At 37.1% G+C, this 72089-nt stretch overlaps 1 protein-coding gene and 2 long non-coding RNA genes across 6 annotated transcripts; all 3 read right to left on the bottom strand.

Moving 5' to 3' along the window:
- Positions 1-49737: 49737 nt before the first annotated feature.
- Positions 49738-58349, bottom strand: LOC145159209 (uncharacterized). Of its 3 annotated transcripts, XR_013737551.1 has the most exons (9): positions 58069-58349; positions 54859-55093; positions 54692-54770; positions 53443-53514; positions 51994-52044; positions 50674-50909; positions 50368-50457; positions 50229-50276; positions 49738-50164 (listed from the first exon to the last, which is right to left on the bottom strand). It is a non-coding gene; the product is annotated as an uncharacterized LOC145159209 (long non-coding RNA). The 3 variants fall into 3 exon arrangements; XR_013737549.1 differs by having other exon boundaries at positions 50674-52044; XR_013737550.1 differs by having other exon boundaries at positions 49738-49993; positions 50674-52044.
- LOC145159210 (uncharacterized) lies at positions 56600-58062 on the bottom strand. Of its 2 annotated transcripts, none has more exons than XR_013737553.1 (2): positions 57682-58062; positions 56600-57007 (listed from the first exon to the last, which is right to left on the bottom strand). It is a non-coding gene; the product is annotated as an uncharacterized LOC145159210 (long non-coding RNA). The 2 variants fall into 2 exon arrangements; XR_013737552.1 differs by having other exon boundaries at positions 56600-57002.
- Positions 58350-69929: 11580 nt separating the features above from the next.
- Positions 69930-71415, bottom strand: LOC145156415 (akuammiline synthase 1-like). Its single transcript, XM_079075803.1, has one exon. The coding sequence runs from the start codon at positions 71372-71374 to the stop codon at positions 70049-70051; it is 1326 nt and encodes a 441-aa protein (XP_078931929.1). The 5' UTR covers positions 71375-71415; the 3' UTR covers positions 69930-70048.
- Positions 71416-72089: the final 674 nt, after the last annotated feature.

Genomic DNA, 72089 nt, shown 5'->3' with positions numbered 1-72089 from the left:
ATGCCATGGGAACCCTCAATGGTTCCAGATCTGAAGCTAACACTACACAATATGGGCCAAACCCACAGGTGGCTTAGAAATGTCCCAAAAATGGCAAGATCCAAGTCGTAAAGGAGATCTATCAAATGATAAGTCAAGGTTCAAGCTTTTTACCTTGAATGAACTAGAAATGGAGCAAAATCTCTGGATCCACTTGCTTCTTCAAGAACTCCCAAGATTCCACTTCTTCCTTCAACTTCAAACACACACACAAAAGGCACCAAAAGGCTCAAGAACACACAATAAGGGCTAGGGTTTCGAGTTAGGGTTTTCTGGAAGTGAGAGGGGCGATGGAGGCTGGTTTGGGATGAGTTAAGTTTTTTAAATAGGGTGAAAACCCTAAATATTAGGGTTTTGTCCAAACAGCTCCTACTCGTCGAGTCGGTCTTCCGACTCGTCGAGTAGGTCACTTAAACCCCGATCAAAAGTCGAGTCTACTCGACGAGTTGGGCCTCCAACTCGCCGAGTCCCAGAGTAAATTGCAACATTTTCTTGAATTTAAATACATACCAGGAATCGGGTGCTACAAATCTCCCCCACTTATTTTAAACTTCGTCCTCGAAGTTTGCTGCTGAATCTGGAAAAAGCTCGGGGTAGTGCTCCCTCATCTCTTCCTCCGGCTCCCAAGTTCATTCTGTCCCCTTGCGGTGCTACCATTGCACCTTCACCAGCTCCACCCTCTTGTTCCTCAGATCCTTCGACTTTCTGTCGAGGATCGTCACTGGCCGCTCGATGTAATTCAGGCTGTCATCCACCTGAATATTCTCCAAGGGCACCACTGTCGAGTCGTCCACAGGCACTTCCATAACTGGGAGACGTGAAACGTACTGTGAATATGACTGAGTTTGGCTGGCAGGTCCAGCCTATACACCACCTTGCCCACCCGGGCTACAACCCTGAAAGGTCCAATATACTTGGGGCCCAGCTTGACCCGGTTCCTGAATCGAATGACGCATTTCCAAGGCGACACCTTCAGGAGGACCATATCCCCGACCTGGAACTCCAGGTCCGAACGGCTCTTGTCGGCATAACTTTTCTGCCGCCTCTGAGCGGTCTGAAGCCTACCCCTAACCTGCTGAATCCTCTTTTTCATCTTGAGCACCACTTCGGTGCTCCCCATAACCCTCTGTCCAACTTCACCCCAACATATTGGGGTCCTGCACTTCCTCCCGTACAGCATCTGAAAGGGAGGACGATCGATACTCGTGTGATAGCTGTTGTTGTAGGAGAACTTATCTAATGGAAGGTAGGTATCCCAGCTACCACCAAAGTCTAGAACGCATTCCCACAACATATCCTCTAAAGTCCGGACGGTCCCCTCGCTCTGACCGTCCGTCTGCGGGTGGAAGCCGGTGCCGAAGTGCAGACGAGTGCCCAACTCGTCGTGAAACTTCTTCCATAACTTGGAAGTAAATCGCACGTCTCGATTCGAAATCACCGAAACCGGCACTTCGTGTCGTGCTACTACCTCTCCGATGTAGATAACGGCCAACTTCTCGCCCGAGATGCTCTCCTGGATCGGTATGAAGTGGGCACTCTTGGTCAACCGATCCACGATGACCCAAATCGAATCAACTCCCCTTCCAGTCCTGGGAAGCTTGGTGATGAAATCCATAGTAATATCTTCCCATTTCCACATGGGAATGACTAGCGGCTGTATCTTTTCGTGTGGCCTCTTTTGCTCGGCCTTGACCTTCCTGCAGGTCAAGCATCACTCCACGTACCAGGCGACGTCCCGCTTCATGCAGGGCCACCAGAAATCGGGTCGAAGATCTCTGTACATCTTCGTCGCCCCAGGATGAATCGAGAATCAGGATTTGTGCACCTCCTCCATCAGAACCTGGCGCACACCCCCATGATAGGGAACCGATACCCTACGATGTAGAGTCAATAACCCTCGGCTGTCGTAGTCGAAGGAGGAAACCTGACCCACAATGCGCTTGCTCTTCCGATGTTCCTCCTTCATAGCCTCCTGTTGGGCTTCTCGGATCTGCTCCAACAGTGGAGTCACTACAGTCATCCGCAAGCAGATATCTCTAATCGGAGCTACCTTGCGGCTAAGCGCATCAGCCACGACATTGGCTTTCCCCGGGTGGTAAATGATCTCACAATCGTAATCCTTCACCACATCTAACCACCGACGCTGCCTCATGTTCAGATTCGGCTGATCCATGAGGTACCTCAAACTGTTGTGGTCCGTGTAGATGATACAACGGACCCCATAGAGGTAGTGTCGCCAAATCTTGAGGGCGAAGACGACCGCCCCAACTCCAAATCATGCGTCGGGTAGTTCACCTCGTGAGGCTTCAGCTGCCTCGAGCCGTAGGCGATGACATGCCCTCTCTGCATCAAAACTGCTCCCAAACCCGAAATAGACGCATCACAATACACCACGAAATCCTCCACGCCCTCAGGCAGGGCGAGGATCGGCGCCTCGCACAGTCTCTGTCTCAACGTCTAAAACGCTGCCTGCTGCTCAGGCCCCCAGCTAAAAAAAACGGTTTTCTTCGTCAGCCAGGTCAGGGGTACGACTATCTTGGAGAAGTCCTGAAGGAATCTCCGGTAATAGCTCGCCAATCCGAGGAAACTCCGAATCTCAGAGGGAGACTTTGGAACCTCCCATCTCATTACGGCCTCTACTTTGGTCGGGTCAACCAATATCCCGTTCTGGTTGACAAGGTGCCCAAGAAACTGCACCTCGCGCAACCAGAACTCGCACTTGGAGAACTTGGCATACAAGCTCTCCCTCCTCAGGGTATCCAAAACCTCTCGCAGGTGCTCCTCGTGCTGCTCCTACGTCTTGGAGTAAACCAAGATGTCATCAATGAAAACTATCACAGACTGATCCAGCATCGGTCTGCACACGCGGTTCATGTGGTCCATGAACGTGGCAAGAGCATTGGTGAGCCCGAAGGGCATCACCACAAACTCGTAGTGGCCATAGCGAGTCCAGAAAGCAGTCTTCTATATATCCTCATCCCTGACCCTCATCTGATGGTAGCCTGACCGCAAGTCTATCTTGGAAAACCAAGATGCTCCCTGAAGCTGGCCGAACAAGTCATCTATCCTCGGGAGTGGGTAACGGTTCTTCACCGTTACCTTGTTCAGCTCCCGGTAATCTATGCACATACGATGCGACCCGTCCTTCTTCTTGACAAACAGGATCGGGGCTCCCCAAGGCGAACTACTCGGCCTGATAAATCCCTTATCTAACAGCTCCTGCAGCTGCGTAGACTACTCCTACATCTCGGGAGGAGGCAACCGATATGGTGCCTTGGCTATCGGAGCCGTACCAGGGACTAGGTCAATCCTGAACTCCACCTGTCGCTCCGGAGGTATCCCAGGCAGCTCCTCTAGGAATACATCCGCATAATCTCGCACCACCGGAACATCTGTCACTATCGTCTTACCCTTCTCTCGGGTATCCATAACATAGGCGACATACCCAGCGCAACCCTGCTGAGGATAGCGCCTAGCCCTCGCTGCTGAACATAGCGCTAGCCCGCGCTGTGGTCTCTCGCCCTGAATCACCAGCTCTCCCCCACTCGAGGTCCTGATCTGAACCAATTGTTGCGCGGAGTCGATCACTGCCCCGTTGGGGCTCAACCAATCCATGCCTATAATCACCTTGTTCCCATGCAACGGAATGGGAACCAAGTCTACCAGGTAGCGCTCCTCGAATAGCCTAAGAACACAATCTCTGAAAACCGCTGATGCTCGTACTGATCGGTCGTCGGCAATCTCGACCTCTAGAGGGAAATCCAACATGCCCGAAGACTCAGGTAACTTCTTGCTAAGCGCAAGAGAGACAAATGATCGCGTAGCACCCTAATCAAACAGCACCTGAACTGGAATACCGTTCACATGGAACAATCCTAAACATGCAACATGACATATCAAGATCATAAACAACATATAATAAAATCTAGGGAGGAGAAATCATACTCGTCACCACCTCGGGTGCGGCACGTGCCTCCTCGGAAGTCAACTGGAAGGCTCGGCTCCTCACCACTGGAGCGTCTGTCTTGCCCTGCCGACCATCTGTGATCTGCAGGGTCGCTGGAGATGGCGCCTTCACTAGCCCTGTTGTTGTCAACTGAGGGAAATTGGCCTTTTTATGGCCTCGCTGGTTGCAGTGAAAACACAACAACTCTGATGTCTGGAAAGTGGGCGCATGGGCGGTACAATCCCTACTGAAGTGCCCCGACTTGCCACACTTGTAGCAACCAGGTGATCCCAACCTACAAGCCCCCTCATGCGGCCTACCGCATTTTATGCAGCGGCCCTGGCCCAACTGGCCCTTCGATCTAGTGTCTGATACCTTGGGCTTCTTCCCCAAAGCCCCAGTAACCTGTCCCTCCTCCGCCTTCCTCTTCCTAAGGTGCTCCAAGTCTATCTCCCTCTCCCTCGCCCTGGCAATCATAGAATCCAGGGTCGGGCATGCAGAGAAGCTGACATGCTCCCGGATATCTGCCCTCAGCATATCATGATAGCGGGTTTTCTGCATCTCCTCGTCTCCCGCATACTGGGGCACCAACAATGCCCTCTCCCGGAACTTGGCGGTAATCTCCGCCACTGACTCCGTCGTCTGCCTCATATCAAGAAACTCCCTGGCCAGCTGCTGAAGCTCTACAGTTGGCGCAAACTCAGACCTGAACCTGGTCACAAAGTCCGAACAAGGCATAGCCTCAATCGCCGAGGTTCCCAACGAGTCACCAATCGACTCCCACTAATCTCTGGCCCGGTCTCTCAAACAACCTGCAGCATATCACACCTTCGACCCCTCAGGGCATAAGCTCGTCAACCGTGCAGACTCAATGTCTACAATCCATCTCCTGGCCGCTATGGGGTCCTTAGTGTTGGATTAGATGTCTAAGCCCATAACTATTATTGGTATGTACTTGACCCGAGAGTAGCATGGTCCATTTGGGTTGCATATCATCAGGACAATTTGTTAGGATGGACTTTTGAGAGAAGGTTATTTATGGTTTATTAATATATTATAAGTTATAATATATTAATATGAAATCATATGTTTTAATTAGTATCGATCAAGAATTAATTTGGAATTAATTTAGTGATCAAAAGAGACTAATTAAATCTATGGGGACTAATTATGATAATTAGTTATATTTATATGTTTTGGGCTTATGATCCATGTTGGGCCAAGTTTATGTATGGATACATAAAGAGTTGGGCCACATGAACCATGGATCATAAAACCCATGGGTATGGATTATGGGTTATACCCATGACCCTTAGAATCCTACATATAAATAGGTTACTCCATAGCCAAAATCACCACTTCTTTTCTTAGAGAAATATGGAGGTGTTTTGGTGCATGGAATTCTCTCTCAAGAGCCACCTTTGTCCTAGGTGTGTTGTGATTCCATTTGAGGCATTTCATACTATTGGTGCTAAGCTCTTAAGGCCAAATACATCAAGACTTCAAGCCACATAAAAGGTATGTTTCCCTAACTAGTATATTATATGGTTTATGTCAAATGCATGCTAGTTATAGGTTTAATGCCTTGGAAACCATTTGCATGTATAATAGAGAAAACATAGATCCAAGGTATTTAGGGTTGTATGTGCACCATAGGATGTTGTAGTATACTAAAACCCAACAGTGGTATCAGAGACATGGGTTGTTTTCTATTATATTTGATGCAAATGTATTTTTTTTTCAAGTTGAAGAAAAAAAAAAGAAAAAAAAACATGAAGTTTGTCAAATTTTATGATAATTACTTGATTTTATGAAAAAACTAATTATTTATAAAATTAGAGTCACTTTACTACAAGAGTTGAATTAGGTCAATTTATTAAAAGATAGAATGATATGATTATTTTATTTGTTTTAAAAGTTTGATCTAAATGGTTTTAAGGAGTTACAAATTTTGTCATAAAATTTTGGAACTCAAAAGTTTTTTTTAAAGTTATGATCTTAAGAGTTTTGAAACTTCCATAAGTTATGGATGTGAAATGTCTCATTTATTAACTCTTTAGGTTATGAATTCCAAGAGTCTTCAAAGGATAATTGTGAAAGTTTCAAGATTTGTATTAGTTTATATGATTATCTAATTTCTTGAAAATTGTTGATGTGAATTATCTTTACTTATGAGTTTAATCTAGATCATAGAAAAATTATTTGATTATTGTGTTAATTGGAATATTTGATCTTAATGGTTTTTATGAACTCCATAACTTGTCCTCAAGTTATGGAAAGTGAAGAGTTTTTCTTTTTAAAGTGTCATTAAGTCTCATAGGTTATGAAAATAGAAGAGTCACTATTTTTAATGTCATCATTAAATGATTTAATGTCTTCCATAACTTGTCCTCAAGTTATGGAACTTGAATTTTTTTTTCATTAAACCTTAATTAAACTCATAAGTTATGAAAAATCCAAGAGTTTTGAAAGGTTTCAAAACTTGTCATCAAGTTTTGGAATTTGTAAAGTTACCCCCCATGTATACTTTAATTCCAAACTAGACCTTAGAATTTTAAAAGTTTAAAATTCAACCCTTATACTATTATTATAATTTTAATTATATAGATATGTATAAGATAAAGTCGTCTTACCATTAGTAGGCCTCATTCACGAAGCCGGTCTATAAGGGGGGTATAAGGTTACTGCCTATAAAATGGCAGTTTAATGGGTGTCCACTCTCACTCACCGCTTCCTTGACCGGTGGAAGGTCGTTAGCCGAACAGGTAGGACAAGGACTATAATTCTCCCTTCATTATAAGTATAATGATAAATACTAAGTAACTAAACACTTCTAAATTCCCAATCTTAGTTACTTAGGAAAATGTGAATAAGGTGCTAATCCATGAAATTACACTTTGCACTTTGTTTAAGCTGTTAGTGGAGCGTGTGTGGTTAACCGGCACACTAACCTGGACTTAACAAGGTAGGCAAAGGGTAACTTAATGTTTATCATAGTATCGTTGGAGCGTGTGTGGTTAACCGGCACATCGATTGAGGGGTAAATATTAAGGGTACCAAGTATATTTGCATGGTTACTTCACACCTTGTTTTGTGATCCTCGGCATCCCAGTCACAAAACCTGAAGGGCACACTCGAGATTGAAACATGCCATTGAAAAGTTCAATGAATCTCAAAAGAATCTAGGAGTTTCAAAACCAATTAAAACCTAATAATACATTTCGTTTATCTTGGTGGAAATTGGTGAATCGTCATTCACCTACCTTCAAATATTTTATAGCTTGGATTACGGCATCCCTCTTCCAAGTTATAAAATAGTTTGTTGGGTCCTAGCCTTAATATATCATATTGGGTGTTATATTAAGGACTTAAATCAACTTTACGTGAATTTCTCCCATTGTTGATGTCTGGTTTAGACAACAATGATCTTCCCAAACCAAGCTTTCCTAATGAATATGACTTCCCGAGTTTGGCTCATGGAAGTCATACTTCTCTTCCTCCACCTCCTCCAATTATTCTCCCTAACCCACAAGTTCAAGGTCACTCAAGCCCTAATGGCAAGCAAGGTATATGTGTGATCACATCTTAGAGATGAAGTCACATATTGACAAGCCGGGAGAGTTGGGTGTCAAAGTCTTGAGAAAGTTGGATGTTCAATCACTTTCTAAGTCACATAGTGAGTTCCTTTGGGACTACTATGAAACAGACTATGACATGAACCTTAATGATCATATCTATTTGCTTGGTGCTGCTGAATCAGCAATGATTTGGAACGATAGTAAAGCAAATTTGATTAGAAGATCAACTTCCCAAAAACTTTATGGACAGTGACAATGGTGACACTGGAAATCCAGAAAAAGCATTCTCTTCCCAATGGAAAGGGATTGACCATAGTCAACCCGGTTGACCAAATGGTAAAGAGAAAGGCTAAGTATGAGATAGTCCAATTACCAAAGGGTCCATATGTTTATTTTGCCAAAGGAAGGGGCGTTGATTGCAAAGCTGCCAAATTTACCTAAGGATGTTAAAGTCAATAAGTTTGACTCTACATCAGGTAGAGCCCATTATCTAACTCTGTTAAGTTCTATTATGAGATCCTCATTACATGATGTGACTGGGTCACATGTTGATATTTTAAGAATCAAAGAATAGAGAGAAATCTTAAAGGAAGTATATGATGATTCTGATCGCGAAGGTGGATTTCGATCGCATCAGAATTTTGAGCAGTTGCTTAAGAAGTTATGATATATTGCTAAGGAATAGATAACAACAATTTTCCATGTGGATTGTAAGGATAAGTTTTTCCACAAAGTTTTAAAATAAAAGAAAATTGTTTAATTTTATTTATTTGAAGTATCCTTACAATGGCATTTGTGGAAAATTGTTGCTTATATGATTCCACTGACAGCAATATTGGAAAATGGATTTGATTCTTTCATTTGTGGTAGTGTCTAAATTTACCAAATCAGGAAAGTTACTCATCACCCAAGTTTCAATTGGACCGAAACTTGGAATCATGCAAGTTGAATAGTATGATGAATGAGAACTTTCAAGCATTGGAAAATTAAGGCTAATTACTTGTTCACATGGATGTGTGAGTCAAGTGAAGGACTAAAGGGATCGAGTACACATTCTTGTGCACTGGTCATGTCCACCACAAAGCTCGTTAAGACTATTTGATTTACTAAAGTTTAGTAAATATGGTTATACTTACAAGTTTAAGTATAATTTTGAAACATTGGAAAAGTCTCAATGTATGGCAGAACGAATGGGAAGAATCAAATTAGGCAGAAAGATAAAAGTTTCTCAAATCTGAAAAGATAGGAGAGTACTTTAGTATCATGTTTGTGATCATCTTAATGATTTAGAAATCATATCACAATTAGTCCTCTAAAGGTCATCTTAGTGCATTCTTATGACTAAGAAGAGGAGTCATGAATTGTTGAAATGGTTAGATCAGGAAGATGAGTCATACTTCGTTCCAAAACAATTCTTAGAGTCATACTCCAAGATTGTAACTTGAGTGACATATCTTAAAGAAAGGTTTAAAACACTTGTCAAATGTAAGAGTAAAAGTGTCCTACTCTTGTACATTTGAAATTGGTAAGTTGTGATGTTTTGGATAAAACAAAGACCAACTAAGGCCAATTGTGTGAAGTGTTTGTCTTGATAAAGAATCCGCACTATCTCTTGAATATTTGGCAAGATAGTCTTATATGTCAAGAGGATAGTGGGAGTCTTAAAGATCCTAAAAAGAATTTCAAGAGCTAATCAAGAATAAAACCTGAGGTTCTTCACTAGCACACGAATTGAGGTTTATAACCTATCGTGTTGACATATTCTGTGCCCATTCCAGTTAAAGTTGGCTTTGCATAGGAGTTCTGAAAGTTCTCAATTGGTTGCATAACAACTTGGAAGCAATGGCAGGCCCTATACTGCCAGGTGGCAAGAAGTTAAGATTACATAAGTTCAGTCCATATGAGTTTGGATTTGTCATTATCCTTGTCTCGTGACTATGGTTTTGACGATTCACATGGATAAGAACACATACACCATAAAATCTAAGGATCATAAGGTTTCTCTCCTATTCATGAAAATGATGGTGAGGAAACACTTCCACCAAGTAGATTTGAAGCAGATGGCAAAAGGTCTAAACAATTGAGACTATGATTACGACATCCCTTTTCATAGTTCTGAAATTGTTTAGACACACATGCATGCTATCTAAGGAAAGGTGTATGATTTTGATAAAGTTTTATCAAAGCATCTCGTATCAGAAATCTAAACTTTGGTAAGAAAGTCAATAAAGTATTGATTTCTAGAAGTCCAGCTGATTTCTGAGTACATGTCAAAGCTAGTGGGAGCATAAGTGTTATGCTAATAATCATCATGTTAGTGGGAGCATGATAATTATTGTTAGTGTTGCAAGTTAGCAATGTTAATTATAGAAAACAAAAGTTTCAATTCGTGAGGCTGCAGGGATTGAAAAAGTTGTTTTGCTATAATTAAGGGAGAGGATATACTTCATTTCAGTTCTAAAGGCTTAGATTGAGACCTTAATCATCTTTAGTCAAGAATATATATATGAATTTCATGTTGGATTGGTTCAACTTAAGGAAATTCTATATATTGCGTTCTCAAAATTCGATTATGATTACGGCGTCCCTCTTCATAGTCAAATTTTGAAAAACATGGCAAATAAAAATATTGTAGCAAAAGACTGGTCTAGAATCATGTCTTTATGTGAGACATCATGAATCGTGTACCATTTGCTTTGGGTACAAGATCGATTGCATGTGCTATAATATTTGTCATTTCTAAATTTTTCCAAATGCCCATAGGCATTAAGAAGGGAAAAGGTCTAGAATTGGATATGACTAAAATGATTAAGCAATTATCGAGGACAATCTGAGGTTTACCAAAGATTGGTTGCTCAGGGACAGTTGGAAGTATAGTGCTAATTTTGGAAGGACCATATTGACATATTCTGAAAAGAGGCATCTCTTATTCAGAAGTGATAGTCAAAATGAGAATATGGAGTTGTCTCCATAGGTGGAAGTTATCTGTGTAAGATTAGAAAACTTAATGCAAGAAGCATGTCCAAAGCAATGTACTTTGAATATGAGACTTAGTTTCCATGGAGTTGATCTCCATTGGAATACCTTATAATGACTGTTGACAAGTCTTTGTGACTTTGTACATATTCATTACAGGAGGGTCGGTGCATATAAGTTTAGAATCTAAACAGATTTCGATAAATGATAGGAATTTGAAATTCTCACATTTTTCGATAAGGATTTGGGAGTGTGAAACTAGAATCATTGAAATTATGTTCAATTGGTTTATTTCACAAAGTAAGGATCATAGACAAACATAGAGTGCATACTTGGTGTATGGCAAAGCTATTGTTTAAGAAAAACATAGTGTACATGCTTGGAGCATGGGACAACTAGTGTTTTTAATTCAAGTATAAAGTTGATAAAACCGAAACAATGAATAATGAGTAATCAGTATGGTGATAAATAAAAGTGTTTATTTATATTCATAGGGTTTGATATCATATTTGATTCATTTATTCTTGTGTTTCACTTTGCATGTTTTGACTTCCAGAATAACTAAGTCGCTCTTCTTGAATGATTAAGTTATTCAAACCATCCACAGTCGGTCATATGTTGGAAGTAGATATGAATCAAGACTGTCATGGGTTGGTTTGTAGAGGTCCAAGTTGGTGGACAAAGTGGTGCTACAACACTCATGAGTGCTCATAAGTTCTGAGTATTGGATTCAACCCGCGCTCATTTGAATCACTTCATGGATTTTATCACGAGTGATCATGAGACGATAATATCTTATATTCTTCAAACCTAGAGATATGAGTTGTTACTATGAGTTGGTTATACATTGATTGCATGAAAACGCATTTGGTAACTCGATGTTATAAAACGTGCCTTTGTGTATGATTCAACAAGTAGTAGAACAAGCCATATGAGTCGAAGTTTATCCATTCCTTTTACCTTCGGGATAAAAGCGATATATGTGGTTCCCTCGATGATTTAGCGATGACACATGTGAGTGCTTGGCCAAGCCAGGACTGATTTGATTTGTTCAATCAGTCAGTCATCATAAATCGAAAATCGAAAATCGGGAAACAACAAATGGACAGAGAGAATGATTATAATCCATGTCTCAGTCCATATGATATCTAGAATGGAGGAATATATGATCACTTATCTAATGGACGCGTTATTGATTTGTTCAGAGTTCGATAGCGGCTTTAAGAGCTACGATTGCTAGTCGGGTTATGAAGTCGTACTTGCAATAATAGTTTTAGACTTATCCAAGTGGGAGACTGTTGGATTAGATGTCTAAGCCCATAACTATTATTGGTATGTACTTGACCCGAGAGTAGCATGGTCCATTTGGGTTGCATATCATCAGGACAATTTGTTAGGATGGACTTTTGAGAGAAGGTTATTTATGGTTTATTAATATATTATAAGTTATAATATATTAATATGAAATCATATGTTTTAATTAGTATCGATCAAGAATTAATTTGGAATTAATTTAGTGATCAAAAGAGACTAATTAAATCTATGGGGACTAATTATGATAATTAGTTATATTTATATGTTTTGGGCTTATGATCCATGTTGGGCCAAGTTTATGTATGGATACATAAAGAGTTGGGCCACATGAACCATGGATCATAAAACCCATGGGTATGGATTATGGGTTATACCCATGACCCTTAGAATCCTACATATAAATAGGTTACTCCATAGCCAAAATCACCACTTCTTTTCTTAGAGAAATATGGAGGTGTTTTGGTGCATGGAATTCTCTCTCAAGAGCCACCTTTGTCCTAGGTGTGTTGTGATTCCATTTGAGGCATTTCATACTATTGGTGCTAAGCTCTTAAGGCCAAATACATCAAGACTTCAAGCCACATAAAAGGTATGTTTCCCTAACTAGTATATTATATGGTTTATGTCAAATGCATGCTAGTTATAGGTTTAATGCCTTGGAAACCATTTGCATGTATAATAGAGAAAACATAGATCCAAGGTATTTAGGGTTGTATGTGCACCATAGGATGTTGTAGTATACTCAAACCCAACACTTAGCCCCATGGAAATCCGGCGCACCACTGCTCCTGAAGTCCTTGAAGGACAGTGTGCGTGATCCTGACTGACTGAAGGCCATATCGCTCCTGAATACCCTGAGGCGATCCTCCATCAGCTCAATAATCCCTTCCTTGATCGACCCGAAAATCACCGGGGTCGACTCAAGGATACCTCTCATGACCTCAGACGCGATCAACTCACGTAGTCCCTCATCCACTAGCTCGGAACCTGCCCCCGAGCCCGATCCTGAATCGGATCCTGATCCTAAACCTCCTCTTCCATGACGTGTGATCATCACCATTCTGAAACATAACACATAATCGTCAGAATCATACATAAACCTTGGGAGGTCTCATACACTCTACAAGTTTCCTGGTTCTGTCTCGGCCCTCCTTGACTCGAGTACGGATCCTCTGCTTTCAGTAGTACGGGCCCATACTACCTTTCGCATCTATCCGTACTTTCCTCAAGGATTGCTTCGACTTCACCAAGTCCCTTCTACTACTGCTGCACTCTTTGCTAATCTCATCCTAGGCTTACCCTAGGGTAACTCTCCAATCTACTCTCCGCCATCAGCTGCATAAGGAACCCCTACTACCTTTACCTAACTAGCTTGCGAATACCATTACATATTACTAAGAGCATATAATTCTTCGAATGAAAGGTCCTACCGCACAACGGTTGGACTCAAACAAGAGTTGCGCAGTAGGGCTAGACCTAACCTTCTGAAAATATTTCGTCCTCGCAATATGTAACTTAACGTATTCATTTACTAGTTAGATAAAGATAACTAGGACTCCCGAAGCACAAAGCAACAGCATTCGGGCATTGAGTAACCTAATCCAATTATACTCTATCCAAGCTATCATATAACTGACTAATCAGTATTAGCTCAATAAACACATATAGCGGGCATATCAGGCATCTTCCTAGATCCTTAGCCCTAATGTAGCATGCAGTTCTCATACATATACAGTAGGCATATCAGGCATCCTTCCTAGATCCTTAGCCCTAATTTAGCATGCAGTTCTCATAATCATATCATAACATGTATGGGTATCTTGGGGAAAACTTACTTGAGCTCGGCCGATCGCGCACATCACACATCTTGTTCTTTTTCAAAGTTCTTTTCTCTTTTCAAACTTCTTTTCATAAAAAAATGATTTTCCTTTTGAAAATTTTTCATACCAAGTCCTCAGCTTGAGTTCAGACACACCCGAGAGTGTATCCGAATCACTCAAACTAAGGCTCTGATACCAACTTGTAACATCCCAAATTTCAAGGCCAAAAATTTCATTTTTAATTAAGTAACTAATAAATAGTTTACCAAAAACATTGCCAATATCATATTAATTTATAAAAAATGTAATAACATGTCTCAAACCATATCATCAATAGTAATAACTATCAGAGTACAATCCCAGAAAACTCAATGCGGAAATCATGTGTGTGTGTGATGCGCTGCTACACCGCTGACTCCTTCCCCTTGGATGAAGAGGTACCTGAAACCAAAACTGAAACTGTAAGCATGAAGCTTAGTGAGTTCCCCCATCATACCACATACCATACAGTCACATAGCATACATGCTGTCGGGCAATTTTGGGGTGCCCGACCTACCCGGTCCGGCCATTCTGGGGTGCCGACCTACCCATGTCAAGTCGTTCTGGGGTGCTGACCTACCCATGTCAAGCCATTCTGGGGTGCTAACCTACCCTTCGGTCCTAACAACCGAGACACGAGAACTATTTCACCTCCTACTACTACCACATAATACCATAACATAATCATATTGTCAGGCATATCTGAGGTGCCCGACCTACCCTTCGGTCTTAACAACCGAACTTGGGGACTATTCCCCTCCCACTACCACTATCACATATAACATATCATGTTGGCACATAAACATATCAGGTAGTAGCAAACCTAGATGAATATCACAAAGACAATCATCTAACATACAACTCCTACTTGTGGGCCGACATTGTGGCCGTAGACCCACCACTACTGGAAGGTAACTCACCTCACTGTCGCGTAGTGTCTGCACTGATCTCGGTATCGAAATCGACTCTCCCCTACTCCTCAATCCCTACACGACAACTCTTCTAAGTTATCAACTCATACTCGTAACCCTTACAAGGGTCACTCAATCCCAGTCAATGTCAAAGTCAAATCCATGGTCAAAGTAAACATCTGGTTGACTCGACTCGCCTTCAAGAACACATCGGACAATATTCAACCGAAACGCCGAGTTCGTTCTTGAACTCGCCGAGTTTATCTTCATCCATAAGAAGATGTTCAGTCTATGACTGGCCGAGTTCCCATTGAACTCGCCGAGTCCGTCTTCATAAGTTGGGAGATTGTCTTGGACTCGCCGAGTCTGTTCATACACTCGCCGAGTCCTATGATTTCCAGGTCCAAGACAAACCCCTAGCAGGCTGAGTATTCCTTCTACTCAACCAAAACCATTCCCGGAAGACATTTTTGGAGGAAAAAGCGTCCCGACTCGCCGAGTCACCCAAGTGACTCGCTGATTCCTTCTTTGTCCAAGACTATACAGTCGATTATACTGGGTCTTAATGCATCCAAATCATAGATCTGACCTCCTAGGGTCCCTTTTATACGTAAAGCTACGAACTTGATGTCCATGCATGGGGTTTTTGGCTCAAAAGGCTATAAAATGGGTTTTATAAGATGCATGGGCTTCCCATGGCCATAAAGTTGGCACCTTTATGCCATGGGAACCCTCAATGGTTCCAAATCTGAAGCCAACACTACACAATATGAGCCAAACCCAAAGGTGGCTTAGAAATGTCCCAAAAATGGCAAGATCCAAGTCTTAAAGGAGATCTATCAAATGATAAGTCAAGGTTCAAGCTTTTTACCTTGAATGAACTAGAAATGGAGCAAAATCTCTGGATCCACTTGCTTCTTCAAGAACTCCCAAGCTTCCACTTCTTCCTTCAACTTCAAACACACACACAAAAGGCACCAAAAAGCTCAAGAACACACAATAAGGGCTAGGGTTTGAAGTTAGGGTTTTCTGGAAGTGAGAGGGGCGATGGAGGCTGGTTTGGGACGAGTTAAGTTGTTTAAATAGGGTACAAGCCCTAAATATTAGGGTTTTGTCTAAACAGCTCCTACTCGTCGAGTCGGTCTTCCGACTCGTCTAGTAGGTCACTTAAACCCCGATCAAAAGTCGAGTCTGCTGGACGAGTTGGGCCTCCAACTCGCCGAGTCCCAGAGTAAATTGCAACATTTTCTTGAATTTAAATACGTACCAGGAATCGGGTGCTACAAAAGGTTCCCAAAGACCATGTAGTTTACAGATCTTAGCTTTTCTTATGATTTTATACATTGATCATGTTAGTTTTGCTGATAAATATTTACATTCCACCATATTTATATCAAATTTGGAGAATACCATAACTTGTACAAATAGTAATTTATCCTTAACATAAAGGTGAAAAACTTATAGTTATTTGTGGAATAAACAAAGTTTGACTTGTATTCCCCCCCCCCCCTAAAACATAGAAAAACTCGAAAATGTGGGGGTATGAGGCTCACCTTGGTTTGGTTTGGTGGATGATTTGGAGGGATGTTGAGAAGAGATTTTGAGTTCTAACACTTGAAGAGTTTGATAAACTCTTTGAAACTTAGTATATCCTAGGAATATCAACACATAATATCATGTGTAAATATGATTAAATTAACAAAATAATGTGTGAAACTACTTAGTTAAACATGAAATACTTACAAAGATCTAGGGAATGCTTTGATGAAATATGCCTTCTAAGGTTTGGGACTTTAAGTTCTTGAGAGATTTCAGAGCTTCTCAGTAAATGAAAATGGGTTTGTGGAATGGGACAGAAGGGGTTTTCGTTCATTATAAAGGAAAAGAGGATGATTTCATGCTTGCTTGGATTACTAGTGGGTAATACGTATTTAACAGAGATTGCTTTGGAAAGGGGTGAAATGTCACACCTTAAAGTCAAATGTACTTGTTTTCACCTTGTTTAAATCCGTAAACATGTGTTTACGCCCCACATGCTTCCTAGGATGGTGTTTACGCCTAAGATTCCTTCCATTTGATGTGTTTACGCCCCAAGATGCTTCCTAGAATGGTGTTTACGCCCAAGGGGTCCACTAAGGTAGTTTACGCCCAAAGCATGGATTCCTTAAGTAGTTTACGCCTCTAATGTGGTCCACCAAGGTGTTTACGCCCTAGGATCCTTCCTAGGATGGTGTTAACGGCCATTCACGGCCCAAATGAAGGGGTTCACGGCCAAACATGGCCCAATGAAAAGGGTTTATGGTCTTAGATGGTATCCTTAACTATGTTTACGTTTTGGATGATTTTTATAAGTTTGTATATGATTCTAGTGCTTAGAAAGCTCAAAATGATGGCCTTAAAGTTCAAGCATTCAAGGTTGCAACTTAACACAAGTTCTTATATCCATCTCATGTGATTCTTAACCAAATCCATTTGTCTAGTTTTTTGCCTTGATAAACTTGTTTACTTTCAAGAGATTACCTTGTATGTGATTTCGTAAGTGTATACTTCCATGTACAAGCACCTATGCCCTTTCAGTCTTCAAGGTTTTCATTGTAATAGGGTTACAATTTAGACCTTGTTTGATCCAATTATTTCGGGTTGTCACATCATCCCCCGTTAGAGGGAATTTCGTCCCGAAATTCAAATTCTCAGTGGAATATCAAGGGTTAAGGAAAGATGTGTGTACTTCTGTTTCTTTTGATCTTCTTATTCCTAAGTGAACTTATATAACACCCGAAATTTTCAAATAATTTTTCACATTTTATAAAACACATTTTCATCCATAATTGTTATAAAAACACCATTGCATCACATAGTCAAATCATAACATCACATCCCAAGATCATAACATAAAAACTTCTCATGTGTGTACTGATCAAGCCGGCGCCTTCCCGCGATCCTCACTGGTACCTGAAACACATAACACAACACTGTAAGCATAAATGCTTAGTGAGTTCCCCAAAATACCACACACAACACATATTAGCCACTCGAGGCTATAACTCTGTTGACCCTCATGTCAATGTGTCTCAGTGGGACCCTCCAGTCCCATAACTCTGTGGGACCTCTGGCCCTAACTCTATGGACCTTCCGGTCCTAACTCTGTAACATGCATAGCGTACATCACATAGAAATCACATCATGCAAAAGCATACAAAATACTCTGTCACATAACTCTAATTACCACTCTAGGTAAAGTATAGTGAGAAGACTCACCTCGGGTAACTCGGTAAAGCTCGAACTCTGTAAAATCGGGTCTAGCCTCCGCCTAATCATATAAAATAAACACTAAATCAATACGTCTCTCAAGGCTAGACTATTCCTCCTCTTAGTACTCTCAGAAGGGTAAAAGACCATTTTACCCCCCCCCCCCTCCATGGCTCAAAGACTCTAAAGTTGACCAAACCCTAAAAGTCAACAAAAGTCAACCCTCCGGGTTACGCTGCGCGTACCAAACATGTACGCTGGGCGTACCCGACGTCCTCACAGAAACGGGGTGCGCGACCCCTTACGCTGCGCGTACTGGGATTACGCCCCGCGTAACTCCCAGTTTCAGTCCTTCAGCTCTTGAGGTCTTAAACAGTTAAGACTCACGTCCAACTTCTAGATCTGTCCATTTCTAAGCCTCTTAATCCATAAAGTCGATGACTTTAAGCCTTTGCATGGCTGAACAAGTCACTAACACCCGAAATATTCCATTTCTAGCCCTAGAAAGCTCAAAACTCTAGCATGTCCTCATATCAACGACCAAGATGGAAACTTTATGGATCTAAAACACAAATATCACTGAAAGGGGACAGATCTCGGACCATGGAGCACCTTACACTCATAAAGTCTCCACCTTTGGGACTTTTAACCCTAGAAATGGCCCATGCAATAACAAACCAAAAGAAGGGGAAAGTTTTGAACTTTATACCTCTAAAAGCAGCTCCTTCCTCTGTAGATCTCAGATCCAAACTTGCACTTCAAGCTCTAGCCTCCACAAGCTCCTCTCCTTCTTCTTCACTAACACCCCAAGGCAATTTTAGCTCCAAAATCACACACACTCACTAAGGACGATGGAAAGTTCTCTCTTAGGGTTTTACTCACTGCTATGGAGGCTGATAAATGAGCCTTAGCATCCAATATATAGTGCACAAGTTAGAAATTAGGGTTTGCATCTGGACACATTACGCCCAGCGTAACCCTGGGTACGCCCAGCGTACTCAGGAGAGTCCGCGTCCAAAACAAGCGCATAAGTACGCGCAGCGTACTCTTGAGTACGCCCAGCGTACTCATTTGCTACCAATTTCCCTTAAGGACTAAACTTGACACTTTGAATAACCCTCAACGGTCTAATGTACCGGGGCCCCAACTTGCCCCTTTTCCTGAATCGGATCACCCCTTTCCAAGGAGACACTTTCAGGAGTACAAAATCTCCAACCTGGAACTCGAGCTCGGATCGACGCCTATCCGCGTAACTCTTCTGGCGACTCTGGGCCGTCAGCAATCCCTGTCTAACCTGCTGTATCTGCTCTGTCATCTGAAGCACTATCTCAGTGCTGCCCATCACTCGCTGCCCTACCTCTCCCCAACAAATGGGAGTCCGACACCTCCTCCCATACAATAACTCAAAGGGAGGCATACCAATGCTCGAATGGTGGTTGTTGTTATAAGAAAACTCAGCCAAAGGCAGATACGTGTCCCAACTCCCTCCGAAGTCCAACACACATGCTCGAAGCATGTCTTCGAGCGTCTGAATCGTCCGCTCACTTTGCCCGTCCGTCTGTGGGTGGTTAGCGGTACTGAAATGCAACCGAGTACCCAACTCCTCAGGGAACTTCTTCCAGAACCTGGAAGTGAAGCGCACATCTCGATCTGACACAATCGAGATTGGTACGCCATGTCGCGATACCACCTCCCTCACATACACCTCTGCCAGCCTCTCTGCGGAAGAGCTCTCACTGATAGCAAAAAAATGAGCGCTCTTCGTCAGCCGGTCAACGATCACCCAAATTGCATCGACGCCTCTCGCAGTCCTCGGCAATTTGGTGATAAAATCCATGGAAATCTATTCCCACTTCCACTGGGGAACCTCAAGTGGCTGCAACTTGCCATGCGGACACTGGTGCTCAGCCTTAACCCTGCGACAAGTCAAGCACCTCTCTACAAACCAAGCCACATCCCTCTTCATACAGGGCCACCAATAATCTCTTTTCAGGTCCAAAAACATCTTAGTGGCCCCGGGATGGATCGAAAACTTCGATTTGTGCGCCTCCTCCATCAAAATAGTACGTGCCCCACCCTCCAATGGCACCCAAATCCGACCCTGGAAGGTCATAAGCCCCCGTCTATCGGCAATGAACTCTGATATCTGCCCAATCACCCGCTCTCGCTTGCGGTTCTCCGGTCTCATGGCCCCCACCTGGGCCTCCCGAATGGTGTCCAACACCGGAGTCATCACTAACAACCTCATACAAACATCTCGTAAAGGGGCACTCTCTGCCCTGCGACTCAAGGCATCGGCTACCACGTTAGCTTTGCCCGGGTGGTACAGGATCTCACACTCATAATCTTTTACCACGTCCAACCATCTCCTCTGACGCATGTTTAGGTTTGGCTGATCCATCAGATACTTCAAGCTCTTGTGGTCCGTGTATATGGTACACCGAACCCCATACAAATAGTGACGCCAGATCTTGAGGGCGAACACCACAGCCCCCAACTCCAGATCGTGCGTAGGATACCTCGTATCATGAGGCTTCAGCTGCCTCGATGCGTATGCTATCACATGCCCTCTCTGCATAAGTACTGCACCCAATCCTGATATCGACGCGTCACAATACACCACAAAATCCTCCACCCCTTCCGGGAGGGCTAACACCGGGGCTTCGCATAATCTCTGGCGAAGTGTCTCGAACGAGGTCTGCTGCTCCGGACCCCACGAAAAAGCAACACCCTTTCGGGTCAATCTGGTAAGAGGCACAGCGATCTTGGAGAAATCCCTGATAAATCTCCAATAATAGCCGACCAATACTAGGAAACTCCTGATCTCGATGGGGGTTCTTGGCACCTCCCAACTCATCACAGCCTCGATCTTGGCCGGATCGACCAATATCCCATTCTGATTAACAAGATGTCCCAAGAACTGGACCTCTCGCAACCAGAAATCACACTTGGAGAATTTGGCATACAGGCTCTCCGATCTCAAAACCCCTAGGATCTCCCTCAAATGCTCCTCATGCTGCTCTCTGGATCTCGAATACACCAATATATCGTCAATGAAGACGATCACTGAACGATCCAACATCGGCCTGCACACCCTGTTCATGAGATCCATGAACGCCTCCGGTGCATTGGTGAGCCCGAAAGGCATCACCACGAACTCGTAATGCCCATAACGAGTCCTAAACGCTGTCTTCTGGATATCCTCATCACACACCCTCATCTGATGATATCCAGACCTCAAATCAATCTTGGAGAACCAAGACGCTCCCTGCAACTGATCGAACAAATCGTCGATCCTCGGTAAGGGGTAACGGTTCTTGACCGTCAGTTTGTTCAACTCCCGGTAATCAATGCACATCCGGTGTGAACCATCCTTTTTCTTGACAAAAAGGATCGGCGCTCCCCACGGCGAGCTACTCGGCCGTATAAACCCTTTCCCCAGCAGCTCCTGAAGCTGCGAGGATAACTCTTGCATCTCTGGAGGTGCAAAGCGGTAGGGCGCCTTGGCGATAGGCGCTGCCCCCGGAACCAAATCGATGCGGAACTCCACCTGCCTCTCGGGAGGCACACCCGGCAACTCCTCGGGAAAAACATTCGGGAAATCACACACTATCGGGACCTCATCGACCGACCTCGGTCTCTCTGCACCAACCCTCGTATCTACCACATAAGCCACAAACCCACTACAGCCCTGCTGTAGACTCTGCCTCGCCCTCGCGGCTGAACAAAATGCTGACCCAGAACGGGTACCCTCGCCATAAACCGTAAGAACTCCCCCACTAGGGTCTCGTATCGTCACCAACTGTCGCTCGCAGTCGATCACAGCTCCAAAACGACTCAACCAATCCATGCCCACTATGACACACACGTCCCCCATTGCAATCGGGACCAGATCTATCGGGAACTCGACACCGAAGATCTCGAGTACACATCCTCGAATCACATCAGTAGCATACACCGCTCGCTCGTCAGCTATGGAAACTCGTAGAGGTCGACTCAACGCCTCACGCTGGGTACTGATGTGCTGACTAAACGCTAGTGACACAAAAGACCGACTCGCACCCGAGTCAAATAACACCAAGGCAGGTACAGAACACACAAGAAATGTACCTAAGCATATCACAATATAAGCATAACACCACAAACTCAAAATAAACAGAGGAAAGAATACATACCAGCTACAACATCGGGTGCTGCGCGGACCTCCTCCGCTGTCAACTGGAAGGCTCTCCCGCGAGCCTTCGGCGCCTCGGCCTTCACCGGCCGACTCTCTGTAGCTCGAACAGCAGCAGGGACAGATCCCTGAGAAGTTCCCTGAGCTGACCCTCGTAACTGCGGACACTCGGCCTTCCGGTGTCCGGTCTGGTTGCAGTGAAAACAAACTGCAAATCCCTTGGGGCAATCCTTGGCCATATGTCCCTCTTTGCCACACTTGTAGCAAGACCCTGCTCTGCATACCCCCTCATGACTCTTGCCGCACTTGCCACAAGTGCGTCCCTTCTGGTTCCCTAATCTCGAATCGGCGGGCTTAGCCCGCTTAGCAGCCGGCTGGGACTGTGCCGGTCGCCGATCCCTCCCCTGAGACTCCGCATCCTCCCTAGCCTGAGTCTCTAGCTCAATCTCCCTTTTTCGGGCATTTGCCTGAAGCTCGGCAAATGTCCGGTATGTCGAGTTTGCCATGAACTCGCGGATGTCTCTCCTCAAAATACTCAAATACCGACTCATACGTGCCTGCTCGGAAGACACGTGCTCAGGGCAGAACATCGCCCTCTCATGAAACATCCTGGTGATCACTGTAACAGACTCGGTGCCCTGCTTGACGGTCAGAAACTCCTGGGCCAAACGTTCCCTCTCCACCGGGGGAACGTACTCATCTCGAAACATAGTGGTGAACCTCTCCCAGGTCACCGCAGCGTGCTCTGCAGAAGTGAAGTGTGCTGTCACAAACTTCCACCAATCCTTCGCTCCCAAGCGAAGCTGGTTCAAAGCGAACCGTACCCTCAGGTGCTCCGGACATGAACATGTGTAGAAGCACCCCTCAATGTCAGAGATCCACCTTATCGCAGCTATCGGATCCTGAGTTCCATCAAACTCTGGTGGCTTCGTGTTGCTGAACTCCCGGTACAGCAACGAGTCACCCCCCTGTGGCCTCGCAGCAGCGACGGATGCGGTGGCCGCAGCAACAGCAGCATCAGTAAGAGCAGCATAACGCTCGTCAAATATCTCGATTAGGGTGGTCTTGATAGACCCAAACATCTCTGGTATCTTGGCTCTGATGGCAGCAGCCACCTCCTCGTGAATCAATCTGTGGATCTCCTCGTCGCCAACACTACTGCTCCCAGAAGTGTGGCGTGTCCCAACCATGATGTCTCTCTGAAATACAACACAAAAATATCAGAGACTCGCTCGAGTGCACACACACTCGATATCCCACTCCTACTTGACCCCTGGTATCCTAAGGATTCTTACTTGGGCTGCGTACTGATCCGGTGCCTTTGGTAGTACGGGCCCAATACTACCGTCCACACTGCATCAATATTCACCCCAAGTCCTCCTCCTAGGATCCCAAGTTCCAACTACTCTACTCTCTCTATACATAATCTACCCTCTAGCAGATCTCTCATAAGCTCCTCGCTGCTATCTATTCACTCTCAAGCACCTCCTAGCAGCAAGATCCCTAGGCTAAGGCATCACAATCAGGCCACTCTACTCCTAATAAGAATACCTAGCCTACTCTAGCATGCATATCATATCATAACATATCTCATAACTCATAATGTAAGGGTATTTTGGGAAATCACCGTTCGGGCGCTGGTTGATCGTACACACTGCTCTGCTCTGCTCTTTCAAAAACTTTTTAATCTTGAGAAAATTTTGTGAATTTTATTTTGAAAACCTCTCAAATCCCCAGTTTGAGTCCAGATACGCCCGAAGGTGCACCTGAATCCCTCAAACCAAGGCTCTGATACCAACTTGTAACACCCAAAATTTTCAAATAATTTTTCACATTTTATAAAACACATTTTCATCCATAATTGTTATAAAAACACCATTGCATCACATAGTCAAATCATAACATCACATCCCAAGATCATAATATAAAAACTTCTCGTGTGTGTACTGATCAAGCCGGCGCCTTTCCGCGATCCTCACTGGTACCTGAAACACATAACACAACACTGTAAGCATAAATGCTTAGTGATTTCCCCAAAATACCACACACAACACATATTAGCCACTCGAGGCTATAACTCTGTTGACCCTCTAGTCAATGTGTCTCAGTGGGACCCTCCAGTCCCATAACTATGTGGGCCCTCTGGCCCTAACTCCATGGACCTTCCGGTCCTAACTCAGTAAACTCTGTAACATGCATAGCATACATCACATAGAAATCACATCATGCAAAAGCATACAAAATACTCTGTCACATAACTCTAATTACCACTCTAGGTAAAGTATAGTGAGAAGACTCACCTCGGGTAACTCGGTAAAGCTCGAACTCTGTAAAATCGGGTCTAACCTCCGCCTAATCATATAAAATAAACACTCTAAATCAATACGTCTCTCAAGGCTAGACTATTCCTCCTCTTAGTACTCTCAGAAGGGTAAAATACCATTTTACCCCCCCCCCCCTCCATGGCTCAAAGACCCTAAAGTTGACCAAACCCTAAAAGTCAACAAAAGTCAACCCTCCAGGTTACGCTGCGCGTACCAAACATGTACGTTGGGTGTACCCGGCGTCCTCACAGAAACGGGGTGCGCGACCCCTTACGCTGCGCGTACTGGGATTACGCCCCGCGTAACTCCCAGTTTCAGTCCTTCAGCTCTTGAGGTCTTAAACAGTTAAGACTCACGTCCAACTTCTAGATCTGACCATTTCTAAGCCTCTTAATCCATAAAGTCGATGACTTTAAGCCTATGCATGGCTGAACAAGTCACTAACACCCGAAATATTCCATTTCTAGCCCTAGAAAGCTCAAAACTCTAGCATGTCCTCATATCAACGACCAAGATGGAAACTTTATGGATCTAAAACACAAATATCACTGAAAGGGGACAGATCTCGGACCATGGAGCACCTTACACTCATAAAGTCTCCACCTTTGGGACTTTTAACCCTAGAAATGGCCCATGCAACAACAAACCAAAAGAAGGGGAAAGTTTTGAACTTTATACCTCTAAAAGCAGCTCCTTCCTCTGTAGATCTCATATCCAAACTTGCACTTCAAGCTCTAGCCTCCACAAGCTCCTCTCCTTCTTCTTCACTAACACCCCAAGGCACTTTTAGCTCCAAAATCACACACACTCACTAAGGACAATGGAAAGTTCTCTCTTAGGGTTTTACTCACTGCTATGGAGGCTGAGAAATGAGCCTTAGCATCCAATATATAGTGCAGAAGTCAGAAATTAGGGTTTGCATCTGGACACATTACGCCCAGCGTAACCCTGGGTACGCCCAGCGTACTCAGGCGAGTCCGTGTCCAAAACAAGCGCATGAGTACGCGCAGCGTACTCTTGAGTACGCCCAGCGTACTCATTTGCTACCAATTTCCCTTAAGGGCTAAACTTGACACTTTGAATAAAAAGAAGGGTTAAATAGTTGTACCTGAATTTCGGGATGTTACAACTTAGATCCTCGCTTGGCTTTCCAGCGGATTTTCGCTATTAGTGTTTGACCTTGTTCTTTTGATTTCCCAGCCTACGATCCCCACATGCTCCTCTTTGGGGTGTGGGTTCTTGTTTACCTTGATCTCATCTAGTGGAATTGCTAGAGCTTCGGTGGTCAGTCACTTATTAAGGTTGAATACGTGGAATGTGGGATGTACGGTGCTGAGTTTTTATGGTAACCGAAGGCTATAGGTTACCGGAACTATCCTGGCGAGGATCTCGAATGGTCTTCTAGAGATTTTGCTCCTGGTGTTCTAGAAGTAGTGTTCCTAGTCCTTAAGGATTGACACTATTGTCACTAAGGTTGAGGTTGCGTGTGATGCAGCTGGACTTATAAATCCTAAGCTGCCTTGGGGGTTCTCCTCTATGGGATTCTGAACTAGGGGAATGTCGACCATTGCTTGATTCTTAGAGTTGGCTGAGTGGGTTGTCAATTCGGAATAGGGGATATCGATCCTCGATGATAGGTTTGCTTGATTCTTAGTGTTCAGTTGCTCTATGGGCAATCCATTTTTCCTCCTTCTGAGCCAAACGGGTGTTCTCTGAGGTTAGGGGCTTGGTCTGATAATTTCCCTACTTATTAGATCGTTCTATTGATCGGACAATATATGTTCTTTTGTTGGTGCTAAGTGGTATCAGGGATTTGGTTACTGGAATGGTTTAAAGAGTCGATTCGATTCCAAACTCAACTTAGCACATGGGTGATGTTTCTGAAAGAACTTCGGGAATATCTGGGGGAGGTTATAAACCTATGGGATTCCCTTGATGTCTTTTGGTTTTATCCTTGTTATTATTATTGTGAACATTTCATAATGCAATCCCTACAAGGTCCCTCTATAATTGCTTGGCATATACATGTCATGCATAATTAAGATCGAGGAGACAGTCGACTGAGTGACTATGCCCTAAATCCACAACCAAACAAGGAACAGGAAACAAGGCAGAATCACGAACTCTAAGCTTTTAGAATCTTAATTATATATGACCCTAATGTGTACACTAAGCCATCATAGCTCACCTGTGAGGATCCTTAGTTTTTATATGAATGACGTGTTTTTATTCGGTTGAGGAAAACAATTTGTGATTTTTAATTTATATGACGAAGATTTTGGTGAAAATTTGATGCTTAAATATTGTTGTTTGGGGACATACCAAAAATCCCGGTAGGGTTCCTTTCTGCTTCTTCATGTCCAATTGTTAAACTCCTCCTGCTTCTTCGTCATTCCCCTCTGTTGGGAAATCTCTCTTAAAGTGCCCCATTTCACCGCATAAATAACATACTGGGCTTTCTTCAGTGTTGATGGTTGGAGTGGTGTGCTGGTCCAGAGCCCTACAGAAATGGGCGGGGTGCCCCTTCTTGTTGCACCTATTGCAGTGTAACTCTCGGCAAGTTCCCTTATGATGGAAGCTGCACTTGTTGCATTTTGGAAGGTTTCCAACATATGGTCTCACTGGTGTTGGTGTGGTAGGTGTCACGGTAGTATGGACAGTAACCAGACGTTGTTTCTTCGAGGGTCCTCGAGTCGGCTGTCCCTTCTTCTTACACCCAAACTTCCGCTTCATTTTCCTAGGTTTGGGGTTTGGGGTGTCTTGGTAAGTTGTCACTTGGTGGTTTCCTTGGTTGTTACTATGGTAGGAGTTGTCGATATTGTTTCCATTTTCATTGGTGTTGTTAGCGTGGAGTTGCGCCATGACAGCTGTCACGGCAGCTGTTACGGCGGCTTGGAATGTAGCGGAATCTATCTGTAGGATTGGTGTCTTACCGGTGTGCTGGTTGTTTCCGTGGGAAGACGTGATTCTGTTGCACGATGAAAAGCAATCTCGTAAATAGCTATGGGCATTTCTAGTTGTACTTTATCTATTTATATTTACATATAAATTTCTTGTTTTGCTCTACGATTCTCAATGTTTCGACCTACATCCCAATGATGTAATTATGGTAATGAGTAGTAGTAGCTATTGGACGATCGTTAATTTTAACAAAAGAGGATATAGATACCAGTACAATTGGCTGATTCGGATTACACGGATTCTTGGAGGGCATACCTCTCTTGATTTACTGCTACTAAATGTAATGAAATACATAATAAACCTAGGACCTAATGCAGGTAGTGTAATGACGCTAATATGCCGAAATAAAGCACAATGAGCTCGGCCATTTCACTCATTTCACGAGTGGTCTCATCTACTCTCTGCTCTGCTTGAACTGCCCTAGCTGCGGCTACAAAGAGCTGCTGCTTTAGGGTGGCCACTTCCTCCTTTAAAGAGCGTAGGCGGTCGGTAGGGTCTTCTTGTGTTGTGTGTTGGTTCGGTGTTGCTCCCGAAGAGTGATGGTCGCTAAGGATCTTTTGTTGGGTTTTGAGCATTCTAACACTCCTATGGTGTACATGCAACCCTATAAACCTTGGATCTATGTTTTCTCTATTATACATGCAAATATTAACTATTCCAAGGTTTCATCCTAACTAGCATATTATGAAGCACCTATACTACAAAGTTCTAGTTAGATGACATACCTTTTGATGTAGCTTGATGTCTTCAAGCTTTAAGAGCTTAGCCCCAATAGTGTGGAAGCCTCAAATGGAATCACAAATCACCAAAACACCTTGGAAGAACTTGAGAGAATATGTATGCACACTAAAATCGGCCCACTCTTATGTTCACACACTTGTACCAATTTTGTGAGCCAAGGACCCCTTTATATATTATGGAGGATTAGGGTTACATCCATGTAAACCCTAATACCCATGACCTTTCATTCACATAGGATCCATGGGTTAAAAGCTCCATGGACCATCCATGAAAGCTTAGCCCAACCTAAATGAACTTGGCCCATTCCATATATATAAGAGTCCATATTTAATTAGTTCTTTTTTTTATCACTTAATTAATTCTAAATTAATTCTTGATCAATACTAATTAAATAATATGATTCCATATTAATATATTAGAACTTATAATATATTAATATAAATCATAAATATACTATTCTCAAAAGACTATCCATATAAATTGTGCCGGTGAAGTGCAACCCAAATGGACCATGCCGGGTCGGGTCAAGTACATACCAAATATAGTTATGGACTTAGACATTAATCCAACAGTCTCCCACTTGGATAAGTCTAAAACTATTATTGAGTATGACTTTAAACCATGACTAGCAATCGTAGCTCTTAAAGCCGCTGTCGAACTCTGACCTTGTCAATGACTTGTCCATTAGATAAGGGATCATATATTCCTCCATTCTAGATATCATATGGACTGAGACATGGATTATAATCATTCTCTCTGTCCATTTGTTGTTTCCCGATTTTCGATTTATGATGACTGACTGATTGAACAAATCAAATCAGTCATGGCTTGGCCAAGCACTCACATGTGTCATCGCTAAATCATCGAGGGGCCCACAGATATCGCTTTTATCCCGAAGGTAAAAGGAATGGATAAACTTCGACTCATATGGCTTGTTCTACTACTTGTTGAATCATACACAAAGGCACGTTTTATAACATCGAGTTACCAAATGCGTTTTCGTGCAATCAATGTATAACCAACTCATAGTAACAACTCATATATCTAGGTTTGAAGAATATAAGATATTATCGTCTCATGATCACTCGTGATAAAATCCATGAAGTGATTCAAATGAGCGCGGGTTGAATCCAATACTCAGAACTTATGAGCACTCATGAGTGTTGTAGCACCACTTTGTCCACCAACTTGGACCTCTACAAACCAACCCATGACAGTCTTGATTCATATCTACTTCCAACATATGACCGACTGTGGATGGTTTGAATAACTTAATCATTCAGGAAGAGCAACTTAGTTATTCTGGAAGTCAAAACATGCAAAGTGAAACACAAGAATAAATGAATCAAATATGGTATCAAACCCTATGAATATAAATAAACACTTTTATTTATCACCATACTGATTACTTATTATTCATTGTTTCGGTTTTATCAACTTTATACTTGAATTAAAAACACTAGTTGTCCCATGCTCTAAGCATGTACACTATGTTTTTCTTAAACAATAGCTTTGCCATACACCAAGTATGCACTCTATTTTTGTCTATGATCCTTACTTTGTGAAATAAACCAATTGAACATAATTTCAATTATTCTAATTTCACACTCCCAAATCCTTATCGAAAAATGTGAGAATTTCAAATTCCTATCATTTATCGAAATCTGTTTAGATTTTAAACTTATATGCACTGACCCTCCTGTAATGAATATGTACAAAGTCACAAAGACTTGTCAACAGTCATTATAAGGTATTCCAATGGAGATCAACTCCATGGAAACTAAGTCTCATATTCAAAGTACATTGCTTTGGACATGCTTCTTGCATTAAGTTTTCTAATCTTACACAGATAACTTCCACCTATGGAGACAACTCCATATTCTCATTTTGACTATCACTTCTGAATAAGAGATGCCTCTTTTCAGAATATGTCAATATGGTCCTTCCAAAATTAGCACTATACTTCCAACTGTCCCTGAGCAACCAATCTTCGGTAAACCTCAGATTGTCCTCGACAATTGCTTAATCATTTTAGTCATATCCAATTCTAGACCTTTTCCCTTCTTAATGCCTCTGGGCACTTGGAAAAATTTAGAAATGACAAATATTATAGCACATGCAATCGATCCTATACCCAAAGCAAATGGTACACGATTCATGATGTCTCACATAAAGACATGATTCTAGACCAGTCTTTTGCTACAATATTTTTATTTGCCATGTTTTCAAAATTTGACTATGAAGAGGGATGCCGTAATCATAATCGAATTTTGAGAATGCAATATATAGAATTTCCTTAAGTTGAACCAATCCAACATGAAATTCATATATATATTCTTGACTAAAGATGATTAAGGTCTCAATCTAAGCCTTTAGAACTGAAATGAAGTATATACTCTCCCTTAATTATAGCAAAACAACTTTTTCAATCCCTGCAGCCTCACGAATTGAAACTTTTGTTTTCTATAATTAACATTGCTAACTTGCAATACTTATCATAATTATCATGCTCCCACTAACATGATGATTATTAGCATAACACTTATGCTCCCACTAGCTTTGACATGTACTCAGAAATCAGCTAGACTTCTAGAAATCAATACTTTATTGACTTTCTTACCAAAGTTTAGATTTCTGATACGAGATGCTTTGATAAAACTTTATCAAAATCATACACCTTTCCTTAGATAGCATGCACGTGTGTCTAAACAATTTCATAACTATGAAAAGGGATGTCGTAATCATAGTCTCAATTGTTTAGACCTTTTGCCATCTGCTTCAAATCTACTTGGTGGAAGTGTTTCCTCACCATCATTTTCATGAATCAGAGAGAAACCTTATGACCCTTAGATTTTATGGTGTATGTGTTCTTATCCATGTGAATCGTCAAAACCATAGTCACAAGACAAGGATAATGACAAATCCAAACTCATATGGACTGAACTTATGCAATCTTAACTTCTTGCCACCTGGCAGTACAGGGCCTGCCATTGCTTCCAAGTTGTTATGCAACCAATTGAGAACTTTCAGAACTCCTATGCAAAGCCAACTTTAACTGGAATGGGCACAGAATATGTCAACACGATAGGTTATAAACCTCAAGTCGTGTGCTAGTGAAGAACCTCAGGTTTTATTCTTGATTAGTTCTTGAAATTCTTTTTAGGATCTTTAAGACTCCCACTATCCTCTTGACATATAAGACTATCTTGCCAAATATTCAAGAGATAGTGCGGATTCTTTATCAAGACAAACACTTCACACAATTGGCCTTATTTAGTCTTTGTTTTATCCAAAGCATCACAACTTACCAATTTCAAATGTACAAGAGTAGGACACTTTTACTCTTACATTTGACAAGTGTTTTAAACCTTTCTTTAAGATATGTCACTCAAGTTACAATCTTGGAGTATAACTCTAAGACTTGTTTTGGAACGAAGTATGACTCATCTTCCTGATCTAACCATTTCAACAATTCGTGACTCCTCTTCTTAGTCATAAGAATGCACTAAGATGACCTTTAGAGGACTGTGATATGATTTCTAAATCATTAAGATGATCACAAACATGATACTAAAGTACTCTCCCATCTTTTCAGATTTGAGAAACTTTTATCTTTCTGCCTAATTTGATTCTTCCCATTCGTTCTGCCATACATTGAGACTTTTCCAATGTTTCAGAATTATACTTAAACTTGTAAGTATAACCATATTTACTAAACTTTAGTAAATCAAATAATCTTAACGAGCTTTGTAGTGGACATGACCAGTGCACAAGAATGTGTACTCGATCCCTTTAGTCCTTCACTTGACTCACACATCCATGTGAACAAGTAATTAGTCTTGATTTTCCAATGCTTGAAAGTTCTCATTCATCATACTATTCAACTTGCATGATTCCAAGTTTCGGTCCAATTGAAACTTAGGTGATGAGGAACTTTCCTGATTTGGTAAATTTAGACACTACCACAAATGAAAGAATCAAATCCATTTTCCAATATTGCTGTTAGTGGAATCATATAAGCAACAATTTTCCACAAATGCCATTGTAAGGAAACTTCAAATAAATAAAATTAAACAATTTTCTTTTATTTTAAAACTTTGCGGAAAAACTTATCCTTACAATCCACATGGAAAATTGTTGTTATCTATTCCTTAGCAATATATCATAACTTCCTAAGCAACTGCTCAAAATTCTGATGCGATCGAAATCCACCTTCGCGATCAGAATCAACATATACTTCCTTTAAGATTTCTCTCTATTCTTTGATTCTTAAAACATCAACATGTGACCCAGTCACATCATGTAATGAGGATCTCAGAATAGAACTTAACAGAGTTAGATAATGGGCTCTACCTGATGTAGAGTCAAACTTATTGACTTTAACATCCTTAGGTAAATTTGGCAGCTTTGCAATCAACGCCCCTTCCTTTGGCAAAATAAACATATGGACCCTTTGGTAATGGGACTATCTCAGACTTAGCCTTTCTCTTTACCATTTGGTCAACCGGGTTGACTATGGCCAATCCCTTTCCATTGGGAAGAGAATGCTTTTTCTGGATTTCCAGTGTCACCATTGTCACTATCCATAAAGTTTTTGGGAAGTTGATCTTCTAATCAAATTTGCTTTACTATCGTTCCAAATCATTGCTGATTCAGCAGCACCAAGCAAATAGATATGATCATTAAGGTTCATGTCATAGTCTGTTTCATAGTAGTCCCAAAGGAACTCACTATGCGACTTAGAAAGTGATTGAACATCCAACTTTCTCAAGACTTTGACACCCAACTCTCTCGGCTTGTCAATATGTGACTTCATCTCTAAGATGTGATCACACATAGACCTTGCTTTCCATTAGGGCTTGAGTGACCTTGAACTTGTGGGTTAGGGAGAATAAATGGAGGAGGTGGAGGAAGAGAAGTATGACTTCCATGAGCCAAACTCGGGAAGTCATATTCATTAGGAAAGCTTGGTATGGGAAGATCATTGTTGTCTAAACCAGACATCAACAATGGGAGAAATTCACGTAAAGTTGATTTAAGTCCTTAATATAACACCCAATATGATATATTAAGGCTAGGACCCAACAAACTATTTTATAACTTGGAATAGGGATGCCGTAATCCAAGCTATAAAATATTTGAAGGTAGGTGAATGACGATTCACCAATTTCCACCAAGATAAACGAAATGTATTATTAGGTTTTAATTGGTTTTGAAACTCCTAGATTCTTTTGAGATTCATTGAACTTTTCAATGGCATGTTTCAATCTCGAGTGTGCCCTTCAGGTTTTGTGACTGGGATGCCGAGGATCACAAAACAAGGTGTGAAGTAACCATGCAAATATACTTGGTACCCTTAATATTTACCCCTCAATCGATGTGCCGGTTAACCACACACGCTCCAACGATACTATGATAAACATTAAGTTACCCTTTGCCTACCTTGTTAAGTCCAGGTTAGTGTGCCGGTTAACCACACACGCTCCACTAACGGTTTAAACAAAGTGCAAAGTGTAATTTCATGGATTAGCACCTTATTCACATTTTCTTAAGTAACTAAGATTGGGAATTTATAAGTGTTTAGTTACTTAGTATTTATCATTATACTTATAATGAAGGGAGAATTATAGTCCTTGTCCTACCTGTTCGGCTAACGACCCTCCACCGGTCAAGGAAGCGGTGAGTGAGAGTGGACACCCATTAAACTGTCATTTTATATGCAGTAACCTTATACCCCCCTTATAGACCGGCTTCGTGAATGAGGCCTACTAATGGTAAGACGACTTGCTCTTATACATATAATATATTAAACTTTTAATATTATAATAGTATAAGGGTGTATTTTAGACATTTCAAATACTTGGTGGTTTAATCTATTAATTAAACTAGACTTTTAATTTAATTAAACTCAAACCATATATTTATGGATTTAATAATACTCTTTTAATTAAACGCTTTAATTAACTATTAATAAAGTCTATAAGAGTTAATTTGAACTATTCAACAAAACATCATAATTCCAATTATTAAACTCAAAATTAAAACCATTTAATTAATTGTTTAAGTTATGAACCCAAGAGTTTTAGAATTCAATTCTTTTTTTCATAAAAAACTTTTCTCAAATTCCAAAACTTGAGGGCAAGTTTTGTAATTCTTGAAAACCTTTGGATTCCATAACTTATGGAATTAATGGTGTTTTATGATGAAACTTTCCATGTTCCATAACTTAAGAACAAGTTATGGAATTCTTTAAAACATTAACACCAAATTTTGTAACTCCATAAAAACTTTGAATCAAATTTTTGTTTTTTTTTTAAAAAACTTTCATATCCATAACTTATGGAAGTTTCAAAAACCCTTAAGATCACAACTTTAAAAAAAAACTTTTGAGCTCCAAAATTTTATGACAAAATATGTAACTCCTTAAAACATTTAGATCAAACTTTTAAAACTAATAAAATAATCATATCATTTTATCTTTTACTAAATTTGACCTAATTCAACTCATATAACAAATGATTCAAATTTTACAAATAATTCGTTTTTGACAAAACAAGTAATTATCTTAAAATTTGACAAACGTCATGTTTTTTTCCTTTTTTTTCCAACTTGAAAATAAAACATTTGCATCAATATAACAGAAAACAACCCATGGCTCTGATACCACTGTTGGGTTTTGAGCATTCTAACACTCCTATGGTGTACATGCAACGCTATAAACCTTGGATCTATGTTTTCTCTATTATACATGCAAATATTAACTATTCCAAGGTTTCATCCTAACTAGCATATTATGAAGCACCTATACTACAAAGTTCTAGTTATATGACATACCTTTTGATGTAGCTTGATGTCTTCAAGCTTTAAGAGCTTAGCCCCAATAGTGTGGAAGCCTCAAATGGAATCACAAATCACCAAAACACATTGGAAGAACTTGAGAGAATATGTATGCACACTAAAATCGGCCCACTCTTATTTTCACACACTTGTGCCAATTTTGTGAGCCAAGGACCCCTTTATATATTATGGAGGATTAGGGTTACATCCATGTAAACCCTAATACCCATGACCTTTCATTTACATAGGATCCATGGGTTAAAAGCTCCATGGACCATCCATGAAAGCTTAGCCCAACCTAAATGAACCTGGCCCATTCCATATATATAAGAGTCCATATTTAATTAGTTCTTTTTGATCACTTAGTTAATTCTAAATTAATTCTTGATCAATACTAATTAAATAATATGATTCCATATTAATATATTAGAACTTATAATATATTAATATAAATCATAAATATACTATTCTCAAAAGACTATCCATATAAATTGTGCCGGTGAAGTGCAACCCAAATGGACCATGCCGGGTCGGGTCAAGTACATACCAAATATAGTTATGGACTTAAAAATTAATCCAACATCTTTCTAGTGCCTTCATCCTTGTTTGACTCTTCATCGGAATTCTCCCCCTCATAGTCCGTTACCTGGTGTTCTTCGGGACCCGCTTCTGGGTTTTCCTCTTGAACCTCTCCCGGCTCCTCTTCGATCCATCCGTTGGCCACTAGCGCATTGTAGTAGTGGTCTCCATGAAGATTAAAGTCAGCCATGTTGCTTGTGCGAGAATAGAGGTATGAAAAGTATGTAGAAGATTTCAGGGTGAGGGTCCTATGGTATCCTAAAATACTCCTATAGTTTTTTAAACTTTATGGTCGATTCTAATGTTCCTTTACTTGTGGGGTTGGTAAGTTTTAGACTTGTTGCAACACCACTACTACTCCCAAACACATGTTGGTCATATCTCAAATAAATATAGTTGATCATGCTATATTTATCCCATATATGATTACATAACTGTCTAGGTTTGACGGTAGTGTCCAACCTCTAAATACTTTTGTTTTCTTCTCATTATGATACTGTTCTAGTAAGTATGTATACTTTTATAAAATACTTATATTTTTAAAGTATACTTTTTAGTCAGAGTGTTTTAGTCTCATTGTATTTATAGTTGTATATCTTGTATGGTTTGATATACTGGTTCACTATAAACAATGCTCTGATACCAATCTGTCACACCCCCAAACCAGAATGGCAGAAACGTCTGGGGGCGGATGGAGTGACTTCATGTACAATATCATAACAATTGAATAGTAATGAAACATAGCAACACAAACATTCATGCATTTAGATTTCAAGTAATACATTGTTTACAAACACAATTGTTCAAAAGTCGAATACAAATAACTGAAAAAGTAAATAACATGAAAGGACGACACCGGCCCTCAAGAAAAGTTGAGTACTTTCCTACTAGATCCCTGAGAATACAAGTCGTTTTGAAAAGCGTCAACTAAAAAGTTAGTGAGTTCATAAGCATGTTTGTAGGTAAAACGTTGTAATATCTTTGTTCATAATACGTTGTAAAACTCCAGAAAATCCGATATTTTCTATAAAAAGTAGTTTGTGAGTCTCGTTATAAAATTTGTGTATAGTTCAATGCATGTTCTTTGTTTTCCCTTGTTTGTATCAGAAAGAATGTGGTTCCTAGAAAATCCTATATTTTATGTATAAAAAGAGGGTTGTGGTCTTAAAACCCTAAGACCGGAGTTGTGAAAATTTAGTTTACATAACATACGAAACATAGTTTTGTATTTTATAAAACTAATGGGGTGTATATCCTTCACTTGTAAAGTACAAATATATAGTTTCAGAAAAATCCAGTATTTTCTTAAAGGTGAATTGTGGTCTTAAACCCCAAGACCAAGCTGGAAGAAAGTATAATACGGAAAATAGTTTATAGCCTCATTTCTTTTAATAAAGCTAATGAAGTATAAGCTTTCCGTAAACCAGGTCTTAAAATTCCAAGACCAAGATGGAGGTGAATATCATACAGAAAGTAGTTTTTAGTTTCATTTCTTTTAATAAAACTAATGAAGTATAAGCTTCTCGTAAATAAAAAATCTTTTTGTTTATCCCTATGTGAGTCGTTATAACCATACTAATATGACTGATATGTCTGGCTTGCCGTTTTACAGGCGTCACTTTCGTCGAAAGATATTTGTCACCCTAGACTGGCCGAGTCTAACTGTAGGGAATAGCTCAGGTGTGGGGTGTCAACCCCGTATAGATCTATACGCAAACTCCCGCTCTCCCTCCAGGAGACTATGATTATAACTAATAGGACTTTCCACGTACGCTGGGTAGGCACGACTAAAAGCATCTCACAAGAGCCTTAACAGATTTACGTGAACTATGACTCATTTTCTTGTAAAAACAGGATAGTTATACTTTTAGATGATTAATTGTGTCTTTGAAAAACGTGGTTCGTCACTTCCAAACTATACCGATTATAGTTTATCTTGTTGGTTTGAAATTATTTATATACCCTTTTATATAAATGTAAAGGTGTTTTCCAGCATGAAAAATATGTATTCAAAACATATTACTTAGGTATTAAACCCACTAGATTTGTAGAAGATTATATTGTATCAGCTTACTAGTAAAACTATCTTTCAATAAAGGTTCCTAAAGACCATGTAGTTTACAGATCTTGGCTTTTCTTATGATTTTATACATTGATCATGTTAGTTTTGCTGATAAATATTTACATTCCACCATATTTATATCAAATTTGGAGAATACCATAACTTGTACAAATAGTATCCCCCTCCCCCTAAAACATAGAAAAACTCGAAAATGTGGGGGTATGAAGCTCACATTGGTTTGGTTTGGTGGATGATTTGGAGGGATGTTAAAAAAATGTTAAAAACGATAATTATCTGTTTATTAAAAATTTTAAATATCTTTGGAATTTTGGAAAACGAAAATTTTTCATTTTTAGTGAAAAATTTAAAAAAATTATGAAAATAAATGCGATTTCAAAATTTTCATTTTTCTTGGAAATTTCTTCTAGAAAACGTTATATTTTTCCGTAAGTAAACGCACTCACTATCTTAATTCTTAGTTTTTACACTCCCTGTTTTTGTTTTATTAACTGGATTTACATATGCAAGTTGTAGTTTTCACATACATTATCTTTGATCTTGATTATTTCCCGATTTGTGTAATTACCTTATTTAATGATAGAAGCATGCATGTGTTTTCTTTTAGAACAATCAGTTTAGATTTATACTCCTTTTCGGACCTGGAAATTTGGATATAGAGATACAAAGAGAGTGAAGAATTCGAACTAGTGTTTACACAATATTGGTTAATATTAAAGTCCTATATCCCAAAATCATAATATAAAAATAAGTTACAAATAAAATGAACATAGAATCCTTTAAAGCCTTTCATGTACATCGTATTGTTTTTATAGCATTTGAAACATCGTAACTACTTTCTATTACAACATTAAAAAAATTATTTTAAGAAGAGATAAAATATCACATCACATTTTTCATTATTATTGAAATTACGACAAATTTAGTGAAAATTTAATGGTTTCTTAAATATGCCTATGTAGTTTTGAAATTGATAACGTCACATTTTGATAAGATGTTACATAATTAAGTACCACTTTATATATAAATAAACTAGTTTATAATTCGTGGAAGCGGTTGTTATTTTAGAATTATCGTATAGACAAAAAATAAAATAAATTATAAATAAAAAAATAACATAATTTTGATTGTAAGAAAATTAAGAAAATTAAATTTTTACAATAAACACATATTATAAAAAAATAAGAAATTATAAAAGAAAAATTAACAAAGTCTTATTAACAATAATAATAAAACATCTTATGAGAACTAATATTTTAGAAACAATTTACAAATTTCTAAAAACTTCTTTATAAACAACATTATAAGTTTTATTTGTAAGCCTACTATCCTTATCTAAAATTAACAATATACAATTGGTCATGTGTAAAAAATAAGTTAAATATTAAGGTGTAAATATTAAGCATTTTTTAAAGTAATTTTAAAATAAATACAAAAAGAAATTATGTATAAATAAGTAATTCAATCTATATTAATAAAAAAATTATTAACATATTTTAAATAATTGTGATGAATGTCAATGTGTAAACATTAAGTATTTTTTAATATAAAACTTTGAAATCAATATAAATGAAATGATGAATAAGCAGATAATTCTAATATTGTAATATATTAATAAAACAAACTACTCACATAGTGTAAATAATTGTTATGAATCACAAATTACAAAAACTTATTTGAATACAACATCAAATGGCCTATTGCTAAGCTTACCGTCAATGTCTAAAATTAATATTTTTAATTTATCTTTGTTTTTAACTGTGGACAATATAACATACAATTTCCTTTTAATGAATTATAAGTGAACACTGGCTGTCTCAAAAATAACTCCGCCTTCCATAGCGTCTATCTTTTGACTCTTGTTTATTATCATCGCAGAACATACGACAAGAAGTTGTATTCACTGAAATTTGAAAGAAAACCTTTATCTGATAACGACAATAGTTCACAACCGTACACTTTCCAAATTACATAGCATCCATGCGCCTTTGTCTTAATGTAGATTCATGAATAATATGTTCTCCAAAAGTAACACCATATGTTGCATATGAATAAAATGAATGAGTAAAGCTTTTGTTTTCATTTGGTGAATAATTTGTTTCTGGAAACGATTAATATGTTGTTTTTTGTTAAAAATAAGTGTATTTTGGTTAAAAATAAAATTATGTTGTTTTCGGTTAAGGTGGGTAATACTTAATGTCACACCCCTGAACCAGACGGCGGAGACGTCCGAGGGTTCGTGTGACTTAAATTGAAATATCATCACCATGAATATACATGAAACATAACATAAACATCACCATGCATTAATACATTACAACCGTCATTGCTCACATCAAGTACATTGTTTACATTACATAATCCAGCACATATATTGTTTATCGATTGACATCACACAAAAGACGTTCAGAAACACGCTTGGTAATTCCTCATTCTAACGGTTACCTGAGAACACAAGTTATTTTGAAAATGATCAACATATATAATGTTGGTGAGTTCATAAGCAGGTTTTGATGTAAAAATGTTTTGTATCGTTTGTAAAACCCAGAAAATCCGATATTTTCTGAAACAAAAATTGTTTACGAAAAAGGTGTGATGATCCTTAAGTATACGCGTGCATGATTTTAAAACATGTAAAAGTGATATGCCTTTCATACTAGTTTCTTGTATTATAGTTGTTGTAAGTAAAAAAAATGAATAATGTTGTTCTCCCGGAAAACCCGATGTTTTCCGATATAAAGTGTATGATAGTATTGTATTATTGTATCGCCACAGCGTACGAATATGATTTCCCATGATTACTTAGGTGGTAATGGATCACTATGTGAGTCGTTATAACCATGCATAGTAATTACTATTTCGCCTGTCTTGCCATTTTATCAAATGCCGGTTTTGAATTAAGATTTTGTCACCCTAGACTGGTCGAGTCTAACTGTAGCGAACAGCTCAGGTGTGGGGGAGTCACCCCCATATAGATCTATACACAAACTCTCGCTCTCCCTCCAGGAGACTCTGATTATAACTACATGCTACGACCGACACTTATTGGTGCCAACCGATAATTCTCACTAAATCCCAATTATTACCCCATGAATTTGAATAACATTAATTACAACCCGTTTGATGTTTACGTGAATATGAAGTAAGCCTAACAGACAAGAAAGAGGACAACGGAGGCCCACTAACTTTGTATGTTATTACAGGCTGTCGAGTATGCTACAGACACGTTATAGCCCATAGAGCATATGATAAGTTATCTGGACCGTATTAGCAATGCAAATGGGCCACTAAGGCCCAATAGCATGTAAAAGCCAACAAGGGTCCATTCAAGCATGTAATTGGGTCACCGGAAGCCCAATAAACATGTGTTGATTTTATTGGCCCAATAATCGTGTAACTGGGTCACCGAAAGCCCATTAAGCACGAATAGGAAACATTAGGCCCAATCGTTGTATCGTTTAGCTGTTTATCGATGTAAGTTTGTAGTATAAGAGTTGTTGTGTACTTAATGTTTACTTACCACGTTAAAATGTTGGACAATTGATTTATAACGACTCTTTGGTTGTATATATATATACTTTTAAAACCACACGTTATAGATTTAATATCTTTGGCCCAATTGTTTAAACATTATCATATATGACCCAAAATATTGATTTGACCATTTCAGCCCCTTTTTCTCATAAAGTTACAATTTCAACCCTTTCTTAGTAAAAATGACATTTTTAGTCCTTTTTGGTGAAAATTGACATTTTTGGTCCTTAAATCATTTTTCTTGACATTTTCGGCCCAAACATAATTTATTGTACAATTTCAGCCCAAAACTATTGTATTTGTCATTTCCAGCCTTTATTTGTAAAAAGTTTACAATTTTGGCCCAAATTCTGTAAGTTTTACAATTTTGGCCCAAAATCCAAAAAGTTTGCATTTTTAGTCCAATTTTTGCACTAAGGTCGTTTTCAGCCCCTGAAATAATTTATTTATGTTTTAGACTCATATTTTGATGAATTTACAACTTCAGCCCCCAAAAATCTTTATTGTTCACAACTTTGGGCCCAAAAACCGTGAGGCCCAAATCTTAAGCCCAATAAGCATAAATTTATGTTTTTAGCCCCTTGAGAAGTATTATTTCCATAAAAATCAGATTTTATATAAATAAATACCATTTTGTCCCTATAAAACAGAAAAAACATCATCTTTTAACCAAATCTTTGTTATTTTGCAAAAATGACACATATAGAAATCTTTGGCTTTGTTTTTCAGTTCTTAAACATAAAGGCTCTTGGATCTTTGAAGTATGTTGTTTATTATGTTTTTGGTTTATGAATCTTTCACACTTTTAACTATAAATCTCGAGATCTAGCAATTATTATCACATTTTAGCAACACAAACCAAAGGAATCACATTTAACATGCATACACACATAGATCAACACATAACACGTGTATTCTCCCACAAAAACAAGTAAAAACCGAAAACATGGGGGTATGAACTCACCTTGCTTAGTTGATCACGATTTTGAAGAAGAAATGGAAGAAGTTAATGAGATTCTCGGCCCTAGCAAATTCCTTGAAAGGATTTTCGAACTCAAAGGAGTTCTAAGAAGTATAATCACGAGAATAAGGAGTGAGAGAAGTGAATAAGTTTTAAAAGAAAGTAGATTGCTTAGATTTTGTGAGATCTTACTTACTAGTATGCAACTTGGAGTGATTTTTGGATGTAACCCTCTTGAAATGCTAGTAAGTCTCAAAACTTCTTGATGAAAGAGGAGGGATGTTCTTGAATGTTATACTTAGAGAGAGTTTGAAATGGTTTGTGTGTGTGTTCTTTCCTTCGGCCGAGAATAAGAGAGGAGGGAAAGAGAAGATGTGATGGTTACCTAGGTGCATGAGATTTGGGATTACATAGTGGTTAATTTGCATGGAAGTCTATCATGTAATGGTGATGTGTCTCTTGTTGGATAATGCTTCATTTTTCATTTTTTTTATTTTGGCCGAGAATGAGCCTAGGAAAGAAGAAGTGAATTTATTTGGGTCCATTCTTGGTCATGCTCAAAGACATGTAGCCCATTAGGGAGGTTTCTGGCCCATTGAGCTTCTTTGGATGGTTCACGGCCCAAATTGTATAAACGAATGGGTTTTATGGTCCATTAAAGCTAATTGAGTCAATTATGGCCCAATAAGGCTTATTGGAGTAGTTTATTCCATTTTAGGCCCAATATGGTCCAAAATGTTAAATCTCATGAAGGTGGGTTGAATTAGAGCCCAATTAAGAGTTATAAGCCCAAACTAGTCAAATTGGAGAATTATTGGTCCATTGGGCCCAATAAGAAAATCTTAGCCATATTGGACTTAAATCGGGATTTTTAGGGTTTCCAATCTTTTGTTGACTATTTGAAGTGTTAGCATAGGGTGATTGATGGAACTTTGGTCTTATTGAATGAACATCATGCATGTTTTCAAGTTTTAGTTACAAATGTTATCCTTGTTAATGTTTACAAAAGCATTAGAATTTCCTGGTTGTGACACTTAAATTTATTGATCTAATAGTTTATTATTTTTTGATGGAATTGAGTATAATGTTATTAGTTTTCTTTTAGCGGTTGTATGCAAATGCTGGAGAGGTTGAAATTGTTTCTTTTCAGAAAATAATTTCATTTACGCAATTAGTTTCCTATTCAAATACAAATCATTATTATTTCAAGAAATATATGCTTTCTTCTTGATAATTCAAACTTATGATCCATTATCGGTTAGTACAAAATAATAGCCCCCGTGCATGGACATTTCTATACAATTTGAGTTTTTTCCAAGAAATTTTTTCAATTTATAATAAAATTAAAATATCAATAATTTTGAATGTACAGCATTAACCAGATCCATTCATTTAAAGAACGCTACAAAGCTATAGGGACAAATTAACCAAATCAATTCATTTAACTCCAAGCCTAAGGTGTTGCTCTGTATTTTTATCCAAATTACCAACAAACCACCAATAATGAATCATTAGTATCTATTTTTGAAGCTGTTACACACCACCCATGGAAGGAAGGACCAACACTACCACCCACAGTGAAACTTGATTAACAACAATTCCATTGGGTCAAAAAATGCTAAAATTTCAGAGTTTTTGGTAAAAACTGCAAAAAGAGCAACATACTTACAATTTGCAAATTTGTGTCCAAAATAAAATAGTTAATTTTCTACCAAAATGCACATTTTAATAAAAGAAATCTATTTTCCATTCTTAAATGGTTTGTTTATTTTATTTATTACTACATCAAAGATGATTTTTACATTGATTTATTGATGTTTTTTATTTATATTTCTTTGACCCACTCAAATAGAAGGAGTAATAAAGTATCATTTTATCTTTTGACATAGAAGGTAGTTGTAATAACCCATATCCCATGCCTAGGCTTTCAATCTCCGAGACTTTCCATCTGAATATGCAAAAAAATAAAAAACAAAGCAAATAAACTTATCATTATCATAAATATGATCCTGGAATTGGAGAGAGGGACCAATATTACCTTTATTTCTAAGAGAAAATACAAACCCTCATATAAAATAAACAACAATATCTGGTCTATGCAAAATTGCCCACAACATCCTCATCATAAAAAATCATCCTAGAAAGTTTGATCAGTCCAATCTAATGAGACAGAAAATTACAACTTTTTGTTCCATACCAAACGGTAGGATAGGGACTCACTCTTGACCTATCGTTTGTGCAAAAGACGTAAATACCCATCATCTCATATAAAACAACCCTAAAAATCTTGTCTATTATAACAAACACAATCTATATAAATTACAATTTAAGCCTAACTCACCAGGTTACTGTTACTGTCTTGACTATTTATCTTGTTTTTCATTTCTTCCATCGGTGTATGAACTAAGGATGAGCATACGACCCGTGGGACCGGACCGAACCAGAAAAAAACCGATACTGCACCCGGACTGAACCGGATTATCATATTAGTGGGCCGGTTTTCAGGTTTGATTTTATCAATAATTGCGTTTTGGATTTGGACCGGACCGTACCCAAATTAAAGGATTTAACCCACTGGACCGGAAAACCAACAGTTATTATTATTATTTTTGTTATCGACAAACAGTAAACGAGAATTACCAAAAAAAAAAATGTTGTCCAATTGAATTGATTCGGCCTTTGACCTTTCCTGTGGATCACATTATAGTGTCAAATTTTTTGGTTTCGGCCTCTTCTCTTGATCGTATTATGGTGTTGATTTTTTTTTTCTTTCTCGAAAACCAAAAGTTATTTCCTAGTACACTTTTTTTTAATAAAAATAGTGCAATTTTTTTTAAATAATTCAGTATTTTTTAATAAAAATAATGTTGTTAAGTGTAATTTTTTTTATAAAAATAGTGCAGTTTTGTTTTATAAAGATAGTGCAGTTTTTTTATTATAATAATAGTGATGTTAGGTGCAGATTTTTTTATATAAAAATAATGCAGTTTTTTTTATAATAAAAATAGTATAGTTTTTTTAATAACGTTTGTATTTGTTTACATACACCTCATTTGCACGCGTTTTAATTGGAGTCCCGCGGTATACCATTGTATTCATCTCTCTTTTATGTATTTTTTTAGTTGAATCGTGCAAACAACAATGATACGAATGATGGATTTTACGTAATAAGATTATAATTTGAAATAGTATGCTAAAGAGTAACATGACAAACAAAACCTAAAACTGTAAACAACAAACATACGAAACCCAGTTTGGTACCAGGAACAGGATTGGACCGAAACCCTAAAAAACACTACCAAAGACTAATTCGGTCAAAAACCCGAAACCCGGTTTAGTACATGGAACCGGATCGGACCGAACCTGGACCCGTTACACCCAAAAACGTTCCGGTTTTCGGGTAAGGTAATTCACGATTTTCGGTCTTCGGGCCGGTCTGGTCCGGGTTCTGCCCGTTGCTCATCCTTACATTTAATGGACAAAAAGTCTAAAAATTTATAGGAGCAAGAATGTAATCATACATCTATATACTCTCTCCTAACAGCATGAAACTTATAGTCATCACATTTATACATGGAAAGGATGTTGCCACCGGTAAGCCCTATAAAATCAGCGATTTTTTTCATAATTAAAAACAAAGGACTTGTTTGGTAGATAATGGCTTGAAAGTCTAAAAATAAGCTTAAAGATGATGTTTATTAGTCGTGCAAAATGAGATAGCCATTCATCCAAGTAGCAACAATCATCAATGACCGTTATAATAACAATGCATGTGTCACTACCAATGGTAAGGACCAAATGAATGTCTAGTAAATTGTTTTAAATTATCCAAATTTCGCTTCATTAATATTTGTGTTTATCTATCATGCTCTCATCCAATATCATAATTGAGGGGAAACCCGAAAGAAATGAACATTACATGGAAAAAACTTCAAGGAATGAGTTAGGACCCACATATCATTATCATATCAATTCATATCTATATGTAAAGGAGAATCTAGCATACCTTGCTTATCCATCAAACCTTGTTCTTGTTATAGAATCTCTTCACCTTCGTCCTTGTTACATATAAACAATAGAATATAATAACATGGTAACATTACGATTAAACTGATATATTTGGTTCAAGCATTTAATCAAACACGTTGTCTGCACAAAATACAAAATTGAAAAACGCAAAGGAAGAAAAGTGCATATGAAGATGGAAAAGTGAAACCAAGTCTACATGATTTTGTACAAAAGAAACAACTATGTAATACAAAATTAAGAATTCCATCAAGAAGTAACAGAGATGGCAGTATGTACATGAAATCGACCAAAAATGAGCAGTTGTACAAACTGAGTAATGTTTATGAATAATTTATAATTTGAAGATCCTTATTGACATTATGGAAAATCGCTATATCCTTCTTGGTTTCAATCGAAACTTTATTCAAAAGGCTATTAAAACCCATCTTTAGCAACAAATTCCACACACCTGAAGCACTTTGTAGAGAGAGAAAGAATTACAGAAGCTAATACCCAGAAAGATTGATTTAAATAATACAAATACAAAGCACCTAGATTTTCCTCTAATGGTTAATACTAGGGATGAGCAACGGGCCGAACCCGGACCGGACCGCCCCCAGGACCGAAAACCCAAAGACCAAAAATCGTGAATAACCTTACCCGAAAACCAGACTATTTTTGGGTGTAACGGATCTGGGTTCGGTCCAGTCCGGTTCCACGTACTAAACCTGGTTTCAGGGTTTAGACCGAATTAGTCTTTGGTAGTGTTGTTTACGGTTTCGGTCCAATCCTATTCGTGGTACCAAACTGGGTTTCGTATGTTTGTTGTTTACAGTTTTAGGTTTTGTTTGTCATATTACTCTCTAACATACTATTTCAAATTATAATCTTATTACGTAACATCCATCATTCGTATCTTTGTTGTTTGCACAATTCGACTAAAAAATACATAAAACAAGATGAATACAACGGTACGCCGCGGGACTCTGATTAGAACACGTGCAAATGAGGTGTATGCAAACAAATACAAACGTTATTAAAAAACTATACAATTTTTATAAAAAAAATGCACTATTTTTATATAAAAAATCTGCACCTAACATCACTATTATTATAATAAAAAAACTGCACTATCTTTATAAAACAAAACTACATTATTTTTATAAAAAAATTACAATTAACAACATTATTTTTATTAATAAATATTGTATTATTTAAAAACACTGCACTATTTTTATTAAAAAAAAGTGTATTAGGATATAACTTTTGGTTTTTCGAGAAAGAAAAAAAAATCGACAGCATAATGCGATCAAGAGAAAAGGCCGAAACAAAAAAAATTGACACTATAATGTGATCCACAAGAGAGGCCGAATCAATTCAATTGGACAACATTTTTTTTTATTTTGGTAATTCATGCTTACTGTTTGTCGATAAAAAAAAAATAAAAAATAACTTTTGGTTTTCCGGTCCGGTCCGGGTTAAATCCTTTAATTTGGGTACGGTCCGGTCCAAACCCGAAACCCGATTTTTGATAAAAATCAAACCCGGAAACCAGCCCACTAATATGATAATCCGGTTCGGTCCGGGTCCGGTCCTGGTTTTTTTCCGATCCGGTCCAGTGACACGGGTTGTATGCTCATCCTTTGTTAATACACCGATGGAAGAAGGGGCGTTATTGATATTGAAGACATCGAGAACCCTTACTGATGACAGGAGAAGAGCGAGCAGCAATGAAAATGAAACACAAAATTTCAGTTTGAGTAGATAGAAAGCTAATGAATCGAATTTATAGAAAACGTATAAAAGATAAATTACCGGAGAAGATTAGGTTTCAGGAGAGGAGATGGGGATGAATTTTTTAGTATTGTCCAACAGTTATCGATAGGAGCAAGAGATGTGAGAAGACCTAGTAGGTAAAAATACAAAAACATGGTGTCAATAGTGGCCTGCAAGGTTGTGATGGGGGAGGAGAACTGATATTAGGATGAGAGGAAGGGCTTCACAATCGCAATGGGGTGGGGTGTAGGGGAAAATGAGGTTCTAGGAAATCAACAGAAATATATCTGCATCGATTTTCATCCTGATTTATTGGGATTGTGATGAAGATATTGCTGAGTTTATGAGATATATAAATTAAAACACAGACGTAGCAAATGAAATTAAAAATGGAGAAGCAAAAGGAGGACACTTGGTGTAATACTGATTTAAGAGTTTGACATATTGCATGACACATGGCATAAGGATATGAACACTATTTATTTATTAGAAAGGAAGATTAAATACAAGAGAATCCAAGTGCCTTACACAATTAAACATATAGACCCAATATTACAAAGTCGGCCATGATTTGTGATATGGGTCTTCAGCCCATGTGGGGTTCCGGATCCGGTTAGCCTTAACATTTAATACCTAAAATACACAGACACACCACTGATTTTAACTACTCTTGAAAATAGATCATTAGACTTTTTTTTTTTTTTTTTTTTTTTTTTTTAGTTTTTTAGTTTTTTAGAAACAACAAATATGTTGATTGATTTGCAATAAAAACCATTCTGATGTTTCTAAGTTTGAAATAGATTTTAGTATATACTTCTCCATATTTCTTTATTCCTTTTTTTTTCTCAAATTGAGTTTGTGAAATGTATGTTTTTGCCAAACAGTCCCTAATTCATTTCTTAGATCAAGTGTTTTTTAGGCTCAAAAATTTCCCCAACTTATTCATACGGACTTATTATAACATCCATGACACGAATTATTGTAAAATAGTATTAAATCCAATCATTTCAAAGGTCTAAAGTTGAATTGCAGAACTTAGGTCCCAAAATAATATTTAAAAGTTTAAACAAGTGTGAGGTTTGAAACAATCATCCAAAACAATAGTTATGTTATAATCTTTTACGAGCTATTAAGTCTTCTAAATATACTTATAATCTAATATGCTCTACTCCACTTCTTCATCCAATTAATCTGAGTAAATTTCAAAATACTTATGTTAGACTTAGAAAGCCTAGTGTATATTCCTAGAAATCAACTCCTAAGGAAATTAGAAAATGACTAACTAGAAACATGGGTTTTAGAGACGGAAGAATCCGTCGCTATTCCGTCGCTAAATGCTGTTTGCGATGGATCAGCGACGGATTCACTCCATAGGTAATTAAAACGTGGCTAATTTCCCAGCGAGGGTTTTAGCGACGGATCGGTTTTTCCTTGCGACAGATGTAGCGACAGAATATCCGTCGCTAAATGTCACTCAATGCATTTACTCGGGGCATCAGCGACAAAATTTGTTAAAGTCATTATGTCGCTGTTCTGTCGCAAATTTCTTTGATCAGCTTTTTTTTCCGTAGCTAATCCCTTGCAAAATTCATATACTAATTTTTTTTCCCGTCGCTGATCTGTCGCAAATTTTAGACATGATTTTTTTTCCATAGCTAATCCCTTGCAAAATTCATACATTAACTTTTTATTTTCCGTCACTGATTCGTTGCAAACTTTAGACATGATTTTTTTTCCCCTAGCTAATCCCTCGCAAAATTCATGCATTATTTATTTATTTATTTTTTGGTCACTAATCCGTCGCGAACTTGGAATATCATTTTTTGTATTATGATTCTAAAAGAAAAAATACTACAATCATCAAACTATTATACTAAAAAAACATCAAATAATGATACAACCAAACATTATAATACCAAAACTATCAAAGTTTACCAACGGTTAAGAACTGTCCACATAACATCAAACTCCCTGACAACGTTTTAACACCAAGAAATCCAAAGTATGCAAAAGAGGTACAAAAAAAAAAAATTTAACCTTCAAAATAAACATCGGGAAATGAGTTTTCACAAAACATAACTTCAAAATAACATTTTAGTTGCTCTCTTCGTTTCATGTCCATCCAATCATCTTCGGTTCTCATTCCTATATACCATTATTCAAAACAATCAAAAAAATATGAAATAATAATGATTTTGAACCTGCAAAACTTAAGCCAGCCTCTTTACAAGCAATGGTTGTCATCATCATGTGGGACCCATCAAGAGAGTGGACAAAGTTAGGAGGAAAGGCTGTTCTTTGTCTTTTCACCATCACCTGTGATAAAAAAAAACGTTATTTCTTGCATTTAGCATAATAAGGAAAAGGTTACGGATATAACCTTATCGGTTTCTCATTGTAGTGTCAAAACTTGAAGAGATGTCTTAATCTACACATTTCAAAAAGTTTTGGTTCGTATTAGCAAAAAAGCCAAAATACAGGGGCTTGATTTGACAATTTGACATACTAAAAGAACTCACAAGATGCCTTCCTAACTTGTGGTATGGTTGAACAACAGGAAGTCCAAGAGGAGTTGTCCATTGTACTGGATTGTTTTTCACTGCTATAACCTGTCAAAATTTATAAAATCAATAAATGTATAATCTTATCTTATAAAAATATAAAATTTTGACAAAGAACAGCCTTTCCTCCTAACTTTGTCCACTCTCTTGATGGGTCCCACATGATGATGACACAGTTCTTTTATTAAACATGTGAGTTTATTTATTTAGGCTTTGCTTACGGATTTTTGGCTAGCAAAAGAGTTGGATGAAAATGCATGTCACCTGAAATTATTCTTGGTAAAGGCCATGACAAGGCTGCTGATTGGTGGAGTGTTGGAATCTTGTTGTTTGAGATGCTCATAGGACAGGTGATTGTGATTTTCTCATTGGTAAAATTTTCCTAGTGAAATGACCGTTTTGCCCTTATCAAGTCTAATTTAATCTTGAACAGCCACCGTTTTATGGAGGAAACAGGGACAAAGTACAGAAAAAGATAGTGAAAGACAAGATGAAGCTCCCTGCATTTTTGTCAAGTGAAGCACACGCCCTTTTGAAAGGGGTAAGTGTATTTATTTTCTAAAAAAAAATTGAATATTGACAATGTTTGACCACAAAAAAATTATTTTTTTTTATATTTTTTTTAGTTGCTACAAAAGGATCCAAGCAAGAGGCTAGTCAATGGGGTAACAGGAAGTGATGAAATAAAGAATCATAAACTGGAAGAAACTGGATGCACGTGAAATGCAGCTGAGTTTTCGTCCGGAAGTTTCTGGAAATCAATGCATTGCTAACTTTGACAAATGTTGGACGGATATGCCCCTACTGAAATGGCTCATTTGACCTCTTTCAGGGGTTTACTTATTTGTTCTAAAAAACTTGTATTTTTGATTTTAATTTTAGTGTGTTTAATTACAATATTATTTGTGATATGCTTAGTCTCTATGGTTATTCATGAATAATTTAAATTTTCAATGCATGATTGTATGAAATTTCGATCAAGACATAATTTTGAGTTTTTGACTAGTTCCCACTATATATAAATCTTATGGTTATTCATGGATTATAAAAATTTTTAATTGGAAGAAACTCTTAAAATAGATTATTGCGATATATAATTATATAAGTCCATAAATTAAAGTTTGTTTTATTGATTTATATATAGTTAAAAGAAAATATACAAAGGAAGAGGCTCTTAAAAATTGCAATTTTATTTAAAAACAAAAAATTAGATGTCAAAACCCTTAAATTTTTTTGAGGTAACTAGAAGAAACAAAACTAAAAGCTCGTCATTATTTATTTTTAGATGTTAACATCTTTAAAAAAAATCTGCATTTTTATATGTTATTTTGTAAAATGTTATTCATATGATTTGAGTTGGGAGTTGGGGTTAAATGCAAGATATAGCAACATACGCCCATTTATTTGTTTATTGTTGCATCCTTCTTTTCTTCTTATTACAACATCTAATTCTCAAACTATCATCTAATTCTCAATTAACCTGTTAAATTCAACTAGCATAAAAAAGATATAAAAAAAACAGTGTCTATTCTTATATGAAGGCACCAAAAGATATAAAAAAAAACATAACAGAGCAGAACGTACCTTGATAATCTCTACCAGCTGATCTACACCACTGTCACCAGGAAAAAGAGGCTGTAAACGTCCAAAACTCATAAAGATCAGCAAAAGCTTTTTTAAAGTTGCAACTTTAAAAAATTCTAAGCCACAAGAGCACACAGAGAAAAAAGGAACTGAAAGTTAAAATGATTCTAAAAGTAATTACAAAAATGGTCGATATGATTTCTCATTTTTACTGTGTTTAGTTCCAGAATCAAAAGTTTTTCAACTTTAGTCCTTATTTCAAGGTTTCACATGATCACATCAATTATGGTCCCTGATTCCTAAAACTAAGAGAATATAAAAAATAAAACTAAGAGAGATATACATGATTTTAGTTTGGTAAAATGGGCAACCCCATTCCTAACAGACATAATGAAGCTAAAGAAGATAATGGACAAAATTACCCCTTAGAAGGTGCTTTCACATGGATCGTAAATATAGGCCTTCAAGTCAACAAGTTTTGCAGAGTTTGGAATAAATTCATATGGAGGCAACACTAATTTAACAATCCATTTTAGGTTCAAACTTATGCAAAGGTACTAATTACAATGATGCAACATCAAAAAGGGGAATTCAATAGTAAATCCGACCTTTCATTATCCTAAGGGCAATTTAGGAATTTCATATACGGGTTAAAATAGCTTTTTCAAAGTTACATTTTTGTAATAAATAAGACTCATTTATGATAAAGCCACAACTTTTTATACATAAATGTACAAATAATTTCTAGATTTAGATTTTAGGTGGTAAAAGGTCATCAACTTGTGTTGTATATTCAAGTTTTCTTCTAAAACCACTCTTTGGTCAAAATATCAATGGAATTTGAAATAATGTGTAAGAGTAGAAAATTTATAATAAAATCAGAACTCAAGAGATGGGTCTTTTATTGAAGTGTAAAGTCCCAAACAAACAATCAACTATGCATTTATTACATATTTTTCGTCTGGGGCATGAAAAACTTATGGACCAACCAATCAACTATGCATCTTAGGACAATATTATTAGTTTTATGACACCCCAATATTTAAGGACTTGTAAAAGCTACCCAATATTATTAGTATGTTGTACTTGAAAAGTTGAAAGTGGTTAATCGTAATAGTAATGTTAAAAGAATCGACACGATGTAAATTTATACAAAATGGACCAAAGAGTGGTGTTCGAGTTGTTAGCATGATCATTAATTCAACTCTTTTGATGTTTGGAAATTTCTACAAAATGGTCCCCTGCTTTCTGATTTTTTACCATATTTAGTTCAGAATCAAAAAAAAAATCAATTTTGGTCCTTAATTCAAAGCTTCACACCAATTTTGGTCCAGAGAACCTCAAAATCGATATGAAACCTTGAAACAAGAACAAAATTTTAAAAAGATTTCAATTGTGGACTAAACACCAAACATAGTAAATCTTAGAAAGCACAGGTATGACACTTACAGACGTCTCAACTGAGTGAGATTCCCTAACTCAGGTGTGAGTATTCCTTCCAAAGATAGCCTTTTGAGATCACTTCAAGAAAAGAACCGATAATTAGTTTTGTCTAGAGAAACCCATAAAGAAAATTATAATAAAGTACAAGTAATTAGTACTTTGGTGAATATCATCAATCAACTAAACATGAAAAAGGATATAAAAACCAAAATCATACATAAAGAACTCTTTATGTGTGATGGTTGAAAAATAACTAATCAGGTATAGCTTTTTTTGCTTCACCAAAAAATTAAACGGAAAATCAAAAGAAAGTCACTAAAAGAGGTTTTGTGCTTCCTTTTGCATGATTCTCATGAATTATTGCAGGTATCCAATTCCACCATTTGATTTTTCTGTCCAAGGAGTAACCTCTATATCAACAGATGTGCATAAATATGGGTTGGCACCCAAAGGAACAAGTATAGCTTTATACAGAAACCATGAAATTCGCAAGGTATATTTAGTATCTTAAAAATGTTAAAAGTTACAAAGTTTTTTATTTTAAACTGTCTGTAAATATACGCATGTGAAATTTTCCCTGAGCAACATCAAGCCTTGGGATTGTCAGCTGTAAGCAATTGTCCCCTTTTATTTTCTTTCTTTCTTGATACATAAAAAGATTCCAATTTCAAGTTGATATACTATTAGATACTAGTTATTGTTTTATTAGAATAATAAGCAACATGAATATTTCTAATAGTAGTGATAAGCAACATTTTACCTTCTTTTCTCTTTTACCCTATGATTGATTTAGGGCTAGGGTTTATTGATTTGTATATAATTCTAGACCACAAAAAGAAAACTAAATCAGTCATTAGGTGTCCAAATTAAGTACCCATTAAGTAAGAAAACGAACATCCCCTTTGTTATAATGAAGGATAAGCCACCTGTTTCTTCTCAAATTCACGTTGCCACCTCCTAAATATGAAAGAGAATTGGCGAAAACCTAAAAAAGTAAGGGTTCCTGAATCCTTAAATTCTCATAAACTGGAAGACAAACTATGATTAATCAAGCCCTAACTCAAGTTCTAATTCTAAGTGTCTATTCTTATATAGATGCAATCGATGGTAGACCTGAAACTAACTTGCAGATAACGAAGAAGGCATTTCATATGGCTACGAAACACAATAACCAGAAAGTTTCAAGGTAAATTAACCCCTAACGAAGTATATTGTGAAATTGAACTAAAACTAACCTAAGAGGGATGGGATTTACCTGAATCGGAGGTTAACGAAGAATACTTTCAGATTTAAAGATATGGAGGTTGCCGGAATCAGGTGAGTAGCGTCGTCATCTGTTCGAACAGAGATGGTGAGATAAAGCAGAACCTAATTACACTTAGTCAAGAGTGATAAAGCTGGAGGGAAGGAAAGTTACACCACCTTCGTGAAGATGGAACTGGGTGTGCCAATTTCAGCAAGAGAAAAAAGAAAACGTGCGTACCCCAAATAAAGTTTCCGTCATCGTTCTCTCGCTAAACATAAACCAGATGGCACAATTTTTTATCCCTCGCTGAACCCTAGCTAAGTGCCTTCATTTTTCGAGTGATCAGCGAGGAATAGTGGTGCATAGTTAAATACTTGCGAGATCCGTAGCTGATCCCTCGGTAAATCCTCACTAATATTCCATATATTAAATAAATAAAATAATTATCAAAAACATGGTAGATCTGTGGTATTTCCCTAGCTATAAGTCTAAATTTTGCTAGAGAATAAATCCGTAGCTGAAACTCAAGTTTCTAGTAGTATAATATTCCCAACCCGAAATTAACTATCAAAAAATATCTAAAATAATAAAACGGTTAATAATAATCATTACTAGGGGAAAGAAATATATTATTAGAACATTTCTAAATCAACAATATAACAAATATTGACAAATGTGGAATGCAATGCGTATGCTATTATTTCACATATCCCACGTCTCTACTCTCATAATAATTCCTTTCATACTAGGGGTAAAAATCATGAACTCTAAGCACGTCAATCACAATTGGTAAACAACATTGTTGAAACAGGTGGTAATTTCCAAGGTAATCCCAAAAGTGTAGGACATAATCCCAAAAGACCTAATACCAAATGAACATGATATAATCCCGAGTACATAACGTAATCAAAAAAAGTACTGGAAAGTATCCTAACACATACATAATGTAATCCAAAAAGTACGGAAGATAATCCCAAGAAGTACAAAACGTAATCCCAACAAATATTCGGGATTCCCAACAAGTACATGACATAATCCCAAGAATGTCAGATGTAATCCACAAAGTGTTCGAATTAATAATAGACAAATCTCACCCATCCTAAGTGTATGTACAAGTACATGATAAAAATCATTTCCACAATATCAAAGTTGTCCTCATTTACAATCGAATACCTTTCATAAATTCATACTGTACATATAGGATTCACACCACATAATTATATGATATAGCATAAAAAGGAAATTGAAGTCATAAAAATAAGATAAGAAAATGTATTGTTTGGTAATGAACTCATATCAAAGTTTGTATGCTAACATCTAACAAGCTCCTCTAAGTGTAGGAAGGGTCCAGGAACAGTTCCTCAGGTGTAGACTATCATTCATTGAGTTGTTATGAGATATAAAATGGTTATGGAACACCTATATTATTATAATAAAAAAAAAATAATTAACACTAATAACTCCCACTAAAGCTAATTAAGTTAATAAACTTAGCTCAATCATTTAACCTCTAAATATCAATAACCTGACTTTAAATAATCAAATGGAAGCACCTAATTGATCCTTTAGTGATCCAAGGTCAAACTAGGAATTTTGTGAATCTTTACATCTTCGTACATAGCCCAAGTGTTTTTTACAAAGGAAACACACTACATGCTCCCAGGGCCGGTCCATTCGTTTATGATGCCCAGGGCAAGATAATAAAATAATGCCCTTATTTTGTACCGAATAGTCCCAACATATTTATAATTTCTTTTAAAAACAAATATGCAAATAACTTATACTTCAAGAAAATGCATATTAATACAAACAAACACAATCCCAAATGCATAAAGTGTCATATGGATAAAGTATTTAAACTGATAATGGCGTGTGCGTATATAACGAGGTTTTTAGGCTCGTGCGTTGTGACAGGTGTTTAAGCAACGTTTTTTTTGTGATATCCATGTAGCATTTGAGTTATGTTAAAATGTGTGTCGCAAAATCATAAATAGCAAACAAAGATAACAAACCCTCGGGAATCATTGATGTTGTCTATACTTTCTGGTTGTACTCCAGTAACAAATAAAGATAACATACCCTCCCCATTATTCCGATCTCTTCCTAATTCTCATCATCATCAAATTCCAATGTATTTCGATCCCCAAATGCCCATTTCCCCACCCCCTATTTTGGCTTTTTTCTAGTTTGAATTTGAGATGCTTGCTGTTGGAACAGATGCTTGCTGGATCGTCATTTAAGAACCAAAGTTTCTAAACACAACATAGATGATGAAGGGCTCTTATGACATTCTATGATCAGCATCTTCCATGGCAAGCTGCTGCGCTTTTCAAAAGAAGAATTTAAATTCAATCACCACATAGAAAAACCCAAAATCTTTAAAAAAAAATACAATTTCGAAAAGTATTATTTGGATATTATCAACAGTTCAATAAAAATTGAAATTTCAAACTTATTTCTGGAAAACAACAGCTTAATAAAAAGTGGATAAGATTTAATAAAGATGCACATAGAGATGCTTGTCAAAGACATCAAATTTGAAGAACTAAACATAAATTATCTTGAAATTACAAAGAAGATACCTAAACAAGCAAGATTTACTGTTGTCATGAATATTAGCAGATAAAACAAAATTTTACCTAAAATTAGTAGCGTAAAACCATCCATGATCAAATTTCAACATCTAATTTCATTGTTGACAATGTACTGCACGTTTCCTCCACTAAAGAATAATTAATGTACCTGATTTCAGTTGTCCTTTCATCATCTAATACATAAATTACCATTTTCATAGCAAATCAAGAAACCTATCCAAAAAAAAACATTATTTTTGTATAATATTAATTGGGCCAGTTACTCCTATGATTAGCAAAGTAATTTCACCCAAAATTTGAAGAGGGGTTGTCCAGCATTAAACAACATGAAATCACCAAAGACAGTAAAAATTCAAATTAGAGAGAGGTCATCGATTATGAACAGAGAGGGAAAAAGAGGCATACTCAGGTATAACCAATCGTTCTAGAAACCTTATGATCAACTTGAAGTGGCCAAACATTATGTAAAATAAGTCCAACGAGATGCAGACCCCAGTAGAAATATACTCCCATTTCTTGTAAGCATATTGTCGAACAACTGTTGTACACATTCATTTAATGGAGAAGAAGATAAATGACAGTCCATAGATGTCGGGACGATAGCTCCAAGGCAGTAGATGAATACCAAAATTCAAAGAGGAAAGAAACTCCACATACAAGATTAAAAAGCATGAAGAATATTTAAAAGCCTTTCAGTTTCACGAATAATTCAAATGATCAGTAGTTAACCAAATAAAGGAGGATGTTCGATGTGCTAGATATTCGAATAAATGGAGTAAGAGATGTTTTTACATGTTACAGTCTCTTGAAGATCTCGACGATTCATCCCTTTCTTATGGAGGATACGGAGCGCATAGAGAGATTTCTCCTGGTCAATTGTATGCTAATAATCATGTTTCAAAGGACTTCGACGTTTGAGTATGTATTCAAACTTCCGACGTTTTTTTTTTTGACTATTTCGACATTTTTACTACGTCCGTCATGATTATTGTGTCGAAGAAAGTGAAGGGCATGTGGACTGTGGCGAAGATTATCCACTCGTCAGCTTATCGACGATGACGGTGTTTGTGTCTTTCCCCTTCTTCCCAATCAGTCCCTTTACTTAATACCCTTTTTATTACTGCACAATTAGCCCCTAAACATTTTAAGTTTTGAAGTTTGGCCCCCAACGACTTTAGTCTCACACATTTCACCATTTTTTTTAAACTTAAATATCAATATGGTCCTCGTTATATTTCCATTTGTTAGGTGTGATAGTCACAGTGATTTTATTAGATTATTTCTCATTTTTTTATGTTAGCATTTGTATTTTCATCGGTAAAAGTTATTAGGAAACCTTAGATAGGTTCCAAAAATTAAAAGTATTTAATTACCATTATTTTTGGTCACTTAGTCTTCATGTAGTGTGTATCATTTTTTTTTTCATTAAGCCTACAATGTCGTGACTGTTACTTTTGTCACTAAGTCTCCAAGACCCTTATTTTCTATCATTAAGCATCCAATGTAGTGACTATTATTTTTTGTCATTAAATCTTCAATGCAATGACCACTAATGCTTATTATGATGTTAGAAAAAAATTATTTTAATTTTATTTTATAGTTTAGTGACCTGTAAATGAAGACCTTCATATATAATAATAGTCATTAAATATTTAGCAGTACTAAAATTCAATAATGATTAATATATGATGACAAAATGATATTGTTAATGACAAAATGTTCGGTCGTCACTAAAAATCGGTCACTAATAAGGAGCTTTCTGGTAGCGATAGTATGTCGCGATTATGAGTACATTGGTTACTATAATGGACAAAAAGTTAAACTATGTTGTTATTATGAGTACATTGTTATATAGGATAAAAAGTATAGTATGTTTTTATTACTGATTAAATTTATAACATGTTCCTATAATAAACTAAAGTACATTGTTATAACGGTTTAAAATTTTAGTTGATTTAATAACTATATATGCTTTTTTACCATTCTTAGTTAGAAAGGTTGCGTAGAGAAATGGCTAGCCTTCAGGAAATCGAAGTGGAAAGGGAAGTGCAAAGGGAATTGAAAATAGATTAAATGCGAAGAAGCAAGCATTATTTGAAGTCTAAAGGACAACTTTTTCTACCAAAGCAATCCACCTGGAAGTCAGCCGAATAAAATAAAGACAAAACTTCAAAACTGGTCCCTGTGGTTTTCGAAAATATCAAGTTTAGTCTCTAAGTTCAAAAAACCTCACAGATAGTCCATGTGGTTTCAAAACTTTTAACATTTGGTCCTTCCGGCTCACTCCGTTAGCATTTCACCGTTAACTCATTTTTTAATTTTATATTGCAGGGGTAATTTCGTCATTTCAGTTGTAACCTTCTCTCTTTAATATGAAATGATTACCTATTGCTTGCACGTCACTACCCGTCCCTCTCCCAAGAAGATAACCAGTTACATCTGTATTCATCGGGTTCATTCCCATCGTAGAAGCAAGAACAGAAATTGGGATTTAGGGTTTTAAGCTGCAGGAATTGCAATGGTGCTATCAATATGGTGTTTTCGAGAAAAATTTGTAACCGTGGAGGACTTAGGAAAAAGATACGGTACAATACTACAACAAAACTTGTTTTTTCTTGGTCGTTTGTGTTCACGTAAAGAAATCATTGATTTTACTCTTTTTTTTTTTTTTTTTTTTTGCAGAAGGATATGACAACTATTTCACGTTGAAGATACACTACAGTGGTGTCTTCACCAAAGCACCTGGAAGGAAATACGTTGATGGTGTTGTAGCATATGTAGATGATGTTGACACTGATTTATTATCAGTTCATGAGCTTGACGACATGGTCCGAGAACTAGGGTACAAAACTGAGCAAACCCTTTACTACCATTTCTGTATCCCTGAATACCCTTTGGACTATGGCTTAATGCCTTTAGGTAATGACCAAGATGTACTTAAAATGGTATCATATGTCCCTAAACACAGACTTATTAGGGTGTATATTGAAACTGGTCAGACAAGGGTAGCTAGTTATTACAAGTCTCCTTCTAAAGTTATTCTTGAAGAGTTGGAGCCTGATAGTGTGCCACCTAAAATGAATAGAAAGAAACCTTGTAGGAGAGAAGCAGAATCATGTAGTAGAAAGCTTGATCTAAACAAGTCTATGAACCCTGATTATGAGCAGTCACAAGTATTAGATGTAGATGAAGGGCATGATTACGCAAAGAGTATTCTGCCATTTATAAGGTCACAAGCTAGCAAACAAAGTCATGTCATTCAAGAGGAAGTAGTGAATCATGAAATTGAAACTCAAGAAGAAGTGATCACTAGTGCAGTTGAAACTGAAGAACCATTGGGAACTTACCATGTACAGGAACCAAGCTGCCAAGCTGATGATGGAGCTAAGACTGCAACAGTTGATGACTATGAACCATTTATAGAGGATTACTCACTTTATGCTGATTATGATGCTGAGTTTAATGTTCAAACTTCATTTGAACAACAACCAGAAGTGGATTATCTAGAGGGTATGGTGAGTGATGATAGTGGAGAGGCTTTCTATTCTGAGAGTGGCCATGGTTCTGAGGATAGTGGAGATGATTCTAATAACAATGAGTACAATGTGGATGAGTCTAACATACAATTTGATGTAGATGTAGACATGAGTGAATTCCATAATGCTGTTGATGTAGATGAACATGGAATCTTGAACAATCATTCAAAAGATGAAGGGAATGACATGGTTGATGACGAGTTGAAAGTTATTGCCACTGATGATTATCAATTTGCGGGATTTCATGAAGATGATAGGAAGAGACTGCTAAAAGAGTTGAGTAAGTCAAGTACATGCTCACATGGAGAGGTTCATGTAAAACCATTTCAGATTGGCCAGGTCTTCAAAACCAAGCGTGATGTTAAAAACTACATGAACTCACACGCTGTAGCAACAAGGAGGTCTTTATACCTAGCAAAAAATGACAAAATCCAAATTAGGGTGAAATGTAAAGGTGTTGTAAGTAAGCCATCTAAAGTAGTTGATGGTGGTGGGCCCTCAACTAGAAGTAGGGCAAAGTGCAAGGGTAAAGATGTAATTGCTAATAAAGGTACATGTCCATGGGCAGTCCAAATATCGAGGGCTAATGAAAATCAGGATTGGTTGGTGAAAACAGTACAGGATGAGCATAAATGTTTGCGAACAAGGGTGGTTAAAGCTTGCACTTCCAGATACGTAGCAAACTTAATTGTTCAACAAATTCAGAGTAACCCTAAAATTCCAGTGAAAACTTTACACGAAGAGTTGTGCAAGAAACTAGAGGTAGGAATGTCATTGCAAAAGGTTGCTAGGGCAAAGTCAATGGCTGAACGTATCATTAGTGGGGACTACCAAGTACCGTATGGATTTTTGAGGGATTATGTGTTGGAGCTACTCAACACTAATCCTGGTACAACAGTTCAGATTGATGTGTATCCAGAAACCTCCCTGTCTATTACCACAAGAACTTTTAGAAGAATATATGTCTGTCTGGGTGCATTGAAGTTAGGATTCAAATATGGGTTAAGAGATTTTCTAGGTCTGGATGGTACTTTCATGAAGGGCCCTTACCCTGGGCAAGTGTTAACTGCTGTAGGGTTGGACTCAAACAATGGCATATACCCTGTAGCATATGCAGTGGTAGAGACAGAATCAACAAGTAGTTGGACCTGGTTCTTGGAACTGTTAGGAGAAGATCTGGATCTGGGAGCAAATTCAAACTTTACATTCATTTCTGATAGACAAAAGGTGTGTATCACCTAACTTTTTTTAGTACCATTTCTAAATACATTTGGGTAACTGATGTTGCATACATTGACTTTTGTTTAGGGAATAATACCAGCAATGGAAAAGGTATTCCCTAGTGCAGAACACAGGTTCTGTTTGAGGTATATCCAGGAAAACATGAAGAAACAGTGGAAAGGAAAAGACTTAAGTGACCAGCTTTGGGAGTGTGGTAGAGCAACAATAGTCAATCATTTTAACAGAGCAATGGATGAGTTGAAGAAGATCAATGAAGAGGCTCAAGCTTGGGTGTGTAAGATCCCAGCAAACACTTGGGCTAAATCTCACTTTAGTGGTAAGTTTCTAGAAGTTTATTGATAAATGTTAATCTTCCCTGTTGTGTGTTTACTAATTGTGTAATTGTCTTCTCTTAATATCTATTATTCAGGAAGGGCACATACTGATTGTTTGTTGAATAACCTTTGTGAGGTATTCAATTCTAAGCTAGTTGAAGGTAGGGATAAACCTATTATCACTTGCTTAGAGTATATTAGAGAGTATCTCATGAAGAGGTTATGTGTGGTGCAAAAGGAAATAGATAAGTGTGAAGGACTTGTAACCCCTACTGCAACTACAATGTTTGAAAAGATTAAGACTGATGCAACTAAGTATGTGGCTAAATACAATGGGGCAGGAAAGTACCAAGTGGAAAGCACATGGCAAGACCAGTATGTGGTAAACTTGAATGACCAAAGTTGCAGTTGTAGGTTTTGGGAGATTACAGGTTTCCCATGTAGACATGCTATTTATGCTATATGGGACAAAATTGAAAATGGTGAAAATGCCCCACATGTTGATGAATGGGTCCATCCTTGCTATAGGTTATCAACATGGAAAGCCATGTATTTCAACAAAATTGATCCATTGAATGGACGTTCAATGTGGCCTAAACGTGACTGCCCATTCACTTTACTTCCACCAAAACATAAAACACAGGTTTGTATTTCAAGTAGACCAATTATATAGTAAACATGTGAACATGGAATGAATTCAATTTTAACTATAGTGTATCAATATGTGTAGGTTGGAAGGCCTAAGAAGAAGAGAAGGAGGGGTGTTGATGAGCCAAACAGCCAAGCTGGTAGATTGAGCAGGAAATATATGGCAGTCACTTGTTCTAAGTGTCATATCAAAGGGCACAATTCCAGAACATGTAAAGGGCAGGGAGGCAGTGGTGAAGTTGGAGGGGGCTGAAAAGTATTTTTAGTAGTTGGACCTGGTGCTAGTGTTGTAGGTCTTTTGAAACTAAAGTCATGTGTAATTGTTTGAAGACGTGTTAAGAAATTTTCAGGAATTGCATGTAATGCTTGTGTTGTAGGTCTTTTGAAACTTAAGTCAAGCTTGTGTTGTAGGTCTTTTGAAACTTAGTATGATGATTGTGTTAAGAACTTTAAAAATTTGCATGTAATGGTGTGTATGCAGTATGCACATTTTGGTAATGAATTAATCTTTTTTGTGTACTACCCTTCACAGATCAATTAATAACATTGTACATTTCAATTGCAAATCAAAACAATCTTAAATGAGCATTTACAATACACTTAACAATTGCATTTCAAAAACATTCAAGAAATTGAACAATCAACTATTACAAACTACATTCCATTACCATTACCATTACCACTCCATTACACATTAATCTGATACATAAACCAAATACAACAACACCAATTCCAAAACCCCCTACATAAACTGAAAGCAAAAAAACCCCTATTCGGATAAAATAAAAAAAAACCCCTGCAATGGTTACAAACCAAAAACCAAAACTCGATTACCATCTAAATGTTCACAAGATACTTAGAGATTAAAATAATACCAAAAAAAAACACCCATGAACAAAACAACATCAGCCGGTAGTTCCACAATTCTGCACTTGCAATGGCAACCCTTTCTTCCAATCGGTTTATTGATCTTATCAAACCTCGAATCACCACCAATGCCCTAGCACACATAGGAGGATCAGACCATCGAAGGAACCCGCATCTTGTACAGTTCCAAAATTGTCTTCCAGGGTTACGATCCGTCCATGAAGTGATCTTCATTGCTTCATTCCCACATCTGCAAGTCACCATCTTTGAATCAGAAGCGATTGGATGTCGTGAAGGGTGCAACGGTCGAGCAACAGTGGAAGGGGAAGAGAGATGACGACTGATAAAGGTAAAGGGTTTGCCCAAAAACCGGACATGCAATTTCTTTTAAAGAGAGAAGGTTACAACTGAAATGACGAAATTACCCCTGCAATATAAAATTAAAAAATGAGTTAACGGTGAAATGCTAACGGAGTGAGCCGGAAGGACCAAATGTTAAAAGTTTTGAAACCACATGGACTATCTGTGAGGTTTTTTGAACTTAGGGACTAAATTTAATATTTTCGAAAACCACAGGGACCTTTTTTGAAGTTTTGTCTAAAATAAATATTTTGTTTCTAATCTAAAACAATTTATAATTGTATGTAGATTGCATGTATTTTGTTTGACACTTATTATTAGGATGTTTAATTACTTATGTTGGACTATTATTAGACTTTTTAATGTATTTGTTTTTTTTTTCTACATGTGTTAAAAAAACTGGATTTTTTTTATTTATACGATTTCTTTAAATGATTTTACTGACGGAATAGTGACCGAAACATTTGTCATGTCAATGTATGACAGTCGGTGTCCGTCAGTAATCAGTCACAAAATCAACCGTTGGTACTATTTACCAACGAGGGTTTTACCAACCCACTTCCATCCAATACTAGAAAACTAAGTAATTATCTACAACGGAATTAGTAGGAAATCCGTAAGAACAAGGCGATACCTACAGATTTCCTACAAAAAACGGGTTGTAGGAAAAACCCTCGTGGGTAATTTTTCCTACAAATTAGCTACAAACCTTCCTACACATTTCCTACAGAATATTCTGTTACAAATTTAACTACAGAATACCTACGGAACACGTTAACTACGGAGTACCTACATATTACCTACGAGTTATTTACCTACGAAACACCTACAAAATACATGCAAATTATTTTCTTACAGAATACGTACAAACTGATTTTCCTACATAATACATACCAACATCTTTTCCTACAAAATACCTACCAACATCTTTTCCTACGGAATACTACCAACTACTTTTGCTACAGATTACCTACAAACTTTATTGGATTTTATTTCCTACAGAATACCTACATAATATTTATTTCCTACAAATTTTCTATGATTTTTTTACCAGTTTTTATTGCTATATTAAATTTATAATTCCTACAGAATATTTATTTCCTACAATCAGTCAAAAATCTATTGCTCTATTAAATTTATAATTTAAAAAATATCCAAATTTTCTGCTAAAAAACCAAATAAATAATTAAAATAATAGTCAAATACCATTACATTCATTAACATTAAAATAGTCAATAACATACCACTCATACATTCAAATACTCAAAATACCATTACAATACCATGACAAAATCTAAGAACTAGTCAATAGCATAACATTCATTAAGTGTTTTAAAACAAAAACTAAGAACTACTTGGTGGATTACCGGACAAATTGATTTTTTTCATAAAGGCCGCCAATTGTCGTTGCACTTGCAATTCCAATTTCATTTCGCATTTGTTGCATTTGCAAATTCAATTTACCTTGCTTTTCATCCATGGCTTGTTGCATGTTTGATACTTGTTTTCACAACTCATTTACCTAAATATAGCAAGATAAACACATGCAATTAGTAAATGTAATTCAACTTTAAACCATGATTGCAATGTACTTTACTTTTAATTCAATATAAAAACACACTACTCATAATAACAATGTACATTGTTTTTAATATCCATAATAATAACTTTTAATATGCATAATAATAACATACTATATTTTTATCAATTACAGCATTGTACTTTACATTTCCAATCCATAATATCAATGTACTTAAATTATTATCAATAACACCAATTTACTTTACCTAATATCAAAAATAGCAACATACTATAATTTTCACCCATTATAGCATTATGTTTTACCTAATTTAATAATAGCAACATAGTATCATTTTCAACCATAATAACAATGCACTTTACCTAATATTAACAATGGCAACATATTTCAATTTGCACCTGTAACAACAATATACCTTACCAATATCAACATATTTTTTTCATCCATATTTGGTACCTCTTTACTTGATTTTTTTCTCTATAATATATTATGCAAATAATTCTACATCCTGTTGTGACTTTGCAAAGTCAGCAGAAGCTGAAGTTGACTCATAAGAATATGAACCCGTCATCAGAAAGTGAAGATCCGAGTATCTTGCCCCATAGATAGGACCTTTTTGTTTCCCACCTTTCCTAAGCAACTGTGTTTGGGTCCACAATTCAGGATCATTCACATTATGTTGAGTCGGATCATCACCGTATTTTTCAGATAGGGCTTTGTTATATGATTCCTACAGTATACCAAAAGAACGCTTTTCTCATTGTACTAAAAAGTAAAAAACCAATATTAGTAAATATATAAAAAGATAAAGACAACTTACGATCGCCACCCTAGATGTCTCATTCACAAAAGATAAAGACAAATACATGATATACTAAACATATGCTGCGTATGTAAATATGTGTACTTATTTGTATTTGTGTATACAAAATAACTTTGATTTAAATAAATAAAGAAAAGTTCTAAATGAGCAATGGTTCTAATGATGCATACGTTTGTATGCAAGTTTATGTTATGTATAACTTGATTAAAACAAAGCAATGAAAGTATAATGATGTTGTGAAAAAAATGAAACGAAAAAAACGACATTTGGCCCTCAAAAAATAGAAAATACAAAAACAACCGTAGGTAATCTGTATGTAAATACCTACGGATTACCGATTACCTACAGATATAGGTAATCAGTAGGTAATCCGTAGGTATTTACCTATGGATTACCTACGGTTTTTTATTATTTTCTATTTCTATAGGGTCAAACGTCGTTTTTTTTTTGTTTCCTTTTTTTCACAACATCATTATACTTTGATTACATTGTTTTCACCAAGTTATACATAACATAAACTTACATACAAACGTATACGTCATTATAACCCATTACTATATATATAATATACAAAAACCTGTCTATGTTTGTTCTTATGCAACAATTATCATCATTAAACAAATACATGATATACTAAACATAATACATACATATGTTGTGTATGTAAATATGTGTACTTATTTGTATTTGTGTATAGAAAATAACTTTGATTTAAATAAATAAATAAGTTCTAAATGAGTAATGGGTTCTAATGATGCATACGTTTATATGCAAGTTTATGTTATGCATAACTTGATTAAAACAAAGCAATGAAAGTATAATGATGTTGTGAAAAAAATTGAAATGAAAAAAACGACATTTAACCCTTAAAAAATAGAAAATACAAAACCAACCGTAGGTAATCTGTAGGTAAATACCTACGGACTACCTACATATATAGGTAATCGGTAGGCAGGGCCGGCCTTAGGGGAGTTCAAGAAGTGCCATTGAACAGGGCCCACTCTTTAATGGGGCCCAAAATTTTGTGCACGCCCAAATTAGTTTTTAGGTTATTGTTTGTCCAATGCATACAGCAACAGAGCAGACGTATGCATCAAATGGAGCAGGAAATTAAATTGAAGTTTGTCCAACGATTGGTTTCTCGATGTTGGATTTTACGCATGAAGGGTGAAGACGTTTGGTTTCTCCTGTTAATGGTAATATGATTTTTTCATGTGTGCCCTGCTATTATCTTACGACCTCAAAACCCCAACTCCATAAATCCTCAAGTTCATCAGGACTATATCTTAGCAAAAAAACCCAACTTTCTTTACTGTTCTTGTCTTGCTTCCTGATTTTCCTCAAACGATTCAGATTTTCATTAAGTGATTGGAGCTTCGATGTTCTTGTCAGCATGAATTTGGATTTCATTCTTGATTCTTCAAGTCTCCAAGGTTATTCTCTTCTATTTTTACTCATCTTTTTGTTCTGATTTTGTTGCTTAATGTGGTAGATTTTTTTTTTGAGTTTGTGTTTAACTGTTACCATTATAGTGTTGCTGAAGAGATTTGTTTGTGTTGGCTGTCGCATTATCCTTGTTCTTGGTTGTTGCTTAAGAGAATTTTAAGAGGGAATTCAATAAATCTTATTTAACTTTTATATTTTTATATTTGTGATTTATACATTTCAGATCCCGGTTTCTGATTTTTATATTTCTTTCTTTCTTATTCTGATTTTATATATTTCAGTTTAATCAGTTTTGGCTTGGTTGATCAAGTGCAAGAAATCTACAAATCAAAGAAGAAAAAGAAATTTGCAATAAGAGATGTTTTTTTTTCCTTTCTATGATATGTCTTTTGGAGTTAAAAACTATGAATGTGGATATGAAAAACATAAGAATTTTATGTATATTACAGGATGAAATAAAAAACTAGAGTTTCATATATATTAAAATGATATTTTGTTCTTGAAGTTTATTATGAGATGGAATGAAAAACTAGAATTTTATGTTTCATATTATTTTATATTTTATAAGTCTTAGGGCCTATTTTTCCTAATTTGCACAGGACCCTCTGAATCTCGGGGCCGGCCCTGTCGGTAGGTAATCCGTAGGTATTACCTACAGATTATCTACGGTCTTTTTTTATTTTTCAATGGTCAAATGTTGTTTTTTTCGTTTCATTTTTTACACAACTTCATTATACTTTGATTGCTTTGTTTTAACCAAGTTACATATAACATAAACTTACATACAAACGTATGCATCATTATAACCCATTACTAGATACATAATAAACAAAAAACTATCTATGTTTGTTCTTAAGCCACAATTAACATCAATAAACAAATACATGATATACTAATTATTATTATTTTTAATTGTTTGTGTTTTAAATATGTAAAAACAAAACGATCAAAAAAAAGTTTTAAGACTCAAATAATGAAACATAATAATAATAGGAATAATAATAATAATAATAATAATAATAATAATAATAATAATAATAATAATGAGAATAATAATAATAATAATAATAATAATAATAAATCTATTTCGTAGCTATTCTGTAGCTATTTTGTAGTCATTCTCTTCCGTCGTTAGTCCGTAGCTATTCTGTAGCGAATTACCTACGAATTTAGTTTCGTCGCTATTCCGTAGCAATTTTGTAGCTAATTACTAACAGAATACCCAGGATTTTCGTCTGTAACTATTCCACAGCTATTTGTAGCTATCGGGTTACTAAATTAGGACATCCCATTTCGTAGGTATTCTCTAGGTATTGTGTAGGTTATTACCTATGGAAATTTTGCGAAGCTAATTTTCTATAGCAAAAACCTTTGTTTTCTAGTAGTTATCGGAAACAACCTCTACCGATGGATAAGGCGGTCGATCGATGCTTTTCCAGTTTTCTAGTGGTGGCAACCTCATGAAACACCTCTTACTGGCGTCGTTGGAAGTGTGAACACAACAAAGGAGAGCTATCTAGAGGAGCGTGGAGATGATTAACTTTGCTTCATCTCGAATAATAATTGATAGGGTTGAAGGAGGAGATTTGGTAGTGTAAAAGGAAGTGAGTGAGAATATAAAATGAAAGAAGTTGTGTGGGCTAGCGAATTAGCGAGTTAGAGGAAATAGCGGGTATTTCTTTGATAAGTGGTATAATGATGGTTTTTGGATAATATATAAAGTAGTTATTTTAATGAATAACTCTTAAAAATGTTTATTTAAATAATAATAAAACAACTTCAAATGATATCTTTTGTTCTTTTAAACATTATCATTATTATGATGAATCATGTTAATTTTTTATAAGGATTAAATTTGCTCAGCTTAACTGCACATATAACGATAAACAACAAATCACGGATTTAATCAACCACTAGAAACGAATCCAGCCAGTACACACATCCCATTATTAAAATTCTACAATATTAAATCCTGATTTGTGATATTGAAGCAAAGTCACGGTAGGAGATGTTGATTGACTTCAAATAGTCTCATGTCGTCTTCTTCCAGACTCACCATGGCTTCAATACCGTCTCCATCTGGTGTATCAGTCAAGATGAAAGTGTTCTTCACTAACACATCTGCAACGCTGACCCACTTTGGAGATCCCCATCCGAAATCCATTTCATAAAAAGATGTCTTGCACATACTGCTACACCTGTAAACATCAAGATCATCAAACAACTCCTTTACATTGCCTGCAAACTCCCTAACATCCTTCAACCAATCACTCAAATCTTGACTATTTCCACCCTTACAAACTCCTTTGAGCCCATTCTTCAAATCAAGTACCACATTACTTAAACTTGTTTCCTTCTGATCATCGTTTGATATTGTGAAATACCAACTGAAGTTTCCGATAGAATTTTCGGGTAAGGGTGGAGTCATTCGTGATCGCATGTTCACCAGTTGAACCCATGTTGATTTTCTAAAAGAACCCGTTTTAGCTATTGAAGCAGCCATCACGCATTTGTAAAGATGTGCAGTCACAACTTGAACCTTCGTGGGGTTTTGCACAAACCCACCAACAGATTTTTTCAATCCGGCTATTATCTTTGCATCAAAAACGTACCTCTTTGTGACACAAGTATTACTTTTGTTCATCACTATTTCAGGCACCCTGAATCCAAGATCCAAAGAAGGTATGGATGTAGCAAGGATCATCGGTGCTGGTATCACCTCGCCACGTGTCATGGCAGCCCAGTCACTCAGAAAAGTAGCAACCGACGTTCCATCTGCAACCTTATGGGATATGGAAACAGAAACCACCATTCCACCGCCTTCAAAAGATGTTACTTGAGCTGCAAAAAAACTCTCATCTATACATGACCCTTTCCACAAAAAACCTTCAGCAAACAGTAGCTTCTGTGTCTCGAACTTAGGGTTTTGAAGGAAAGAAGCTAACCCACACCCCAAAATCTTTGCTTCCACAAAAACCACTCCATGATCACCACAATCAACCGTGATACCATCTTTTTGAAGCCTACCCGCAAAAGGGTAGTACTTGATTAGGGTTTTAGATAGTGATTCCTTCAAAGCAGCACTACTGGTTAGACTTTTGGACTCGTATACAAGCAAGATCGGATTATATGAGTGCAAAGTGAGTTGATCGAGCAACGAAAGTTTAAAAGTTTTTAGCTGATTTGGGGTTGGAGATGAAGGTTTGATGATTTCTTTGGAGATTATCTCCATTTTCATTGACCTTTTGGCAATGTAAGAAGCCATGTAATTCATTGACCTTTTGGCCATGACTGAAGCCATGTGTGTACGAGTAGAATACATGACGATGACTACAGAAAAGAGACGCCGATGGTCTTCTTCAAATGAAAGTTTCCATCTCTTTATAAATACTTTGAATTGTCTGTCTCATAATATAAAAAGTTTGCCTTAGGGGTCATTTGCCAGCATGCGTAAAACTGAAGATAAAAATAATCGAACAACTTGAATTTATAAGATTCCGTTAATGAATTCCCGCCTTCCCATACTACGTTCCCTTGTCTTATTCAAATGCTTTGTGTTCTTTAGTGACTTGTTTAATTATTGAAATATTTTATTTGAGATAAATAATATATAGGTTATTTTTAATTATTACTAGTGTCAGCAACGTTCTAAAGTGGTGACGTTCAAAATAATCAAGATGTTGGGTTTTTCTATTAATTAAACGCTATAAGTTCGAATTTTAATTCCATACCCTATACGAAAACATGACATTAGCACTACAAGAAGATTGGGCAACAGCGGCGAGGTTAGGGATGTCGCCGCTAATACTTATAGCGGCGACGTGTCGCTGCAAATGCGTCACCTGTAATGCTTCGTCGCTAATACGCTTCTTGTCGCCGCTAATACTGCACGTCGCCGCTATTGACCTGTCGCCGCTAATAGTTTGTCTCCGCTAATACATATATGTCGCCACAAAATATGTCGCCGCAAAAACTGTTTTGATTTTTTTTAATTTATTTATTTAACATTAAATTTATAATCAATCCAAATATTAATC

The sequence above is a fragment of the Lactuca virosa genome, chromosome 2, assembly GCF_052849685.1.
Source record: "Lactuca virosa cultivar CGN04683 chromosome 2, Lactuca_virosa_CGN04683_v6, whole genome shotgun sequence".
Lineage (NCBI taxonomy): Eukaryota > Viridiplantae > Streptophyta > Magnoliopsida > Asterales > Asteraceae > Lactuca > Lactuca virosa.
This window is presented reverse-complemented; position numbering and strand designations above follow the sequence as displayed.

Excerpts from the sequence above, each read along its gene's own strand:
- LOC145156415 (XM_079075803.1), bottom strand. The coding sequence starts at position 71,374 with ATGTATTCTACTCGTACACACATGGCTTCAGTCATGGCCAAAAGGTCA.